Here is a 72089-nt window from a genome sequence, read left to right as displayed (position 1 = left end):
TAATTTAATTAAAAAAGTAAAAATATGCATCTTAAGTTAGAAGCTTTTATAGCAATGCAATGAAAGTGTTAGTGTAACAGTAAAATATCTTAATAGCATTCAATCAAATGTTCGTCACATTTAAAAATGTTTACGCATTTTGAAAAAGTATATGACATTCTACAATAATGTTGCACAATGTAAAAAAATCATAATTCGAAAACAAATGTTTCATCTCACTAAAAACTGTATGTGACATTTTAAAAAAATTATACAATGTAATAAATTTTTGTGTAGATTAAAAAATTCATGCCATTAGAAATGTTAAATGTATATTTGGAAAATGTTTAGTATGTATTCAAAAAAATGTTCCGTAAGAAGTATTTGAAAAAATGTACACCATGTTTTTGAAAAATTGTTCAACGTGTATCAAAAAATGTTATGTGTGTATAAAAAATTATATTGTATACTGAAAGAGTAGACATGGGCTGAAAAACGTGTAAAACAAATTTTGAAAGAAAACCAGTAAAGTGAAAATAATGAAACTATGAAATCAGACACAGAGATTCAAAGGAAAAGGAAAAAAAAGAGAAAACGTGGGGAAAATGCTAGAGAAACACAGAATGCCAAAAAAAAGCAAGAAAAGCTGATAAAAACAACACAAAAACACGCAGAAAGAAAAAGCAAGCCAAGAAAACCACCCCCGATTGAGCTCAAAGCAAGACGGCCCATAACGCGAGAGAAATAGCTCCCATGGGTAGGCGATGTCTTTATCGCCCTCTCGTGGCTTGACTAAGCTAATCATTGTAGCCAATGCCAAGTCGGTCACGAACTTTTTCTACAAACATAGTCATTTTTTTACACTGCATGAACATTTTTCAAATGCGCGATGAACCTTTGTTAAAATCTACGAAAAAATCACTTTCAGGATTTCAGGACTACAATTAATGGCCGTCGATTTGGTTGGGGTTTGGGCTTGCGATACGCTAGGCCGAAATTACAAAGTTTAATGTCATTGTTTTTCTTTTTGATTGGCATGCACTAGAAGGCGCCACGTTGTTCGTGTTGTTGGGATATTATAATTTTCCTTTGTTATTTGGGTTGGTGCGTGAGGAAGTTGGTGTCCGTTTTTCCTTTTTATAATATAGTGTTTTGATGACCCTTCTTGGTAGTGTGATTCTGTGTATGCCAATAAACTCGTATTTATGTGTAAATTTTCTTGTACTAGTGGACGCATGTATTATAGTGATACTGCAGTGTCATATAATGGCATTTCTTTTTCTAGGTGATGAGTGGCTGCACGGGACTGATGCGTTTTCTAGGCTGGTTGCTGCCGGTTAATTAGAGAAATCATTGACCAGTTAAATCATGTATCAAATCCAAAATTAAATACCTTAACAGAGAGAGATCCTTAAGAAACCATTGACCAAATCCAAAATTGAACACTTTAATTAAATTAAATGAGAGGGCTTTAACATTGGAAGTGCATAGTGTATTAGCTGATACAATTTCTTAGACAAATGATAGATTTTATTAACTCGGAATGAAGCATCAAGAGAATACAAACACAAAGAGCACACACCCAACCTCTGCCTATCTAGGATGCAGCCAACTCCAACACATGCACATAAAAACATCGACAAATAGCAAAGTCATACAAGACCACATCTGTGCCCAAGCAAGTATAAAAGAAAAAGGACCATGAAGAGATCGACAAACTACCATAACAATCATGTCCCCATCAACCTTCTCTTAACACCACAAGGACAACGGCGTTCTTCAACAGCAAGGCCTTCACGAAGGAAATGACGCTCAAGCGCCTTCGTTAGTGGATCCAATCATCAAATGTCAGATTCTAGGGTTTCAGCTACTAGATGATACGTATGCCATGTCAGTCTCTCCCTCTCTTGCTCTCTTGTGTTTTGATCAAGTTAGTCTTGTTGTAGCCAAAGCCAAGTCGGGGACTTCATCACTTTGTATTCCCGTCGAAGCAAATAAAACTACTACTCCACTATAGTCTGTTGCGCCTTGGGACCTGGAACGACATTGCGTCGATGGTTTGCAACTGTCACGATTGGCTCACTGATACACGCGTAGTATGTGTAAACATAGTCCAGGAGTATGTTTGTTTTGTGCTAACCTACGTGATTTGTGCCCCTAAGCCGGAGCATACACCACTTGTTAATTGGTCTGTGTGATCTGGGAACGATCATGGACCAGTCAGACATGCATCATTGACTGGTAGCGCACATGCTTGATTCTCCGATTCAGCCGGGTTGATACTCCATGTGATTTACCTTGATAATGATGATAATGATGATGATGATGATGATGATGATGGGATAATATTCCGGCCGGCCGGCTTAGGAACAGAGGAGGCTTAGCTTTACGTCACGTCAATTTGCGTGCATGATTGGATCAACCGATCGCTTCCATCTCATCTGACCAGTGATAATTCCGGACGGGGAGGAATATCCAAGACTTGATGGATGGATGGATGGACGCAGGTATATCTCAATCCATTCATGGGCAGATTTTTACGGAGTTATTTTATTCTCTTATGTAAACTTAACTCGACAAAGTTCGAGACGATCACAGACAAACTATATATTGACTATTCGTCACCCTGGTGAGGAATAGTTATTCTTCACCCCCTCTATTTTACCATAAATGCACCGTAATTTTACGTTCCGTAAGTTTTGTCTTATTTCCGACGTAAAAAGAGACCGCAAGAAAATATATAATCGTCGTAAAAAATATTTTTTGTTATGTAAAATTACAAACGTAAAAACATAGTGTAAAATACACATAAACTGTGAATTTTCTTGTCTTATGACCTATATTTCTATTTTCTTCTGCCAAATTTTACGTGGTGAATCAATAGGAATGTAACTATTTGAATTCTGAACGTAATTTAATTATGAAATGATCGTAAGATTACCTCGAGTGAAGAATAACTTATTCTGCACCCTGGGTGATGTCTATATATATATGACTATTCGTCACCCTGGATGAGGAATAGTTATTCTTCACCCCCTCTATTTTAACACCAATGCACTGTAATTTTAGGTTCCGTAAGTTTTGTCTTATTTTTGATGTAATAAGAGACCGTAAAAAATATTTTATGTTATGTAAAATTACAAACGTAAAAATATAGTGTTAAATATACATAAATTTCAAATTTTTTGTCTTATGACCTATATTTTTTATTTTCTTATACCAAATTTTACATAGTGAATCAATAGGAATGTAACTATTTGAATTTCAAATGTAATTTATTTATGAAGTGATCGTAAGATTACCTCGGGTGAAAAATAACTTATTCTGCACCCTGGGTGATGAATAGCATCACTATATATATAGCATCGTCAAATTACATGGAGTACATACAGAGGCAGATTTTTGGTCTATGGGGACATCCAAGCCCTATATGAAGAAAAAATTAGTAATTCAACAAAAAAGTCAAAATAAAACTTGACCTTTTATTGTGCCCGTGAGAAAAAATCCACAAAAAGAAAATCTCCCTTTGACTTCTTTTAAGAAAAAAGACAATTTTTTGGTCAAAATAGTGGGAATAGTGACCTATAATAGCAAATAAATTTTGTCTTTTCCATGTGAAGTCAACTTTGATTTTTTTTTTCATGGAAATTTATATACTAGTGCAAAAGTAAGTCAAGTTTTTTGTCAAAATAGTTCTTACCTATTTTGATTTTTTATTAAAATATTAAAAAACAATTCTCATATAGGGTGCATATACAACCAGAAACCAAAGTATATTTTCTGAGTAGATACGTAATATGTTCTTGTGGTACTGGCAGTGTACATCCATGCATGCATGCATGCATGCATCCGTCTCCATCGCAAGGCGACATGCACGTTTACTATAATTAGTGGTAGCCACTGCAATCCAATATGTTGTTTGCACGTACGATGGCCGCCCGGAGACATGGAGCCGGCGTGCCATTTGAATTATTTCCTTGCGTACTAGCACGAGTAGTTAGTTTCTTCTGGTCCTGCATTTGTCAAAGAAAAATAAAAGGTTTCTTTTGGTCCTGCGACACATGTGTGATTGTTGAGCCAACGCTGCTGCTGCTGCTTCTGTTGACCCGGAATGCTCCACGTTGACCGGCAGACTAGTCGGCTGGCTGGCTGATCATATGCATCTGCATTTGCACCCGGAAAAGACACGACTATGTCTGTACGCACACGGAGTCGGAGACACGCAGCACAAGGAGCCAACACCGTGAGTCCCCGAGAGAATCGAATGCATACTGGCGTCGCATCCCGTCCCGTCTGGTGCATGCGAATCATCGCCAGTCCTCCATGCGATGCGATTCTTCCTTTCTTTCGACTGTGTGTGTTCAGCAGTGTGGAACGTACGCTCCACTTGGCCTACAACTACTAGTAGCAGGCTAGCAGCAGCTAGTCTATCAAGCTCAAGTAGCACTACGAGGTTATCTCTAAACTAAGCATGCATGCATGGCCTCTTACGTAGATTTATCCTATTTTGTTTGATTCATCGTACGAAAAGCAGATAGCTAATGCCACGCGGGAAACTTAATCATGTCACCGTACGTACGTACCGCCGGACAAATTAAAAGATGAGACGGCACAAATATAGTACGCGGCGATGTGACGCCAAGACAAATATAGTACTGGTTAATTATGCTAACACTAGCTACTAATCAAATTGCCTATCTACCTCTAAGCGCTGTCTCGTCATCATGCGTGTGTATAACCAGATAAGCAACGCACACCCTCGAACCGCCCCCGAATCACGCGGTATGGACCAGGAAGCCATCCAACGCGGTCATGTATCGGTCAGTTCGGCAATTTAAATACACTTTTTTTTGCATAAACTAGAGACAAAATGGGGGGGGGGGGGGGGGGTTGTGGGCGTCCGGAACGCTACTATGCCCGCTTCTGGCTACCCTGACTCACCGAAAACACTCCGCCTTTGCCCGTGTGCGTTTTCGCCCGGCGCCAGCTGCCCGCATTCAAGCCATTGTAGAGCAGCCGCTCCGCATTTACGCTGGCCCAGAGCAGATGCGGACTCTCACTGGCGCCAACATTGAAGCGGCGCGCCGGCCGAGAGCGTCACCCGTGCGTCCCCGGTGTCCATGTCTGTTCGATGCCGGAGAGACATTTCTAGTACGAGGCGGGACGGATATCTACCATGCCCGTTCAATGTCGACCATCCATATGCCGCCATTAAGTAGGCTCGTCGGCCAAGGAACCAGCGCCGCACATTAACGCACCCGGACACTTGGCATTACCCGGACACTTGGCATTACCGGAATCCATAATTTTAAAGGCGACCACATCCGGCTAAACTCCACACCACAACACATCCGCTCCACATCCTCCTCCCTTGCATCACACCTACCATGACCGGGAGAGGGAACGCTATGTGGGAGAACCTGTCAACGGAGATGAAGCACAAGATCGCCGCCCTTGCGGCCACCTGGCAGAGCCGCCGTGCCAGGCGGATCGAGGCCGAGCTCTTCGACGATGACCCCACAATGGAGACGGGATCCGACAATGACAACACGCTGAAGCCGGCGCCAATGCATGCCGGCTTGGCCATGGAGCAGGCGCAGGCGGTTGAGGACGAGAAGGCCGCCAGCTGCGCGCCTGCGCCTCCCACGCGTTGTGGTCCAACTTTTGGGGGCGCGTGTGGCAGGTGGACAGTGACTGGCCGTCCACGTCCATCATCGACCTCATGTCCACCGGCACTGGCGATGGACAGGTCGTGGGCTCCTCCGAGGGTGAGTATGGCATGGGAGGCGGCAGGGCACATTGTGCCCCAAGTGGGTCGGTCTGTCTCTTATATGTTCTACTCTTTTTCGCCAGAGACCACACCTTCACTTAAACCCCGTCGTCGTGCATGAAGATTGCAGATGGAGGACGTAGTGGTCGACGCGGAATACAAAGAAAGTGAACGATGGGTGCCATCGTAGGATAGCTTTAGGGTTCGGCCTTTTTATCCTAAATGTTCAAAATGTAATTAAAACTTTTCAAAATGTAATAAATTCCGTCTTGTTTATATGGAGATCCGTTGTGTTTGCATGAATTTCGTCTGGTTAATTCATTTATTGGTTGAAATGTACGTGGAAAGCGTTGAATGGCCGACTCCCGCATTCATATATATGGACTAGTGCCTCTGCCCGTGAACGGTTGCCCAAGCAAATTTGTGGGTGAGCGTCGGACATGTCCTAACTAGTAAAGCAGCTAGCCAGTGTCACGCGGGAAACTTAATCATATCACCGTGTCCGTGAACGGGAACTCACCTCTATATGTGCGAGACCTGCACGGCCAGGAGCATGAGGCGCATGTCGCGCTGCTGACCGTGCCCGGCCGGTAGCGCGTACGCAGGTCGGCGGGTGGCCGGCCGGGTGTACGTTCAACGTTGACCGGGGTCCATGCATGCATGGCCGGCCGGCTGACGTCGCGTGCAGAAGCGGCAAAGGCCTCTGCTCGCTCGCACGCACGCACGGATGCCGCTGTCCGCTCAGATAGATACTCCCTCCGTCCCAAAATATAAAAACGTTTTTAACACTATGCTAATGTCAAAAACGTTTTTATATTTTGGGACGAAGATAGTACTAGATACTTCCGCACCGGTACGTCGTACCGCGCAGGAGGTGGTACGGGCACGACCCGGACGCGGCCGGCACTGCATCTGCACCGGTCGTCGTCGTCGTCATCTGCAATGAGTTGCACTGAAAAAAGAACGACTATGTGAGCACATTTTTTTTTGAAAGGGGGCTCCCCTTCCCCGGCCTCTGCACCAACTAGGGATACATACGACCATTTTAATATGAGTACCAAGATAAACATTATCCTCAGAATGTTTTAAATGAGTATCAAGATATTTTTTGATGAGTGGTTCCACCACATACCAAACTTGATCCTCAATAAATGGGGAAAACCCCTGTGCATCACCTGTCAATTCTAGGAATTGAACTCGGGTCGTTAGACTGCACAACCGCATGCCCAACCACTGAGCCAAGGCTCTCTTTGCTATAAAATGGGAGAGATTTTCACTTCCCGGTCTCTGCACCAACTAGGGATGCATACGACCATTTTAGTATGAGTACCAAGATAAACATGGTCCTCCGATTTTTTTTTATGAGTATCAAGATATTTATTGATGAGTGGTTCCACCACACACCAAGCTTGATCCTCAATAAATGGGAAAAAACCCCTGTGCATCACCTGTCAATTCTAGGAATTGAACTTGGGTCGTTAGACTATGTGAGCACATATGAAGACAGCACAAGAAACACGTTCGTACGTGCCCTAGAGAGGGCTGCTGTCCCGTCGTATCTACTCCCTCCGTTCCAAAATAGACTCACGCTCACTCACTAGACCATGCGATTCGATTCTTCATTTCGTTTTCTACTGTGCAAGAGTACTACTGTCACATGCATTATTTGAATCGTATATGGAACCCTTTTTAGAATGTCACAAATATTTCTTTTAACACGTGAGCATTTTTTAAAACGAATTTTTTTATTGTATTAATATTTTTAAAATGTGACAAACATATTTTAAAAATGTGCGGACATTTTTTACATATCACTAACATTTTATTTGAATGCTATCAGCATTTTCTAAAGCTGCGCGAGCATTTTTTTACACATCGTGAACATACTTTAACGCCAGATGAACGAACGTTCATTAAAGTTTAAGTAAATATTATTCCATTTCAACAATATAAAAAAAATTAATAAAAAGAAAAACCAGCAAAACAAGACATGGACAAGCCCAGGTATTAAGCAGAAGAGGCGAGCCTTTGTTTTGTCTCACAACAGGCGAGACAAAGGAGTGGGGCTTAGTTCCAAGAGGGTTTCTCGTGCCGCTGTCGTCGCCGCCATCTGAGAAATTTAGGTCCCCTCGCCTCCGTCTGCCATCTTGGCGCTGAGAAGTGGTCGGACCTTAGATCTTCAGGACCTCTATGTTCTTCGTCAACGTATGGAGATCATCATAGTTTGGTGAGAATAAATTTCACTTGTTCTTTAGGCGCTGCAATCATAGTTTGGTTAGAGAGTTTTCCGTCCTCTCGCAAATCCGATCTGATAAAGTTATGTGGTTGTGTCAAGTTTTTTTTTGTTCATCTGATTCTTTGTGGAGGTGAAATCTTTTCATCGACACCATGGTGAAGATATAGTGATTCGACAGCCTGCACTTCTAGGGGATCATCCCAGGCCCAATTACGTTCATCGATCTTTTTGGATGGGCGACTCAAGGCGCTTTCAAAAACCATTATTGGTAAAGTTCGTGTGGGTGAAAGCGTGAAAACATCGTTTCTCCAGTCCAATTGCAGCCTCTTTACCATAGTCTTTGGAGTATTTCTTCGAGCAGAGATTGATACCGTGAAGAGGGTATTTTCAAGAGGTTTCATGGTAATTAAGTCATAGGACTTACTTTGTATTTTCTTGAATCTCATATTCGAAGTCGGTGTACCTTAATTGTTATGAGCATGAATAAAGTTACAAGTGTTTCTAAAAAAACAGGCGAGGCAAAAATGCTGCCTAATCTTCTGCCCCATCAGGATTTCAGGAGTGCATCCTTGTCTCGCAACATCCCGTGCAAATTTTGATGTATAATCAAAGGAGGAAGAAGGCTAATCTAAGATGCTCTTTGGGTGTGTTTATTTGGTTGGAAGGGGGGGTGGGGTTCAGGAGTGCAATTAAGGGTCCACGATTTGGTTGCTGTTTCGGGCTAGACCAAAAGCTCGTAGGTCGCGAGCTTAGTGAATGCTTGATAGTTCGCAGCTCGCTTCTTAATGAACAGAGACGATCATAGATTACCGCTCAGTAAATTAACGAGCTAACAAGTTTCACGAGCAGCTCGTTAAGTTTGTTAGTACAACAGAATATATAATCTTATCATACATGACAACATTTCATCGCACATAAACCTATCTACCCAACCTAATTGGTCCATCCCGACCAATAAGAAAAAGCAAACTAGTGCACCTTCTGCTTTAGTCACCATATTTCCTCATTAAAATTACACCCACACTCTCATCTTATAGGCCGTAACACATAGTAATCTGTTAACGAACGCTCGCGAGCCCTTACGAGCTTAACGAGTTTTAAATGAGTAGAGCCGTAAAGAGTTTTTTTGCTTGTTAAGCTTAACAAGCCGAGCCTTAACAAGCCAAGACTTAATGAGCCGAGCAGCTTGTTAATCCAAACTTGCAGCCTTAGGGAGTCTTACTCTCCTCTGTTGTGTTTTGATTAAGGTAGTCGTTGTTGTAGCCAAAGCCAAGTCGGGCAGTTCTTCACTTTGTTTTCCCGTCGAAGCAAAAAAAAAAACTCTACTATAGTCCGTTGGGCCTTGCGACCTGGAATGACATTGCGTGGATGGTTTGCAACTGTCACGATTGGCTCACTGATCCACATGGTGAGTTGCATTTGCTTGGGTGTAGCACAATAGTCCAGGAGCATGAGCCTGGTGCTTGATTCCATTGGGTGACGCCAGCCAACATTTCTCGTGCATTTGTGCAGATCGAGTCTCCATGGGAGGAGCCTCGAGATCGGAGAAGATTATCTCCAAGCCTGGCAGCTTCGGCTGGTTGTGATTGGATATACACAATGGTCAAGCCATTTGTCTTGTACGACTGCTGATTAAGATTGTCTCGCCATAATGTACGTGCGATGTGTCCTTAAGCACAAGCAAACACCAGTTGTTAATCTGTCTGTGTGATCTGGGGATCATGCACTCATCTATTTTGCACCTAAGAAACGAGCACGCACATGGCGGACCAGTCAAACATGCAGCATTGACTGTTAGAGACTACTATGCTTGATTCATTGGTTTGGGCCGACATATACTCCATGCCCATGTGAGCACACTCCTAGAGACAGAGTGAGAGCAAGATACTGACGGGGATGATGATAACGATGGAGGCATAATATTCTGGCTCATTTGCAGAGAGAGAGAGAGAGAGAGAGAGAGAGAGAGAGAGAGAGAGAGAGAGAGAGAGAGAGAGAGAGAGAGAGAGAGAGAGAGAGAGGCTACCTTTAAGTCAATTTGCATGCATGATTGCATCAATCGTTTTCCTTTCTCATCTCACCGATGATAATGATAATGCCGGCCGGGACCGGAAAGGAATATGCATGCAACACTTGATGGATGGGTGGACGCAGCCAGGTGCCTCGATCCGTTTATATGTCGCCAAATATATGTGCAGTGCAGAGTTATGTTGTTCTCTGGTGTACGCGAAGTTAACTCGACAACAAGTTTGAGATAATTATCGTGTTCACTTGTTGTATAGTAGGCTAGCATCGTCAGAATACATGCATGCATGGAGTATGCTGGAGGTCAGTATTTTGGCAAGTATTCCCTTCATTTCTAAATATAATACTCCCTCCATTTCTAAATATTTGTCTTTCTAGAGGTTTCAACAAGTGAGTACACATGAAGCAAAATGAGTGAATCTACACCCTAAAATATGTCTATATACATCCGTATGTGACAGTCCATTTGAAATCTCTAAAAAGACAAATATTTAGGAACGAGGGAGTACCTTTTAGAAATTTTAACATGACCTACATATGAATGTATATATAGATATTTTAGAGTGTAGATTCACTCATTTTGCAACATATGTAGTCCGTATCGAAATCTCTATAAAGCATTATATTTGGGAACGGATGGAGTACCACGTAACCGTATGTGCACCCACCCAAGCCATACTATGATCTGCTACTAGTGTAGTACGGGAAGGGAGAATATTATACGGAGAGAATATTATACGGAATCCAACATTCGAAGAAAACCGGTGAAAACCACGTGAAAACGATGTTTTGAAGTTACTTTTCTTTAAATATGTGATGTTAAGAGGGTTATGTACTATTGACATGCAAAATTTCAAGTTCAAACACATTACAGGATGTGAGCTATCAACAAGACAAAATCGGCGTTGAATAGTGCTGAATAGTAACGTCACTATTTATTGCTGAATTTCTCTTTTTATAGCTCGCATTCCGGTGTTTTTAAATGAAATTTCACATGATAATAGAATATTGTCCCCTCAACATCCCATAATTTTTTCAGATTTTTTAGAACTTTTAAACATAGAGTTCATAGAGTTTTATTTGAATGTTGGTTTTCGTATGATATTTTCCCGTGTATTACATCATGTGCATGCATGCACCGCCATGGGTGCTCACTCCGACCGCCTCGATAGTCAATTCTTCCTTTCTTTCTACTGTGGAGTACGTGTTCAACAGTGTGCAACAATACTCTCACTTGGCTTGGACGCCCTCAGATCGACAGAACAACACTGTGCAACTAACAAGCAAGCTGAACTACGTAGCACTAGCTACCAGGCAGCTGGTCTCTAAACTAAGCATCTGCTTGGCCTTTGGTCACACTCACACGTGGTCGTGTCACGCTGGAAATCATCATGATTCATATCGCCGTACGAGTACGTACGTACCGCCGGCCCCGGACAAATTAAAAGAAAAGGTGCGAGGCGATGTGACGCAAACAAACATAGTACTTTATTATTATTATTTTGAGAGCAGGCCAACGAACATAGTTAAGCAAAGTAACACCTAGTACAAACACGCTTGATCGGTCTGCACTAGCTAGCTGATTGCCTATCTTCTGCCTAACAAAATGGTGTCTCGTTATCATGCGCGCACGTAGCTAAGCTAGCTACAAACGACGCGCGCACGCACGAGAAAATCGAAGCATTTTAGGGTGTGTTTGGTTGCCTGCATAAGGCACAACCAGACCCGCGCGGGAAAGGAACGGGCTGTTTGGTTGCCTAGTTTTACTATTGGGTCTGCACAGCACAAAACTTAAAGCACCTCTGGACCTGACTCACAGGAAACGCACGAATCGGCAGTTTCTCCTGGGTCAGACCCGAGCGGTGCACGTGGGTGGTGGCGGCTGCACGCGCGCGGCCACGCTCGAGAAGCCGCGTTGCTTCCCGAAGCACCGGCAGTTATTAGCCTCACCGCCCCTCACCGCTCCCTCTCCCCACTCTCCCAACTCTCACCGGCGGCGGCGGATCGGAGCAAAGCAAGAAGACCACCGGACTCAATCACCCGCGAGCGGATCATCACTTGGCCGGCGGCAATGGCGGTAAGCACTTCTCTCTGTTCGACATGCAGAACTTTTTCCCGTTCGATCCGGCGATAGATTCGATCCACGGCGGAGGGGAATGGGGAACAGAGGTAGATAAGCATATAGAGGTAGTTCATACGAGTTCATAGTAGTTCAAAGTAGTTCATGCAAGATCGGAATAGAGGTAGATGCGGATGCAGAAGGGGGATTGGGGGTACACAACGGACACCGGCTCACCGCGGCGGCCGTCACGGCCGTGCGGGCCAGCGGGTCGAGCCGCTGGCCTTCATCTTCTTCTTCATCGCCGTGCGGGCCGGCGGGTCGTCATCGTCGTCCTCGGCGGAGTCGAGGTCGATCTGCCAGCAACGACGGCCTGGCTCCGGCGCCCTCGCTGGCATCTGCACCACTTCTTCCTCCTCCTTAGGCTCCCCACCGATGACCGCCGGCGGCGCAATAGCCGTCTCCCAGTACACTGCGGCACGACGGTCATTAGGAGCCCAGTAGTTCTTGTACTTGCACCACTTCTTCCTCTGTTTAGCGTCGTCGGAGACGGCCTGATTCATGGCCCAGCGAATGAGGTCAACTGCCATCGCGCCCTTCGCTGGGTCAGGAATCAACGTCTTCAGCTCTTCTGCAGTGGCCTTCATGAGCACTGCATTAGATTCCTTCTGCATGTCAGGCATGGAGCCGAAGTTTGAGCACACCTCCATGGTGTTCTCAAACTTGGTCCGGTCACCAACTGTCCACCCGAGGAAGAAGGCCCTCCAGCCAATACCCCAAGGGAAGGGGTTGGCGTTGGAGCTGGAGCTAGAGCTCATGGCGATGGGGAGGAGAAAGGTTGATAGTGAGAGAAGAGAGGGGGTGGGTAAGTAGTGTTGGGCAGGGTGAGTAAATATAGGGGCGTTGGAGAGGAGGAGAAGAGTGACAGTCATGCCATTTTAACTACATGCTCTTCAATAAGCCATGAACTTTGTGTTGTGCGTGACTCCATGAATTGTGTGCAGATCGAGGAGAGCAATGAGGTGCTCCCGGCCGTTGACAACAAGGGCAAGCAGCCCCTTCACCCAATGCCCGACGAGGTTGTGCTGCCGCCCACCGCCGAGGAAGACCTGAAGACGCCTGAGGGTGGCGACGACGAGGGCATGGAGGAGCCCCCCCCAGCAACAAGCGCGGCAACTACGTCCACTACCAACAAGAGGATGGCCCGACTCATTTCTGCAAGGTCATCCTTGCACCGAAGCTTGAGTGCATCCCCATGCCCCTAGACTTCACCAAGCACTTCGTCGCAGTGCCGACGGACTTCAAGCTCAGGAACAACACCGGCTGCTCCTGAAAGGTGACAGTGAAGCTGATGAACAGCAGGGTGACCTGGATCAGGGTTGGGCCACCTACGCAGCCGTTCATCAGATCAAGATCGGCTACATGGTGAAGTTCAAGCTCCTCACTCCCGACACCCTCAAGGTCATCATCTTCAACGACGATGGCATTGAGGTCGTCAACAAGTGCGGGAAGCACGACGAAGCCTTCGCCGTCAAGGAGTTGGGCCAGGGCCTCCCTAAGTACTATCGAGTCTGCTTTGAACTGTTTATGTTTATGGTTTATGCGTAGAACTGTTATTAAGTGTGGTACTGCTTATCTAAACTATGCTCTTAAGTAGTTGATCCTCTGTTTATACTCTGCTCTGCTTATGATGTGTGCTTACATGGTTGTGCCGAAGTGTGCTGGTAACCTCACCAACTAGCCAAAGAGGTTACCACACACCAGGCGTTGCATACAACCAAACACCATGCCTTGGGTTTGTCCACTAACATGCAGGCAACCAAACACCAGGCAGTGTGGTTCTGCCCATGCAAGCAAGAGGGCATGCAGGCAACCAAACAACATGCAGATGGTAAATTTGAGGCTGCATTTGCATAGCCAGGTTGAGTTGAGAAGTGTATGCAATGTAGATACTGTAGCGCACGGCAACCAAACACGCCCCTAGTTTCCCACCACTTGACCCCAAGTCCAAGAAAAAGATGATGCGTCGGCCTCTACAGCAAGCGAAACAACTATAGCAATCATCCAAAAGAGTCTAGTGCATCCACGATAGGTTTCAAACTTGTAGGGTTTATTATAGACACTGTTGATGACGGTTGGCTGTACTTTTCAAAATATCGGCCAAAATCATCGTTTTGATCTTTTTGGTCAAAGTTTAGCACAGTTTGGCCCCTCTTCGAAAGTTTGTCTGGATTTGATCCTTTTTTTACCGATAGGAACTACTAGGCAGTAGTAGTAGGTTTCATCACGTTATCGTGAGGATCGATGGGAGACCGTACGGGCAGTGTCGCAGGAACACGACTGCTACATGAGGCGCAAGGGGCATGCATCGCGCTTTTGACCGGCCGGATACACGTACGCAGCTCGGCGGGGTGTTCGTCCAACGTGCATGCATGCATGGCTGGCCGGCTGACGTCGCGTGCAGAAGCGGCAAAGGCCTCTGCTCGCGGCAAATTTGACAATTTTGACCTATAATCGAAAGCAAATCACAGAATGAACTGGTTCCGAAACTATTTCACACCCCTAACCCTTTTGTGTAGCGCCCGCCACGCCGGCGCCACACCCTACGGTGCAGCGCCTAGCTCCGGGGCGTTGCACCACTGTCCACCGTGGCAGCCCACGGGCCCGCACCCAGCCGTGCAACGCCTCCGAGCTAGGCGTTGCACCTATAATGTGCAGCACCTAGCCGCTAGGCGTTGCACGTGTAATGTGCAGCGCCTAGCCGCTAGGCGCTGCACTGTGACTTATCCAGCCACTTGGCTGGGCCCCCTCCCCCTCCCCCACCCCCCCCACCACACACTCTCTCACTCTCTCCCCGAGCTTTGCCCCCTCTCCCACTCTCCCCCCCTCTCAAATCTTCTTCCAAATCTTGCAAATTTGAAGAATTTGTCCGTGGATTTCGAAGTCAAACCCTCCCTCAAGGTAATAATCTCCGATCCCCTTGTTTTGATCGAACTAAAGTTCTCCCATTGCTCATTTGTTGGTAGTTTGGGGAAACCCTAGTTTAGTTTGGATCTAGAGATTTGCATGAAGATGTGAGATGTTTGTTTGCCAATTTCTATGATTAGGTTTTGTTAGTATGCTAGGGTTATTCTTATGGGTGTTCTTATGTTGGTGCTAGGTTTAGGTTTAGGGCTAGGGTTATGGTTAGGGTTAGGTTTAGGGTTAGGGTTATGGTTAGGGTTAGGGTTGTTGTTTTATATATATATATATATTAGGGTTTGTATTCGGTGTTAATCCATGGATTAGTACTCATGGAAGCAATGTTACCTTGTGTTCATTGCTTATAGGGATGGGAAGAACATGTGTGTTTGTTCATCATGGGGACAAAGACGCCTTTTTGAAAGGCAATAAAGAACCGGACACGGATGAGCTTGACATTGTGTTTGATAGTAGTCCTAGCTATGCGGAGCTCTTGCAACAAGTTAGGAAAGATTTGAATTGGATGGACCCTAGTGATATCATTGAGTTGGAGGGAAGGCATAATGTCGATTTTGGAATGCACATCCGTTGGAAGACAATGCGTGTAAACTCGGAGCAACGTTGGGTTGCATACAAGGAGACGGTGGCCGAATCACTAGACAAGGCTCTTGAGTTATTTGCAACGAAGAAGGTTGAGTCAAGTTTGCATTTGGACTTGAACCGGAACCCCTCCCCTTTGGTTGCTAGTAGCCCCCCACCCTTGAAGCAAGATGAAATTGTTGAACCTCTTTTGACCCAAGAAGTGAGGCCAACATTGAGCCCGTGTAGAAACAACCAAGATGAATCTTTGCAAGAGGACAACGATGAGTATGCGGACGATGACAATGAAGTTGATCTCCATGACAACAATGTGGGTGATCTCGACAAATATCATTTGCAAGAGACAATGGACCATTCCATCCCTTTTTCCCGTGCATATGCATCGGACTCGGATGACGATGGTCCCGATGAACAAGTTGATGCGGAGGGGTTCACGGTGAAGGAGGCCGAAGCTTTCGAGAAGGTATTTGGTCGGGATCATCGGACTACATTGTTCAAGGATGTTAGTCTCGCGGATGAAGCCGTGGTAGATGGTGGCCAATGTGTAGCTCTTGGGGTTAGGCCAAGCTCTCACCGTGATTTGGTAGACGACCAGAACCGGATTGCTAAAGGTTCTAAGTTCGAGAGCTTGTTGGATTTGAAGATGTGGCTCGACAACTACTCGGTTACGCATTATCGTCCACACAAGGTGGTGCACTCGGACGTCAATGTGCGCTACACGGTTGCATGTGCATGTGAAGATGAAAAGGAGGTCCAACTTGGACTTAAAAGAGGCCGTGGTGGTGGTAGAGGTCGTGGAAAGGAGGTCCAACAAGGAGTGGCAAGACGCCGTGGCGGTTGTCCGTGGATTGTGCGTGCAAGACCATGGAAAAGAGGTCCTACTTGGCATGTAGTGAGTTGTGTGCCAACTCACATGTGCCAAGGCAAAAGGGTGGATGGCAAGATTGTGTCCCAAGACCACAAACAACTCACGTCCGAGTTCATCGCTTACAGGCTCTCGAACTCAATATCCACACTTCCAACAATGAGCGTCCAACATGTCATTGACCTTGTGAAAGCCATCTTTCATTACCAAGTGAAATACGGCAAGGCATGGAAGGCGAAGCAAGCCGCATTTAAGATGTTGTATGGTACATGGGAGGAAGCATACAACCGAATCCCTAGGTTGTTGTTAGCCATGGCCGCGACAAACCCGGGCATGGTTCATGTGGTCGAGCCTCATGGGCACCAAACAACGGTTCATGAAGGAAGGAAAGTCTGAGTATTTGGCCGTGCTTTTTGGGCGTTCGAGCAATGTGTGAGGGCTTTCGAACATTGTAGGCCGGTCATCGCAATTGATGGCACGTTCTTGACCGGACAATACAAGGGCACCTTGTTGGTTGCGATAGCAAGTGATGCCAATAACCGGGTGTTGCCATTGGCATTTGCTTTGGTTGAGGTGGAAAACAATGACAACTGGGAGTGGTTTCTGCATCTTTTGAGGACGAAGGTGTTACCCGCTCAAAGGGAAATTTGTGTCATATCGGATCGGAATCAAGGAATTCTTAACGCCGTGGAGATTGACATTCCCGGGCATGCTCCGTTGCACCATCGATGGTGCATGAGGCACTTTTGTTCGAACTTCTATAGGGCATGTGGCCTTAAGGAGTTGGCCGATGATCTTCAAGATTGTTGTCTCGCTTTCTCCGATAAGCGCTTCGCCACTTTGTACAACAAATTGCTCGCACACAAAAAACTTGATCCCGGGGGTCAAGACTTTCTCAATAGGCACATTCAATACCGGAACAAGTGGGCACGTGCTTTTGATGAAGATGGCCGGAGATACGGTCAAATGACAAGCAATATGGCCGAATGCTTCAATAGGGTGCTCAAAGGTGCACGTGGATTACCCGTGACGGCAATAGTTCAATACACATTTGACAAGATGAATGCGTACTTTGTAAAGTACTCGATGGAAACCGATGCACAGATAGCGGGTGAGAACCCACGGAAGTACAAGTACAAGTTCCCACCCAAAGTTGATGAATGGTTGCTATTTCAATCACGGAAGGCGGACTCAGAAGAAGCTATATTATATGACAATGAGGAGTGGAAGTACGAAGTGAAAGAGCCAGGAGGAACCACAAACGATGGCCGGCAACATGGAGGTCGGGCTTTCAAGGTGTCGTTAACACAATGTGATTGCACTTGCGGGAGGCCATTGTTGCTTCATCTCCCATGCTCACATTTGTATGCCGCCGGCCGCGTTAGGAATGTGGACATCAATCACCCACGCACCGTGAGGGAGTCCCAGTTCTCAATCATGACGGTCAAGAAAACATGGGCTCCCCGCTTTCACCCATACTTTGACCAATCACAATGGCCGGAGTATCATGGAGTTCAACTATGGCCGGATCCGGAGTTGAAGGTTGTTAAACGGGGTAGACGTAAGACAAAGCGTCTTAGAGGCGACATGGACGGAAGGGGCCATGGTGGGCGCCGCGAAGCGGGCAACGACCAATTCCAAGAGCCTCGTGAGAGCTCCCGTTGTGGGGAGTGCAAAGGTCATGGCCACAACAAAAGAAAATGTACGAAACCAAGGAAAAGGTCCAAGAAAAATGATGCAAGCACAAGCCAACATGGAGCTACACAAGGGAGCCAACCAAGTGGTAGCCAACCTAGTGGTCGCCAACCTAGTGGTAGCCAACCAAGTGGTAGCCAACAAGTGGGAAGCCAACCTAGTGGTAGCCAACCTAGTGGTAGCCAACAAGTGCCAAGGCAACCAAGTGGTACCCAACAAGTGCCTAGCCAACCAAGTGTTAGCCAACCTAGTGGTAGCCAACAAGTGCCAAGGCAACCAAGTGGTAGCCAACAAGTGCCTAGCCAACCAAGAGGTCGGCAACTTGGACTTACAAGAGGCCGTGGTGGTGGTAGAGGTGGTGGTGGTGGTCTCGGCCGTGGTGGTGGAAGAGCTCGACGTGGTGGTAATGGCCGTGGTGATGGTCTTGGCCTTGGTGGTGGACTTGGCCGTGGTGATGGACAAGCGCAAGTTCGTTATAGAGGAATGTTTGGATACCTAGATGGACCGTTTCCGTATGTTCCTCACTAACTATAATGTATCATATGTTCTTGTTTTTCCATATGTTCTTCTTTTTCATATTTGCTTCCATTTGTTCTTATTGTCCTTACTAACCATTATGTTCCACTCATTGTAGGTATGGCGGCTTCCCAACCCAACAAACCAACGATGAAGGAGGATGGCGAAGATGAGATGGCCGGATGGTGGGAGAAGGCGGCGAAGTAGCTTAGAGAGGAGGATGCAGCCAAGCTAAAGAAGAAGAAGGAAGAGGAGCTTGAGAAGGAGAGGAAGCGAAAACAGAGTGCGGCAAATGCGATGCGCGCTAGGGAGCAAGCGTTGATGAGGCAAGTTGAGGAGGCACAGAAGAAGCGTCAACAGGATTTTGAAGAAAGAACCATGAAGCTTTGGGCAATTGCAGCTGAAAAAGAAGAGAGGGACAAGCAGATATTCATGGAGAGGGTGGTTAAGGAGGCTCACCTCATAAGAAAAAGGGAGGAGGAAGAGGAAGAAGAGAGGAAGAAGAAGAAGGGAAAGGGGCCTTCCTCTACGCAATAGAGCTATGTCTCCTCTTCGATTTGCTTGTGAACTACTATGTCTCCTCTTCGATTTGGTTGTGAACTACTGTGTGCCGTGAACTACTATGTCTCCTCCTCGATTTGGTTGTAAGAACTACTATGTGCGGTGAACTACTATGTGTCCTCCTTGATTTGGTTGTAAGAACTACTATGTGCGGTGAACTACTATGTGTCCTCCTTGATTTGGTTGTACGAACTACCATGTGTCGTGAAGTAGTATGTGTTATGAACTACTATGTGTCGTGAAGTACTTGGACGCTGCAATCTACCATGTGGCGCCTAGCTGCTGTTGCTCTCTGGATAGCTAAAAAATTCACTAAGTCCAAGTCCAAGTGTCTGAAACTGTAAAGTACCTTCTGTTCTGGCCGCATAGCTACAGACTAGTGCAGCGCCTAGCCAGGAGGCGCCACACTGTACAGTGCAGCGCCTGCGGGCTAGGCGCTGCACTGTGCAGTGTGGCGCCTCCTGGCTAGGCGCTGCACAAACACTTAGCGAAATTTTTGCCTGAAACTGTAGGCATACCTTCTGTTGGTTGCTGGATACCTAAAGACATGTGCAGCGCCTAGCAAGGAGGCGCCACACTCTATAGTGCAGCGCCTGCGGGCTAGGCGCTGCACTGTAGAGTGTGGCGCCTCCGTGCTAGGCGCTGCATATGTCTGCACCTATCCAGAAGAGCAACAGAAGTTTGGCTAGTTACAGACATATGCAGCGCCTAGCACGGAGGCGCCACACTCTACAGTGCAGCGCCTGCTGGCTAGGCGTTGCACTGTAGAGTGCGGCGCCTCCGAGCTAGGCGCTGCACATGTCTGTAGCTATCCAGAAAGCAACAGAAGTTTGGCTAGTTACAGACATATGCAGCGCCTGCTGGCTAGGCGTTGCACTGTAGAGTGCGGCGCCTCCGAGCTAGGCGCTGCACATGTCTGTAGCTATCCAGAAAGCAACAGAAGTTTGGCTAGTTACAGACATATGCAGGGCCTAGCACGGAGGCGCCACACTCTATAGTGCAGCGCCTGCGAGCTAGGCGTTGCACTGTAGAGTGCGGCGCCTCCAAGCTAGGCGCTGCACATGTCTGTAGCTATCCAGAAAGCAACAGAAGTTTGGCTAGTTACAGACATATGCAGCGCCTAGCACGGAGGCGCCACACTCTATAGTGCAGCGCCTGCGAGCTAGGCGTTGCGCTGTAGAGTGCGGCGCCTCCAAGCTAGGCGCTGCACATGTCTGTAGCTATCCAGAAAGCAACAGAAGTTTGGCTAGTTACAGACATATGCAGCGCCTAGCACGGAGGCGCCACACTCTATAGTGCAGCGCCTGCGTGCTAGGTGTTGCACTGCAGTGTGTGGCGCCTGCGTGCTAGGCGCTGCACAAACACTTAGCAATTTTTTGCCTGAAACTAGAGGCCTACCTACTGTGCCTCCTCCCCCCCTCTACTGGGTCTTTTTCAGCCACAGTTCTTTCAGCCACAGTTCAACAACTAGTATAAGAAACATTCAGGTACGACATCATTTCTCCAAGTATAACAATTAGTATAAGAAACAAAGGGTTCACAAAAGACTTCATTTCATAGAAATGACCATCACAATAAGTTCCAGTTTACCATAGAGCTACCACCACTCCAAGTTCAACGACATAGAAGGTACGACCACTCCATGTTCAACGACATAACAAATCGCACTCGAAGTTCAACATTATAAAAAAACTAAGATGACTAGTGCTTTCCACGCTTGCTGGGTCCTCCCCCCCTCTTGACGCTTATCTTCTTCACCTTCCTAGGAAGAGGAACCCGCTCCGGCTCCGGCTCCGCCACCGGTTCGACATCGTCATCCAAATAGTCATCCAAAGCCGCCATTCGCGAGGTGCCGACGGTCCTTTTGCCTCTTTGGGTGAAGTCTTCAGGTGTGTACTTGTTGATTCCCCTCCTAGGCTTCAACTCGTATGCAGACCGAGCCCGGTACGTCCCCAAGGTCATATCATCAGCAACCTATGCACCAACAAAAGATATGGAAAGACCGTGTGTGAGGATATAGTTAGCAATGCATCAACAAATGGATATATATCGTCATGCCATACCTCTTGGGTGACCCCACCCACATCCTCATCCGTGAAAGGTTCACCATGGCTCTGCCCCGAAGCGGGATCTGATGGTGTCGCCGACCTAGACCGTTCTGGTGATACATACTCGGGGTCACGACAACCGAAAAGGTTTGATAGCCGCCTTAACTTTTGGCCCTGGCGCTGCAACATGTACAAGTGAATGAGACATGGAACGTACCAACAAATGTTAAGTGCTAGTTTGAAGGAGATGTGAACCTTAATGAATTCTCGAAGTGCACCTTCCCCATCGCTTTTGCCAGCCGGGGTTGTTTCCAGAATAGTCTCGGTCTCGTCAGCTGCTTTCTTGATCTGGGCACGCTATGAACAGAAACGGTATCAAAGTGTTAGGCAAGCGAAGATGTGAAAAGTGCGAATGAAAAAGCAAAAAGGGCTAACCACAAAGTTCATCATTGGAGCTGAAGGGATCACCGAGTTGCCTTTCCTGACTAATGCGTTGTACTGGTGCTGGGCTACCTCATCAAAGATGGTGGGTTCTTCCAGAATCTCCTCAGCATACGCCGGCTGGCATACCTCCACGCGGGTACTTGCAAGAAACCAGGCGAGATAGTTGTTGAACGCGATCGGGTAGTGCTCACGAAGCTGGGCTCGTTTTCCAGCCCTTGCTTGCTCCACACTAAGAGCGAACTGCACGACATACTTCCTGTGATGGCTGGCCCAATCCTTGATCTTCCGCTGCTTTTTCCTATCCAACCTGCAAGTTAGAAACAAGATATTAGCATCATCGAAACCGTCGAGAAGCTGCTAAGTGCTCAAGGTTAATTATATCTTACGCGTGTAGCAACTTGTCCGTGTCCTCCCACTCCGGCGGGTGTGGCTGGAACAAACCGAACTGGCGGAACACTCGATGTGGCAGGTGAAGCTCAACCGCCCAGTTGCATATCAGTGGGCACCGCATATGCCAGAGATCCCTATCCCTAATGCACATCGGATTAAGCCTGAACTCTATAGGGTTACCAAAACTCTCTCCTTTTCCATACGGCTCCCATTCCACCTACAAAATGGGATTGAATGCAAAATTGATATCGAGTGAAGATACAAGCATGATAATCACTTATGCAAGGTTGGTTCACCTGCTCAGGCGTGATCGCGTCCAGCTCGCTCTTGTACAACTTGTACATTATAGAGGGATCATCCGTCGTCTCATTTAACACATCCCACTTGTAAGCCCAAGTGGGGAGCCGTAGTGGGTCGTCTTTATCGTCCCAATCCTCATACTTCACGGTCTTAGGTCGTCCAACCGGCAAACGCTCCCAGCTCCATATGGAAAGTGCGAGCAGACAACCACCAATACCTCCAGTGTGCCTACAACTGGCATCGTCCAACTGCACATAAAAAAAACATGGTCAAATTTGCCGCAAGAGCGCATTGATAATGTATCAATGAAGTGAAAAGGAAACAACTTCATACCTGTCGATACAAGTAAGCTAGTGTCGCCGAACCCCAACTCCATTTTCTATCGAAGACGGTCAACGCCTTCAGCCACATCCATGGAGCATTCTTGCCGGTGCCATCAGCAAACATTGTCCTCGATACCACGTACCACATGTAGACACGAGCATAAGTCTTCACCATGTCCTCATTAGCATCATCGGGGCAATGAGCGAAGTGCGATGATATCCACGTGAAAGTAGCGCCCGCTGCGACTCTTTCCTTCTTCTTATCTTCCCTTTCTGGCTCCCGAGGCTCCGGAGGAACCATACCGATAAGGGCTTGCATCTGCGCGCGCCACCCTTCAGAATCGGTGTTCATACATAAAGGATTGCCATCGATAGGAAGACCGGTGATCATAGCGATATCCTGCAGCGTCACGGTCATCTCCCCGGTCCGAAGATGGAAAGTGTGTGTCTCTGGCCTCCAATGATCAATAAGCGCGGTGAGTGCTGCAGCATTGTTGGGTGGCGTCGACCGGCGGACCAACTCAATGAAAGGGAGAAGTCCTGCCTCCCTAACATAAGGTGTGTACCGCTCATCATAGCTCATCCCTCCAAGGCTGATCCCGTGAGACCGAAGCTTCAGAGGTGCAAGCTCCTACAAACAAACAAATCATAACATTACATATGGGGCATTTGTGTTTGAACAAACATACGAAATTCATAACACCGGCCACTTTCAATATTACCCGCTGCTGCACCGCCATAGCGTACGACCGGTGTTGATGGTCCCAGTGATCATCGAGAAGCCAAACCATCCTAACAATTTCAACAAAGCATTCTTGTCAACACGATTATCTTTTCAATTCAAAAAAACTAAAGTAGGCCTACTACATGCAAGATCCAAAGCATATGGTGCTTCCCCCTACTTGGGCCTACTTCATACAAATAACATGTCAATCTATGTATCCAAACTATAACATGTCAATCTACTTCTCCATACAAATAACATGTCAATCTACTTCTCCATACAAAAAACATGTCAATCTATGTATCCAAACTATATAAATAACATGTCAAACCTATCTATCCAAACCACATTCTAATCTAACAAAGGTTCCCCAAATCTAATATACGCAAGATTCAAACAAAAGTTGCCCAAATCTAATACATGCAAGATTCAAACAAGGGTTCCCCAAATCTTCAAAACATAATATTTTCTATGGATAGAAAGAAGGGGATCGGAGGAGAGTACCTTCTACGATGGATTGGTGAACAAATGCACGGACCAAATCGTCGGATCGGAAGGATTTGGGAGAGGGGATTGAGAGGGGGAGTGCAGATGGCCGCCGCCCTTTTTTCTGTAACTGCCAATGGGGAGGGTGGGGGAGGAGAGGGCTGGCGCGTTTGCATATAAGTCACAGTGCAGCGCCTAGCGGCTAGGCGCTGCACATTACAGGTGCAGCGCCTAGCTCGGAGGCGTTGCACGGCTGGGTGCGGGCCCGTGGGCTGCCACGGTGGACAGTGGTGCAACGCCCCGGAGCTAGGCGCTGCACCGTAGGGTGTGGCGCCGGTGTGGCGGGCGCTACACAAAAGGGTTAGGGGTGTGAAGTAGTTTCGGAACCAGTTCATTCTGTGATTTGCTTTCGATTATAGGTCAAAATTGTCAAATTTGCCTCTGCTCGCTGCCACGCACTGATCGATGCCGCCCTCTGTTGTGATACGTACTCCCTCCTCCCTCCCTTTGTTCGGAATTACTTGTTTCGAAAATGGATATATCTAAAACTAAAATACATCTAGAATTTCTGCGACAGATAATTGCGAACGGAGGGAGTAGATGCTTCTGCACCTGCACTGCCGCACCACCGCGTGGCTCTCTCGTCGTCGTCTGCATGGAGAGGGTCGCACCGGTAAAAGACACGACTATGAAGACAGCTCAGTAGAACACGTACTCCAAGAGAGGGCTGCCGTCGCGTCGCGTCCCTTGCATGCGAATCACCGCCGCCGTGTCATGTCAAGCTCACTCGCCACACCGTGCGAATTTGATTCCCCCTTTCGTTTCGTTTTTCTACCGCGCAGGTCGGTATGGGCACGGCCCGGACGCGGCGGCACCGGCGCCGGCGCGTGGCGTTTTCGTCGTGGTCTACATTGGGAGGGTCGCACCAGGAAAAGACACCATACGAAGACAACACAAGAAACACGTGCGTGCGTGCGTAACGTGCCCCAAGGGAGTCCTGCCGTCGCGTCGCGTCGCGTCCCTTGCATGCGAGTCACCGCCGTACGTGTCACGCTCGCTCACTCACTACACCGTGCCTCCATTTCGTTTTCTACTGTCATAAAGTAAACAAAGCTAACACATGCACCATGCGTGCGTGGTCAAAGTGTGGAGTGGGCGACACATTAAGCAGGGCCGGCCCTTTTGCATGTTGAGAGCAACTCTAGCAGACCCCACATTTCGCCGGTCCGTAAAACTCGTTTGCAGTTCGCGCAAAACAGTTTTTGTGGGCCGGCGCGGGCTGGCACAGATGCAGTCCCCCAAACGGATCCGTACAAAGTATATTCACGGAATATGCTTTTTTACGGGTCGGCTATACGGGTTCTGCTCTTTGCGCCACTGCATCCCCGCATATCATCAGCCCGCAAATATCAAATCCAACATAATTCAACAATTGAAAACAAATTGAATTATTCAAATCAAACATAAAACAATAATCATCCGCATTACAAATAATTATTCAAATCACCGTAGCAAACTTAAATAATGCACTACAAAACTTGTCAGGAATACAAATACAAATGAATACAAAAATTAGTCACTGTCCAGCCCTTTGCCAATGGTGCTCAATGAGATCTTCCTGAAGTTGAAAGTGTGTGTCTGCATTTTCAATCTCCTTGTATGTCTGAAGAAAAGCTCTAATGCGGTTTGGGTCTCTAGCTGGTTTGACATGGCTACCCACATTGTCGTAAAAGAATTATAAGTTCATTCCTCTCTCATCTTAAAGAATCATATTGTGCAGGATAACACAACAAGTCATGATGTTCTTCAGGGTTTTCTTATCCCAAAATCGAGCAGGACCACGGACAACGGCAAACCTAGATTGCAAAACACCGAATGCTCTTTCAATGTCTTTTCGGGCTGCCTCTTGCACCCTTGCAAATTCACATTGTTTTTTTGTTTTGGGTTCTTTGATGCTCTTCACAAATGTGCACCAAGGAGGGTATATACCATCTGCAAGATAGTACCCCTTTGTGTATTCATGCCTATTGATAGTGTAGTTGCAAGCAGGAGCATCACCACTAGCAAGCCTAGCAAACAAATGAGAGCGTTGCAACACATTGATATCATTGAGAGTGCCGGGCATACCAAAAAAACAATGCCAAATCCATAAATCCTCGGATGCTACGGCCTCTAGCACAATTGTTGCATCACGAGACTTGCCACAATACATTCCTTGCCAAGCCTTGGGGCAGTTTTTCCAATTCCAATGCATACAATCAATGCTACCTAGCATGCCAGGGCAACCTCTCCTCTTGTTAGCTGCCATCAATTTCTTTGTGTCATCTTCATTTGGTACCCGAAGATACTCGGGACCAAAGCCACGGACGATCACTTTCGCAAATCTACGCACAGACTCAATTGTGCTATCTTCACCAATGCGAAGATACTCATCGGCATAGTCAGCCGGAACGCCATATGCAATCACCCGCATAGCTGCGGAGATTTTTTGATATGCACTAAATCCCTTTAAGCCTGCGGCATTCCTTGTTTGAGTAAAATACCGGCAATTTGCCTCGCAAGCTTCAACAAGTCTCACAAAGAGGGATCGGCGCATTCGGTACCTTCTGCGGAAGAGGTGTGCAGGATATGTAGGATTCTCCGAAAAATAATCTTGCATCAGCATCTCGTTCCCAAGATGGCGATTCCGAGGAATGCACAGACGCCCGACAGTAGATTCTCGTCTTCTCTTCCGGTACTCGTCTTCATGCTCCTTCACGGCAAGCGCCATGACTAATGTTCGCTGCCGAAAAGTCGCAAGCATGGTCTCCACATCCGAGTCGTCCGAATCGGATAGCAAGAACTTCTCGCACGGGGTCAACTCCATCTACACGCACACCGGCGCGTCAATCTACTACACAGCTCGCAAAAATCACGAAAAAGGGACTAACCGGTGATGAGTGATCCCGGACGGCGACGATGCAGGTCTGGTCGGGCAGGCTTTCCGGCCCGTACCCGTATTTTGACGGTTATTTTGTGGATTGGGGACGGATGCGGGGTCTGCTAGAGTTTCTCTGAGGGCAAGGCTCAGCAGGATTGATCACGGAACAGATTCACGAAAGCAATACAGTAGGTCACGTTTTACTCGAAAAAAAAGGAATCGGTCACGTCACGTGTAGGGTACGTAGGAACCCCCATTGATCATTCATATCACCGTCGCGTCGCACGCACAGTACCCAAATGTGCACGTAGTACGCGTACCAGGGCGGGTGGGGGTTGGGTGGGGCGGGAGGCAGGGACGGGATACGCACGCGGAGCTTGTTCAATTTGCGTTGCGTGGGAAACCCAGCGTGCGAGGACGATCCGTGGACAGTGGACGGACAGGGATGTCAGTCGTGGCGCGGCGGTATGTGTGCAGCCTGCCGGATCCCGAGGAGCCCGGCCGGGCGGCCGGTCGATGTGGACGCATCTAGCATCCTGTGATCACGGGCATGGCACGGATGGGAAAACGACAGCGATACTACTGCAGACGAGCGAGCGAGCGTATACACGTTGGGATGCATTTGGAATTATTATTTTTGCATAAAGACGATTCCACGCGACCAACCAGTTCCCCCTGATGAAAGCTGCTGCTGCTAGCTAGTAGGAGTATTTGTATGTACGGTTGTGATGGGGGAGGCCGGAGTGACGACGGTGGCCTCCCACCCCCTCCCGGCAACAGTAGCAGTAGGGTAGATGCGCAGGTTGCATGCGATGCGAGGGGCCAAACCAAAACCCAAAGCCTGCACTGCATAGTGTTGTACAGAAAGAGAGAACGAAAGAAATTCCTTTCTCCACCCCACCACCGGACATAGCCGGACAAAATCAAACGCTCCCTCCACGTCCACGTCCACGTCCTCCTCTCTCTGCCCGCCGGGCTTTTTCCTTCCCTCTACGCGCGTGCTCTGCCTCTAGTCTGCGAGAGAGCCGAGCACCCACCCGCTTAATAAAACAGTCGAATGGTGGGGCCTTGCTGATCATTTGACACTAGTTTTAGCTGTAAATTCCCGGCTTCACACCACAAGATCCTTGAAAGCTAAAATTCGAAAGCAAAGGGAAATGATATCCGGCGAACGGTCGCCAGGAACGTTTTTCTAACGAACCATTTCCCTGAATTTCGATCCCATTGAATGGATCTAGTCCAAAGTCGGATCTCTGAGGCCTTTTGCTTCGACCAGCTTCCTGGCGAACGGCCCCCCTTTTTATTCTCTACACAAAGATATGACGGGGTGCACAAGGGAGGAGCCAAACTCGCGACCTCCTGTAGGGTTCGGTCATGTTTTAGAGGAGATTGTTCTACACCTGCCATATTGTAGGTACCTTGAAATTTTCATTTATTTAGACCAACATGTTTTTTAAATTAGTCCTTGGCAATTTTTTATTAATTTTTTTAGGCAAACTCGCAAATCTTTTTATTAAAACGTCACGTTTACAGGGACGAAGGAAAGATCTCCAGGGTGGCCTAACCAGACATGGCGACCGGTGCCAAGAGTTAAGGCATGCTTTGCTAGTTTGTGGGCCCCGACATTCGAGGTTCTAAACTCATGACTAATAAAACAAGAAATAAAATTACTAGAGTGCTCCTTGATCTCCTGCACCACTGCTCCATAAGCCGACGATGTTCCTTGATGTATATCTTCAACAGGTGACTTGCAATCGGAGGCGACGCGGATTTTTTGAACGTAGAGATCATCTGCTAAGGCTAGTGCTTCTCGTATTGCTAAACTTTCCAACACTTCGGGCTGGTCAATGTTTCTGAAAACGACGGCTGATGCACCCTGAAAAACGCCTGAAAGATCCCTGCAGATCGCTCCCACGGCGTCGTAGCCTCCTGCCCTGGGGACCGCCGCGTCAACGTTAAGTTTGTCATGGTGTCACAACCCCAGATCAGCCCTTGTTTGAGTATTGCTTGTTCCTCATATCATCATGTTTAATTTTCAAAGAAACTTGAAATGGGGATGTTGAAACCCTAGCACCAAATGCATTCAACTAGGTTCAAGTAAACAATATCTTTAATGAACCCAAATGCCCTTTAGAAAAGTTCATGATTTTTGTTCAAGGTGAAAACCTCTGCCAAAAATGATGCACCTATTTCTAGGCCATGCTGGATTTTTGAATTAAATCTTATGGTATTTGACTTTTGGCATTTAAATGCTATAAATAATTTAAATGTTCAAATAATGTTGGAACTATTTTTGGGCCACTGAAATAATTCAGCAAGTGTCCATGAATATTTTCAGGATTTTAGGAAATGCCTTGGTATTTTTCCTAAGCCCAAAACAGAGGCAAATAATTAGAAAACAGAAACAAATTAGAAAAACAGAAAGCAGAGAGAGGAGATACCTACATGGCACCCACCACAGCCACCTGGCCGGCCCAGCTGGCGGCCCAGCCCACCAGGCGCTCTCCTGTCGCCTTCCTCCTCGCGCCAGTAGGCGAGGGCGCGTGCCCGACGCGCGCAGCTACACGCCGCGGCCACCTCCTCCCTCCCAGCCTGCCTGGCTCCTCCCCGTTGCACCTAGACGGCGCCACGACACCCCCTCGACGCCTCGACCTCTCCCCCGAACGCTCTCCCCCTCCTCTGTTCTTCCCGCCCGAACGCCTCCGTCGCCGCCGCTCGCCACCACCGCGGACACCGCCATCCCGGCGACGCCCTGAGATGCCCAAGAGCTCCACCTAGTATCCCTCTTCCTCCTCGTCGAGCTGTGCAACGCCGGACGCCCCCGAGTGCCTCCACGTCGTCGTCTTCAACCTCCCAACGCCGGAGATCCCTCTCGCCGCCCCGCTCGCTCCGGTGCTTCCCCGAGCACGCCGAGGCCACCTCTGCACTCACTGTGAGCCCCTGCGTCGAACCCACCTCCTCTCTGCTCCGTTTGCTCATTGTAGACGCCGCCCCCTTGCTCACCGTAGCACGCCGCCGCGCGAGCTCGACGCCAGCATCACTCCGGTGACCATTTGGTCACCCGCGGTGCCTAACACACTCACCGCACCTCGTAGCGCCTCGCTAGTGCATCCATTCACCCACTAGCACGCTACAGCAGCAAAACCACCGACGCTCGAACTCCGGCCGCCGCATTCGTGCTCGCCGCCGTCGACTTAGACCACCCCAGCTCCTCCCGCTTGGCCTACTAGATGCGCGCGAGCCCCAGCTACGCGTAGGACCAAACCGCGGTCGATTTGGTCGACCGTGGGCAAATCCCGAGCCCCTCCGCCGTCCCGGGTTTCACCGGCGACGAGCCGTGGACCAAGTCCGGCGGGTTTGACCCTGCTTGACCGGGGTTTGACTTCCCCCCTGACCCACTGACGTGTGGGGCCAGCCCCTGTTAAAAGTTAGTTTAGTTTAAAACCTAAACTTAATTAGGCACTGAGAGACTGACAGGCAGGTCCCACGGGTCAGGTTTGACCCTGGCCAGCCCGTTGACTCGCTGACGCAGTGATGACGTCAGGCTGACGCAGTATTACATTTTCTGGATTTATTTTTAATCAGGAAATTCCAGAAAATAGTATAAACTTCTAAAAATCATATAAAATCAACCGTAGCTCAGAATGAAATAATTTATATATGAAAAATGATCAGAAAAATGCAATCTATCCATCTGTATCATTTCCATGCATGTCAAACTAAGTTATACCTGCTGTATAGGTGAAAACATGATAATGCACTATTTGAATTCATAGTTTGAATTTGAATTTGAACCTTGAGTTCAAATCAACCCAAACCTTTCTGTTGCTAGTTACATTAGGCCAAATCACGTCATATTGCCATGTCATGATCATGCATCATATTGTGCATTGCATTGATTGTGTTCTTCCTTGTTTGCCGGTGATTGTCCCCTCTCGATAGCCGTGATTCCGACGATGAGTTCGATGACACCGATGAAGAACTATAATAACTTCAGAAGTGCCAGGCAAGCAAAACCCCCCTTGTTCAATCCGATACAATCCCATGCTCTCGCTCTTGCTCCCTTCTACTGCATTAGGACAATCGATTCAACTGTTACATGCTGCGGTAGTTGAACCCCCTTTCCTCTGCATGACCTGTCATTGCCACAGTAAATAGATGAAACCCACTAGCATGAGTAGGAGTTGTTTGAGCCCTGATGTGCCTACTCATTTATGATTGTTTGTCATGCCTGCTAAGCTTAGAGTTGTGTCAGGTCTGATTCATCGGGGATGAATTGGAGTTGTGTGAACATGTCCTACTGTGTGTGAGTTAAGTGTGTGAACACGATTTGGTAAAGGTAGCGGTGAGAGGCCATGTAGGAGTACATGGTGGGTTGTCTCATTGAAGCCGTCCTCAGGAACTGAGTTCTGTGTTTGTGATCCATGATACAGTTACTACCACGCATTGGGCCCGAAACCAATGGACCCTCTCGGCTTCTTAATCACCCTTGTCCTCTGTCCAGGAGTTGCAAGTAGTTTCTGGTGTTTGTAGTATGCTGGAGGCCGTGGACAGCGCTGACCGAGGGGTGGGCTGTGATGCGTTAGGCACGTGGCACGGTGTACCGGGCGCCCGTTTGGTGTCTCGGGAACCCTGCACACATCGTTCGGGGCCGTATGTGGAAACCTCGGCCGGACTCCCTGCGGATGGAACCTGAATAGGCGATAAACCTGGACTAGAGACTTGAGTGTTTAGGTAGGCTGTGGCCGACTCCCTCGCCAGGCTTCCGCTTGAAGGTTGCCGAGGTACACGACGTGTACATGGTGGTAAGTGGCGAGAGCGTGTGTGACGAAGTACACCCCTGCAGGGTTAATATGATCTATTCGAATAGCCGTGTCCGCGGAAATGGACTTCTGGGTTGCCTATAACAGTTCATAGACAAGTGAAAGTGGATACTCTAAAATACGCAAGATAAGCGTGAGTGCTATGGATGGCGTTCTCGTAGGGAGACGGGAGCGGATCCATAGTGGTGTATTGATATGGTGAATATGTGGACTCGTGTGCGCCACCTCAAAAGAGTTACTTGCGTTTGTAGCTTAGGATAGCCACCGAGTCAAAGCTGGCTTGCTGCAGTTAAACTCCACCACCCCCTTTTGGTACCGATGCATATGTAGATAGTTCTGATGTAAGTCTTGCTGGGTACATTTGTACTCACGTTTGCTTATTTTATGTTTTGCAGAGAGACGTGAGTCTCGCTAGTAGTTCCGTGTGGACTTCGACGTTTAGCTTGATACCTCAGCTACGATCTTGTGCCCTCGGCAGGATCTGGTAGATAGTCAGGCTTCTCAGCCTTTTCCATTTGTAGATGTCTGTACTCAGACATGTTAAGCTTCCGCATGTGTTTGACTTGTATGCTCTGAATGTTGGGTCATGAGACCCATGTTTGTAATATCTGGCTCTTCGGAGCCTAATGAATAAATACTCTGAGTCGTAGAGTCTTGTGGTGATGCCATGTTGTATTTGCACATATCGAGCATATTGTGTGTATGATTGAAATGCTTGGTATGTGTGGGATCCGACAATCTAGTTGTCTATCCTTAGCAGCCTCTCTTATGGGGAAATGTAGTCCAGTGCCTCCTTGAGCCATAGTAGTCCGCTACAGCCCGGTTCACCGGAGTCCTGCTAGCCCAGCACTACTGCTCTGGACACTTGACTGGCCGGCATGTGTTTCATATCGTTCCTGTGTCTGTCCCTTCGGGGAAATGTCACGCGGTGACATCCGGAGTCCTGCCTAGCCTGCTACAGCCCGGGTTCCCGGAGTCCTGTTAGCCCAGCGCTACAGCCCGGATTCGCACGCTGCTGACCGACACGTTCGATGTTGATTCATGTATGCCTGTCCCCATACGTTAGTGCCGCTTTGGGTTCACGACTAGCCATGTCGGCCCGGGTTCTCTGTCATATGGATGCTAGCGACATTATCATATACGTGAGCCAAAAGGCGCAAACGGTCCCGGCCATGGTAAGGCGACACCCGTGGGGATACCGTGCGTGAGGCCGCAAAGTGATATGAGGTGTTACAGGCTAGATCGGTGTGACTTAGAATCGGGGTCACGACACATGGGCTTCTTGTGGTGGTAACCAGGTAGTCCGTCTAGATTGAGCCGTCAATAGTGTTCTGCTTGCTGGCTTGTAAGTCAATTGTAAATCACTTAGATAGCTCCTGATAAAAGCATGTGTGGAGAAGGGTGTCTGAAACCGACGCTATAAAATCCTACTTTTCCAGAAAAAAAATCAGGGAGAAAGAATTACCACGTTCCACGAGACGGAGCCGCCGTCACCTCCTGTTCTTCAAAGGGAGGCCAGATCTGGAGTCCGTTTGGGGCTCCAGAGAGGGGGATCTTCGATCTTCGTCATCACCAACCCTTCTCCATCGCCAATTCCATGATGCTCCCCACCAGGAGTGAGTAATTCCTTCGTAGGCTCGCTGGTCGGTGAGGAGTTGGATGAGATTCATCATGTAATCGAGTTAGTTTGTTAGGGCCTGATCCCTAGTATCCACTACGTTCTGAGATTGATGTTGCTATGACTTTCCCATGCTTAATGCTTGTCACTTTGGGCCTGGGTGCCATGATTTCAGATCTGAACCGTTTATGTTATCACCATTATATCCATATTCTAGATCCGATCTTGCAAGTTATAGTCACCTACTACGTGTTATGATCCGGCAACTCCGGAGTGACAATAGTCGGGACCACTCCCGGTGATGACCGTAGTTTGAGGAGTTCATGTATTCATCGTGTGTTAATGCTTTGCTTCGGGGCTCTATTAAAAGGAGGCCTTAATATCCCATAGTTTCCAATTGGACCCTACTGCTACGGGAGGGTAGGACAAAAGATGTCATGCAAGTTCTTTCCATAAGCATGTATGGCTATTTACGGAATAAATGCCTACATTATATTTATAAACTGGAGCTAGTGCCGTATCGCCCTAGGTTATGACTGTCACATGATGAATATCATCCAACAAATCATCGATCCAATGCCTACGAATTTCTCTTACATTGTTCTTACTAAGTTGCCACTGCTATCATTACTGTTGCACTTGCTACGAAATTACGGCTATCATTGTTACAGTTACTATTGCTGCTGCTACTATTATCCAAACTATCATACTACTTTGCTACTGATCACTTTTCTGCAGATAATTAATCTCTAGGTGTGGTTGAATTAACAACTCAACTTCTAATACTTACAAATATTATTTGGCTTCCCTTGTATCGAATCTATAAATTTGGGTTGAATACTATACCCTCGAAAACTGTTGTGATTCCCTATAGTTGTGGGTTATCATCGTGCTGGAGAGAAAGCACCGGGGAAAGACAGGTCGGTGCGGGAGAGGCGGCGCTGGCGTAGCGGCGACGACTGCGGGGAAACACTACAAGAAATATGTCAACTTGCGACCCTCATTATTGGTCACTGAAAGGTCATTGATTTTCATTTGCGACCTTTTTTTGGGACCAAAAACAGATGGTCAAAAGCTGGCGGTCGTAAACTGAAATTAACGACCTTCTCTGTGAGAAGGTCGTGGAATTCCACGACCAAAACAAAAGGTCGTTGATTCCATGACCTTCTGTTTTGGTCGCTAGCTCTCTGCCCAGGCCACGTCAGATTCGACGTGGCAATCTGACGTGGCACAATTGCGACCAATTGAAAAGGTCATTGACAAGATTCAGCCCGGTCCGATTAGGTGTTTTACATGGGTCGAGCCCAACAATTCAGCCCATTTGTTGTTTTTTCCTATGCTTTGAATAGCTACATGGGCCTGACCCAACAATTCGGCTTTCATGAGCTTCTTCCATTTTTTTGGGCCTCATCCTTTTTGCAATCTATTTCCTTTTTGATTTTCTGAGATTTTATTTTGTTTCATTTTTTAAACGGTCCAGTGCTTGTTGGGCTGTGGCCTTCTTCAGCCCAATTATTTGTCCGGTATTAGATCTCGGCCTTTTGGACCAGCCTCTAGCCCAGTTACACACACGTACATCCAACATTATTTCATATTCAAATCAGGAAAACTCCATATGAAATTCAAATCATCCATCGCATCACATCAGGTTTACATAACAAATCATCTCAGGAATACATTTCCTTACACAGGAATATAGAAGGAACAGAGGGAATATGCAATAAGACAATTATGGCACGTCCTACAACTTGCCATCCTACAACAAGAAGTATATAACAGGAGACTTGCTCCAGCTACGACAACTTCCCATCCTACAACAAGAAGTATATAACAATGAACTTCAAGAACATTACAGGAGCTAAACGCCCAATCAACGCGAAGTGCTCAAAAATGCCTTAGCGCATGCATTCAAAATTTAGACACTTGACATAGCCTCATGATGCAATAAATTATAGAAAGTAAACGAGGACCAGACTTTACAATTACAGACACATCCATCAATCCGTGAGGCAAAATCATGTGAATCCAAAAGGAGAGGCAGGAAGGGATACCAATTTTGATCCAGAGGGGCTACGAGTGTGGCCTTCTTCTGGAAGAGGTTGGCCCTAACGCACCTTGTATCAGAGGCGCTGGGAGCTCATAGATTGTCCTGGTCAGTGAGCAGGTCCTCGCATCCGGTCATACTGCTAGCCTGAGTAACAGGAAAAATGAAAGGAACAATTTAGACTTGGTATTAATGAACAAAGACTGTAATCAATAGCAGATTAAGCGCCAATTTTCTCGGATGCAAGGAGAAGAACGAGCAAAACAGCACAGAGATGTGGGACAATGTTGTACCTGTAGATGATGTTCGCAGCCAAGGAAGACATGGGGCCAGCCTTGCATGTGTGCGTGCTTCACCGGTGCATGCATCACCATAGCAGCCAAGCAAGTAGACATCATCGACATCTACTCACCGCTTTCCTGGCAATGGAGAAAGAGTCAACCAAAAAAAAATTTAGACCATGATATGACACCAGACCATAGATTAGTAACTTTAAATCACAAAGTATATCCACAACACCATAAAATAGTCCCAAACCCGAGTGTTATTTGAGTATATCGCATGTAGTTTATTTTCATGAGTCCAGAAACATGGAAGGGTTCAATACAGTCCTAATATACATTCATATTACAATAGCTCGATAAGTCCAGAAATATGTTGTATATGCACGATAAGTCCAGAAACCCCAATGCTTTTTATTTACTGGTTTTACTGAATCACACTACATTACTGCCCTTATTAGAAATCTCCCGCATGAATCTGGGTGCAGGGTAGATGCCTTTTTTATATGTGCGGTGTCCCCATGTTTGGTTTTGGTAATTGATGACAATCTCTATGGACTAATGGTTGCCTTGAGTTATATTTGAAGGATTTGTCCATAGGCAATTCTTGAAGTCCATGTGTTGGTTTCAAGGAGTTTATGTGGTGACCAAGGTGTTATTAGGGAATTATCCAAAGATTGGTCATGTGAGAGTTGAGCTTATTGCAAGCATGTCTTGAAGAAGAAGATTGTGTGATCATTCATGTTTACCTTCAAGACATCATCCAAATGAAGAGAGTTGGAAAGAGTCAAGGTTGATCAAGACTAAGTCAAGAGTGAATCAAGTTGATCAACACACAAAGCGCACAAGATGTACCGAGAGGGATCAAGCGATCCCATGGTGTGGTAAGCATTGTCAATTACGCTTTGTGTACTAACCCATGATCTTCGTGAGAGTTCTTTGTGGGGTTAGGTTGCGGTGTGCAAGTTCAAGTGAAGTATCATGAAGAGATCAAATGCTTGAAGCTTGCCGTCCATTGTGGCGACAATGGACTTGTGAAGATGTTGCGGTGTGCAAGTTCAAGTGAAGCATCATGAAGAGATCAAATGCTTGAAGCTTGCCGTCCATTGTGGTGACAATGGACTTGTGAAGATGTGCGGAAGAGTGGCTCACCCATATTGGAGTATGGGGGAGCAATCAACTAGTCTTCATCGAGCCAACACAACCAAGAAAGGTGGTCCAACTTGAGGGAGTCAAGATCGTCATCATCTAGCTCAAGTGGACCATGTGCAAGGCAAAGGTTTGCTCTTGATAGGTTTTCTATTTTACCGGTCTCATGATGGTAGTTGGGAGACCGGGTTATAGGATCGATTGCCGTACTATCAAGGGGGGCTCTCGATGAGTAGCTTGATCGTATCGTTCATAGAGAGCTCAAACCATTGCATCCTTGCATTATCTTTGTTGGTTCTTGTTTGGTTCTTCTCTTTGTGAGTTTTGGAGCTTATGGTCATCGTGATGACAAGCTCGAGTTCATCGAAAACGGAGTTCACTCGCATCTTCTATGATGTTTTCGATGTTGGAGGTTATGTCGGTTCTTCTCGGTTGGAGGTTTCACTCCTCTATTTGTTGGCTGTTTTGATGCTACTCATCGTCTTGTATCCAACAAGCTTGAGTTTGCTCAATTCGGAGCTCATATGAAGAAGTTATGGCAGTTCTGGTTTTCTCCCTGCGGTAGTACCGCGGCCAGAGCGGCAGTACCGCTTATCGCCCCAAGCGGTAGTACCGCCTATGGCCATAAGCGGTAGTACGGCTACGGTTCCGCGCTGGTACCGCCTCGATTTTGGGTCTTGCATTTTTCGTGTCGGGTTTAGCAGTAGTTGCACGGCAGTAAGGCTCGGCAGTTCCGCCTATAAGCGGTAGTACCGCCCCGATGGGCGGTAGTACCGCCTGTAAGCGGTAGTACCGCTCCGGTCGGGCGGTAGTACCGCTACTGCATTTTTGGTCCCGTGTTCTGCTCCTCCAGCGGTAGTACCGCTGGGGTGCGCGGTAGTACCGCTTATAAGCGGTACTACCGCCCCAAGGTTCATGTTTGGTTGCTCCTTTTCCCTGCTTCTTCCGCCAGAGCGGTAGTACCGCTCGTGTGCGGGCTGAGCACATAACGGTTGGATTTTTCCCCTTCTATAAAAGGGGGTCTTCTTCCCCAAATGAACCTTATCTCTTGAGCTCGTGTTCTTCCCCCATTGTTGAACTTCTTCGAGCTTGCTAACTCTCAATCCCTCCATGGATTCTTGCTAGTTTTTGAGGGAAAAGAGAGAGGAGATCTAGATCCACATTTCCACCAATCACTTTCTCCTCTTTGTGAGGGGAACCCCTTGGATCTAGATCTTGGAGTTCTTGGTGTTCTCCTTCTTGTTCTTCCTCTCATTTTCCTCCCTAGCATTAGTGGCTTCGGTGGGATTTGAGAGAGAAGGACTTGGGCACTCTGTGTGCCCTTGCCATTGCATTTGGTGCATCGGTTTGAGTTTTCCACGGTGATACGTGGAAGTTACAAGTTGAGAAGCTTATTACTCTTGGGTGCTTGGTGCCCTTGAGCTTGTTCCTCTTGGGTGCTTGGGCGCCCTAGACGGTTGGTGGTGTTCGGAGCTCAATCATTGTGGTGTAAAGCTCCGGGCAAGCGTCGGGGTCTCCAATTAGGTTGTGGAGATCGCCCCGAGCAATTTGACGGGCACCGGTGACCGCCCCCAAGGGTTGCCAAAGTGTACGGGTTCGGTGACCGCCCCCAAGGGTTGCCATTTGTACGGGTTCGGTGACCGCCCTCAAGGGTCCCTTAGTGGAATCACGACATCTTGCATTGTGCGAGGGCGTGAGGAGATTACGGTGGCCCTAGTGGCTTCTTGGGGAGCATTGTGCCTCCACACCGCTCCAAACGGAGATTAGCATCCGCAAGGGTGTGAACTTCGGGATACATCGTCGTCTCCGCGTGCCTCGGTTATCTCTAACCCGAGCCCTTTACTTATGCACTTTACTTTGTGATAGCCATATTGTTTCTTGTCATATATCTTGCTATCACCTAGTTGTTTATCTTGCTTAGCATAAGTTGTTGGTGCACATAGGTGAGCCTAGTTGTTGTAGGTTTTGTGCTTGACAAATTAACCACTAGGTTTATTCTGCATTTGTTCAAGCCTAAACCGTAATTATTTTAAAGCGCCTATTCACCCCCCCCTCTAGGCGACATCCACGATCTTTCACAAGCTACACTTATAAACACAAGCTTCAGTTCAGTGCAGAAATAAACAAGCCTCAGGTTGTGAGCAGCAGTGTTAGATTGTTTACCTTCGGAGTTCTTCTCCCACCTCCCCATCCTTCACAAAGCCACCCTCCACCTGAACAAATCAAGCTTTCAGTTCAACAATCAACACCATTCACCTCTTCATCCTCACTATTTCCTCACTATTTCTGCCTCCTCTGCCAGCATTAGTAAGGTACACATCAATAACATGTATATCACATATACCTTTGTTCACCTTGCCATCCTTCTTATCCGCCAAATACTTGGGGCAGTTCCGCTTCCAGTGACCAGTCCCTTTGCAGTAGAAGCACTCAGTCTCAGGCTTAGGTCCAGACTTAGGTTTCTTCTCCTGAGCAGCAACTTGTTTGCCGTTCTTCTTGAAGTTCCCCTTCTTCTTCCCTTTACCATTTTTCTTGAAACTGGTGGTCTTGTTGACCATCAACACTTGATGCTCCTTCTTGATTTCTACCTCCGCAGCCTTTAGCATTGCGAAGAGCTCGGGAATTGTCTTATCCATCCCTTGCATGTTATAGTTCATCACGAAGCTCTTGTAGCTTGGTGGCAGTGATTGAAGAATTCTGTCAATGACACTATCATCCGGAAGATTAAGTCCAAGTTGAATCAAGTGATTGTTATACCCAGACATTTTGAGTATATGCTCACTGACAGAACTATGCAGCTGTAGAACTTATTGGAGACTTCATATCTCTCAATTCGGGCATTTGCTTGAAATATTAACTTCAACTCCTGGAACATCTGATATGCTCCATGACGTTCAAAACGTTGTTGAAGTCCCGGTTCTAAGCCGTAAAGCATGGCACACTGAACTATCGAGTAGTCATCAGCTTTGCTCTGCCAGACGTTCTTAATGTCGTCAGCAGCATCTGCAGCAGGCCTGGCACCTAGCGATGCTTTCAGGACGTAATTCTTCTGTGCAGCAATGAGGATAATCCTCAAGTTACGGACCCAGTCCGTGTAATTGCTACCATCATCTTTCAACTTTGCTTTATCAAGGAACGCATTAAAATTCAACGGAACAACAGCACGGGCCATCTATCTACAACAACATAGACACGCAAAATACTATCAGCTACTAAGTTCATGATAAATTAAAATTCAATTAATCATATTACTTAAGAACTCTTACTTAGATAGACATCCCTCTAATCATCTAAGTGATCACGTGATCCATATCAACTAAACCATGTCCGATCATCACGTGAGATGGAGTAGTTTTCAATGATGAACATCACTATGTTGATCGTATCTACTATATGATTCACGCTCGACCTTTCGGTCTCAGTGTTCCGAGGCCATATCTGTATATGCTAGGCTCGTCAAGTTTAACCTGAGTATTCTGCGTGTGCAAAACTGGCTTGCGCCCGTTGTATGTGAACGTAGAGCTTATCACACCCGATCATCACGTGGTGTCTCGGCACGACGAACTTTCGCAACGGTGCATACTCAGGGAGAACACTTATACCTTGAAATTTTAATGAGAGATCATCTTATAATGCTATCGTCGATCTAAGCAAAATAAGATGCATAAAAGATAAACATCACATGCAATCAATATAAGTGATATGATATGGCCATCATCATCTTGTGCCTTTGATCTCCATCTCCAAAGCACCGTCATGATCACCATCGTCACCGGCGCGACACCTTGATCTCCATCGTAGCATCGTTGTCGTCTCGCCAACTATTGCTTCTACGACTATCGCTACCGCTTAGTGATAAAGTAAAGCAATTACATGGCGATTGCATTTCATACAATAAAGCGACAACCATATGGCTCCTGCCAGTTCCCGATAACTCGGTTACAAAACATGATCATCTCATACAATAAAATTTAGCATCGTGTCTTGACAAAATCACATCACAACATGTCCTACAAAAACAAGTTAGACGTCCTCTACTTTGTTGCTGCAAGTTTTACGTGGCTGCTACGGGCTGAGCAAGAACCGTTCTTACCTACACATCAAAACCACAATGATATTTCGTCAAGTATGTGTTGTTTTAACCTTCACAAGGACCAGACGTAGCCACACTCGATTCAACTAAAGTTGGAGAAACTGACACCCGCCAGCCACCTGTGTGCTAAGCACGTCGGTAGAACCAGGCTCGCGTAAGCGTACGCGTAGTGTCGGTCCGGGCCACTTCGTCCAACAATACCGCCGAATCAAAGCGTGACACGCTGGTAAGCAGTATGACTTGTATCGCCCATAACTCACTTGTGTTCTACTCGTGCATATAACATCTACTCATAAACTTGGCTCGGATGCCACTGTTGGGGAACGTAGTAATTTCAAAAAAAATCGTACGCACACGCAAGATCATGGTGATGCATAGCAACGAGAGGGGAGAGTGTTGTCCACGTACCCTCGTAGACCGAAAGCGAAAGCGTTATGACAACGTGGTTGATGTAGTCGTACGTCTTCACGATCCGACGGATCCAAGTACCGAACACATGACACCTCTGAGTTCAGCACACGTTCAGCTCGATGACGTCCCACGAACTTCGATCCAGCAGAGCTTCGAGGGAGAGTTCCGTCAGCACGACGGCATGATGACGGTGATGATGATGCTACCGACGTAGGGCTTCGCCTAAGCACCGCTACGATATGACCGAGGTGGATTATGGTGGAGGGGGGCACCACACACAGCTAAAAGATCAACTGATCAACTTGTGTGTCTTGGGGTGTCCCCCTGCCCCCGTATATAAAGGAGCAAGGGGGGAGGCCGGCCGGCCCTAGGAGGGCGCGCCAGGAAGGGGGGACTCCTCCTAGTGGGAGTAGGACTCCCCTTTCCTAGTCCCACTAGGAGGGGGAAGGAAGGAGTGGGAGAGGGGAAAGGCAGGGGGGCCGCCCCCTTCCTTGTCCTATTCGGACTCAAGGGGAGGGGGCGCGCGGCCTGCCCTGGCCGGCCCCTCTCTCTCTCCACTAGGGCCCAACAAGGCCCATTAACCCCCGGGGGGTTCCGGTAACCCCCCGACACTCCGGTAAAATCCCGATTTCACCCGGAACTATTCCGATATTCAAATATAGGCTTCCAATATATCAATCTTTATGTCTCGACCATTTCGAGACTCCTCGTCATGTCCGTGATCATATCCGGGACTCCGAACCACTTTCGGTACATCAAAACACATAAACTCATATTACCGATCGTCACCGAACGTTAAGCGTGCGGACCCTACGGGTTCGAGAACTATGTAGACATGACCGAGACTCGTTTCCGGTCAATAACCAATAGCGGAACTTGGATGCTCATATTGGCTCCTACATGTTCTACGAAGATCTTTATCGGTCAAACCGCATAACAACATACGTTGTTCCCTTCGTCATCGGTATGTTATTTGCCCGAGATTCGATCGTCGGTATCTCAATACCTAGTTCAATCTCGTTACCGGCAAGTCTCTTTACTCGTTCCGTAATGCATCATCCCGCAACTAACTCATTAGTCACAATGCTTGCAAGGCTTACAGTGATGTGCATTACCGAGAGGGCCCAGAGATACCTCTCCGACAATCGGAGTGACAAATCTTAATCTCGATCTATGCGAACTCAACAAGTACCATCGGAGACACCTGTAGAGCACCTTTATAATCACACAGTTACGTTGTGATGTTTGGTAGCACACAAAGTGTTCCTCCGGTATTCGGGAGTTGCATAATCTCATAGTTATCGGAACATGTATAAGTCATGAAGAAAGCAATAGCAATATACTAAACGATTCGTATGCTAAGCTAACGGAATTAGTCAAGTCAATCACATCATTCTCTAATGATGTGACCCCGTTAATCAAATAAAAACTCATGTCTATGGATAGGAAACTTAACCATTTTTGATTCAACGAGCTAGTCAAGTAGAGGCATACTAGGGACACTGTTTGTCTATGTATTCACACATGTACTAAGTTTCCGGTTAATACAATTCTAGCATGAATAATAAACATTTATCATGATATAAGAAAAATATAAATACAACTTTATTATTGCCTCTAGGGCATTTTTCCTTCAGCCTTTAGATATAGCTGATGGATTTTATGATCGTTTAGATCTGCCTACTCTCTTTCTTTTATATGGGTAGCAGATAGATAGATAGTAGATGCGTGCGAGGTGACGTGACACCAAAACACGAAACCATCCAAAAGGGTTGGTGAACATACGTACAGTATCCCTAAAAAACCATACGTGCAGTACGTACCCAGAAATCGGTTGGTACAGGGAACGCGACCGTGAGAGCTGCTTGGACCACGCGGCATACCTGGACTGGGCGTAGGCGAGGGGTTGGGTTGGGTGGGGCGGGAGGCAGGGATTCGATACGCACGCGGACCATGTTCCTTTTATCAATTTGAAACCGAGCGAGAGCGAGCAAGTGCTGGATGATCCGTGGACACGGATGTCAGTCGTGGCGAGGCAGCATGCCGGTCGATGTGGACGCATCTTCCTTTCCCATGCTCGATCACGGGCACGGATGGTAAGGCCAACTTCACGGCACGACCACATCTTATCCGCGCGCGCTAATTTAAGGTAAAATAGACGAATCAGACGGCCCAGCGCGCGGGCGTAAACGGACTTTTGTGCATTTTCTGTTCGCTTTCGACTCATCCCCGGTCCAAGTTTGTGCCGCTTTTGAGGTGAAACGGACAACACGCGGACGCGCGGGCCGTCTGCGCGTGTCCTCCCCTGGCCCGCATGTCGGTGGCACATGGGCGCCTTTTTCTATCCGCCCCCTCCCTCCCTCCGGCCGCACGCCCTCCATTCTTCTCCACTTCTCTCGCCGCTGCCGCCACCGCTGCCATTGTAGCTGTGCAGGTCGGACGCGCGCTCGCCCAGCCCCTTCCCCTCGGCGCCCCCGAGCTACCCAACCACGTCCACCTGATTTGCGCACCCGCCGGCCGGATTTGGGGCGGATCCGGTCGGTCTTGAGCTCACCCGGCTGTGGGAGGCCGCGTCGCGCCATGGACTGGCCAGGCACCGGGCCGGAAGGCCCTGGCAGGGCCGCAAGGCCACATGCAGGCAGTGGCTCCTCCTCTAGCCGCTCGGATCTACACCGTCGGTGGTCCGCCGGCAGATACACGAATGGCGGTCGGTCGGGCTCGGTGCTAGCCCAAAAGCTCGTCGGCGCACCGTTGCCGCTCATTAAGTGTGACCACTGCCCAAAGAAGGTCGTGCGCCGTGTGTCTACAACGCCGGAACATCCCGGATGGGTGTTCATCAAGTGCTTAAACGATGGGGTATGTGCTCTTTTTAGCTTCGGTTTGTACTCTAGATTTGACTAGTTGTGCTAACTTCAAATTTTGTTGTGTAGAATGGATGCAAGTTTTGGTATTGGGAAGAAGAGTACATCGATATATTGATAGAGCGCAATTTAGTAGATGTTCGTGCACTTTTAGCTAGTATAGAGGCTGTAGATGAGACAAGTGCATTTGTTGCTAGATTAGAGGCTAGATACGAGACTAGATGCGAGGAAGCAACCCCTACTTTTTTAGACTCGAAAACGAAAGAAACACGCAAGATGGAGGCGGCTCCTCCGCAGATCAACAATGAATGCATCGAGAAGACACTAATCCAACTTACAGGACAAGTTATGAAAGTTGGATATCTTCTAAAATGTAATCTTGTGGTTCTTGTTTTCTTTGGTCTTGCTTTTCTAGTCAAAATTTGGTGATGTATTCCCATGTACCAAGAATGAATGATGAAAAAAAGTTTAAGGGCTTGCAAAGAAAAAAGTACGCGGACAGAATGCGGCCGGGATGCGTCCACGTGTTGGACCGGACACGACCCCATTGCCCTAACCAAACAGACAGAATCCGAGCAAAACGGACGTCCGTTTACGGTCGCGCGGTGAAGTTGGCCTAAAATGACAGCGATACTGCGGACGAGCGAGCGAGCGAGCATGCATGCGAGTATATATGCACGTTGGGCTTCCTTTGGAATTATTTTTTTCACAAAGGATCCACGCGACCAACGAGTTCCCCCCTGACGAAAGCTGCTGCTGGTAGGAGCATTTGTATGTAGGCTTGCGACGGTGGAGGCCGGAGTGACGACGACGTGACGGCGGCGGCCTCCCCTTCGCTCCCGGCAACAGTAGCAGTAGAGGTGCATGCGATGCGAGGGGCCAGGCCAAACCAAAAGGAGAAGGCAAAGCCTCCACAGTGTACAGAAAGAAATTCCTTTACCCCACCCCACCACCGGACATAGCCGGAGCCGTGGAGAGAACCAACCAAACGCTCCCTCCACGTCGTCTCCTCTACGCGCGTGCTCTGCCTCTCAAGAGAGCACCCACCCGCTAATGAAACAGTGGGGGTCTTGTTGTATCTTGTTCATCGATTGACACTAGTTAAACACCGGCGGGCTCTTCCAGCTCCGAGCCATCATCTCATGCCAACTCTATAAATATGTATTCTGGCATGAACAGTAAGTACGTTAAATATAGCAAAATAATATACAAAATGATTTTTTTGTGGTGAAAGATGTCTGAGTGCGTGATAATTTGGTGAGGTTTTGACATTCGAGAAGCTCTCAGCAAAGAAGAAAATATCGGGCATGTGAGAAAGTTTGAAATTCGGCATTGCTCGGATGTTATTTTATCTTTTTGCTATGGACTCCTCGAATGTCCACATTTCACAAAAATTGGCACGCGCATCACACACTAAATCATCTAGTACCACAAAAAAAAAATCAGAATTTTTAGCGATTTTACTATTCACCTGGAGCCCGGGCTCAGAATTGGATATTGGTGGAATTTTTCGCTATCTACTCGTATCGTGTCCATCGTAGTCCCGAGTTATTAATGTTTTGAACTTGCTTGCTCTGGTTGTATGGTGAACTTGCCATGCCCGACCGTAGCAATGCTATGTGTTTAATTTTATCTACGTTGAGTTTTGATCTGTATTGTATGATATTGCATGGATTTAGGCGTTTCTGATCCAAAGAGGGCGGCTGCAGACATGGACAAATGAGAGGCAAGTTGGCGTTGTCTGCAGATGCGTCTGGACATGTCCACGGATATGTAAGGGTCAGATTTGCACACTCGGTTATTTGCGTGCGGGGGGAGGGAGATTTGTACACTCATGCTCTAAGTTCTCAAAGAAAAAACGAATACAAAGTCATGCTTCCTCCATTCCATCGGAACGACGCGCACATACTAGCAGTGGCGGAGCTTCGTGTAGACCAACGGGGGCAATGGCCCCCCCTTAACTTGTACAACCATAGAAGAATATGCTCTATTAATGTTTAAACTAGAGATTAGCCCCTCCTTCTTTATTAATTTGCCTCCCTTCAGCTAATGGCCCCGTCTTGGATTATGCTCAAGCTCCGCCACTGCATACTAGCACATTCTTTTTTCGAGTGAATTTTCGATCTATTCATCTTCGACCATGGCAGCACAACGAGCACTGAAAATAATAAAGAAATTACATGTAAATCTATAGACCATCTAGTGACGACTAGCACGTTTTCAATTCAAAGTAGTCTTTCAATTTGAAGTCAGTGCTAGAATTGGACGTGCTTGGGCTGGCAATAAAATGGTGGTGTACGTTGCTGGTATACGAATTGGTGCGTGCGTACGTACGCGTGCCTTGATGATTGTGCAATCAATCAAGGCAATCACACCCCCTCATTCCAGCCTCTTGGCGGTTTTTACCTTTTCTTTCTCCCCTTTCGCTTTGGTGAAAAGTCTCAAATCATCCTCCCCCTCTCCCCCTTTCGCTCGCCCCCCAGTCCAGTGAGTCGTCTCCGCTCCGGTAACTCCACCACCACCACCCTCCCCGCCTCCCCGGTCCTCTCCTCGGTTGCCATTGGCGAGGCCGAGGTGGCTTGGCTTGGCTGGCGTCAAAGCCCATTTCTTTAAGCGCCCGGGCTCCCTTCCCTCCCCGCACGACGGACCCCCCACCACTCCTCCTCCACCACCACCAACACCTCCCCCTCCCCCCTGTCGCCGCCGCCGCCTACCTACCCCCATTGCGCCCCTCCGCCGGCGGGAACCGACCGAGGAGGAAGGACCCCATGAGAGCCCGACGCGGAGCCGGTGAAGCCCCATGACTATCCGACGCCGCCGGCCCGTCGAATGGCAGATCCCGTCGTCGACATCGACAAGGTCCGTCCGTCGCCCTCCCCTCCTCCTCCTCCTCCTCCCCCACTTCCGCCCCTTTTATGTGCTACGCTTCCGCTTACCTGCAAAGTTACTGCCAACGTCGGTCGGAGGGTGGGGAGGGGCGAGCTCCATTGCTGGGATTTTGTTGGTGGAAATGCCAGCCCCCACCGGAACAGTACTACTAGTTCAGTCACGGTTAAAAATCTGAAAGCAGATGGAAGTAGTTGAACATCCAGGCTTTGTGTGGCTACTTAGTTCATGGCTTAGATGTACTATTCATTCATCTGTTCATCTTTGTGAAATGCTCTTCACTGAAAAACTTATAATAATTAATACTATGTCAATGTTGCTCTCTGTTTCTGTTAGTAGTAGTACTCCCAATGTTAGGAGCAGAGCAGGACTGCTATCTGGTCTGTTAACACCTCCCAATGTTACCTTACCACTGTTAATAGTAGGCTGCTTGTGTTCCACACCTCTGTTGGTCACGAAAACATTCTTGCTATTTTTACCTCCCCTTCTGCACATACATATATTCTCAGTAACTGGGTTCATGAGGGTGCCAAAGCATTGTCTTTCTCTGTATCAGTGCTTCCCCATGTAACAATATAGATATAAAAATACAGTGAATAAAACAGAGCTACAGACAAGCATTTCCCATTTGTTAGTTTTGTATCCAGGGAAATGGACAAAGGACACATGGAACTTTCCCATTGCATTGGTCCTGTCAAGCTTTGGACTGCCAAGTAGTATTCATCTCTAGGAAATTTTCTCAAGCCCCAGGGATCTTTTTCTTTTTTATAATGTTTTGCCTATGCTATGATATTGCTATGCACCATTTACTGTACCTAACAATTCTGTTGTTCATCCTTGTCAATCTGGTAGGCGCTTATCGCTTTAAAGAAAGGCACCCAGCTGCTTAAGTATGGCCGCAAAGGGAAGCCAAAGTTTACTCCCTTCAGACTGTCAACTGTAAGTTCATTTCTGCATATGCGGCAGAAGCTATCCCTCCACCCCTCTCTTTCAGATTTGTCGTGGTTTCGGATGGTCTTCCTTTCACGTTTAGTTCATGGAACTGGAGCACAAATATCTTAAAAACGCCAACCATTGGAAAATTTGTATCACAAGAACTGAAAGCAACATAAATTCAGTTTGCAGTTATTATATGTACTTGAATGATTTGTTCTCTATGCTCCACAGGATGAATCGACTCTTATTTGGGTCTCAAGCAACCAAGAGAAAAGTTTAAAACTAGCTTCTGTGTCCAGAGTTCTCTCAGGACAAAGAACTGTAAGACATTCTGAAAAATATGCTCATATTTTACTTTCAAAGTCCTTTTGTTGTCTCAACATCTGTTGTTCTTTTCAGCTGGTTTTCCAACGTTTTCTGCTCCCTGAGAAGGACCATTTATCCTTCTCTCTCATATATAAAGATGGAAAGCGATCCCTTGATCTGGTATTACAGTGAAAACCATTTTGATCTACTATTTCTTTTCCATTTCTGAATAAATATCATCTAATTAGTTTTGATCTTGTTTCCTAGATCTGCAAGGATAAGGTTGAAACACAGGTGTGGTTTACATGCCTCAGTGCATTGGTATCTCCAGGCAAGCACAGATCCCAACCCCAACACACGGACGAAATGCGCAGTAGTGCCCTTTCTTTTGATGTAAGTTCTATGCTTCAACATAGCTCACTTTTATGCATGTTCTTTTATTTCATTACTAAGCACCGTGTATATCAATTACCATTGCTTGAGTGATGATTTCATATCATTTGAGGTGCTGCTATCTTTTCAAGCAAAATTACCAGATTTTGTTTTGCATCAGATTCAGTTCTGTTATAACTAGTTCCTTTTTTATGATTGACTATTGGTCTGGTATCAACCTTTTATGTCTATTATATTTATGTTGACTATTGTCCACAATTTCCCACACGCAGTTCATATACTAGTATGCAGTTTGACATGGGAGAATTAGCATAACGTCTAAAAGTACCTAATAACAGCAACAGCACAATTCTGATGATTCTGCTAATGTTGCTTGTTTGATCTATTCCCACTTTTTGTGTGATGCTCTTTTGGCTGCCAGTAGCGTAATTTTACTGTGTCTAAATTGCTCTCCTGTGATATGCAAAACTGTGAACTCTTTATCTGCTTTCAAATGCGTTGTCCAGTTGCTAGTCCTGTAGAAAGTAGATGAACCAGACCTTTACAATATGATATGCTAGCCTTCTGAACTTTCTACTACGTTCTGTTTCAGTGTGGCAGAGAAAGTAGCCTAAGCAGTAGCTCTACATTTACCACTGATTCCCTCGAGAACAAGTTGAGCTCGGCAAATTCCAAGGACCGTTCTTCTGGAGAATATGCATATTCAGAAAGGACAGATGTGTCAGATATGCAAGTGAAAAGTGTTTCTTCATCAGACATTCGAGTCAGTGTCTCCAGTGCTCTCAGCACATCCAGCCATGGTTCTGGCGGCGAGGATTCTGAATCGTTTGGGGATGTTTATGTCTGGGGAGAAGTCATGTGCGACACCGCTTCAGTATCAGGGTCTGATGGAAACACACTCTCCCCTGGTGCAACCACTGATATCCTTGTACCAAAGCCCCTAGAGTCAAATGTAATGCTTGATGTCAGTTCTGTGGCTTGTGGTGTGAAGCATGCTGCACTTATCACAAGACAGGCAGAGGTGTTTACATGGGGAGAAGAATGCAGTGGGCGGCTTGGTCACGGGGCTGGTACAAGCATTTTTCAACCACGTCTACTCGAGTCATTGTCAACTTGCAACGTTGAAATAATGGCTTGTGGCGAGTTCCATACTTGTGCTGTTACAGCAACAGGTGATCTTTACACCTGGGGAGATGGTACCCACAATGCCGGACTCCTTGGTCATGGTAGTACCGTGAGTCACTGGATACCCAAAAGGGTTTCAGGTCCTCTGGAAGGCCTTCAGGTGTCGACTGTCTCTTGCGGAACATGGCATACCGCTTTGATAACTACTTCTGGACTGTTGTACACATTTGGAGATGGCACATTTGGCGCCTTAGGTCATGGGAATCGAGAAACAATCTCGTATCCGAAGGAGGTGGAATCTTTGAAGGGCTTGAGGACGATTTCTGTTTCATGTGGGGTGTGGCATAGTGCTGCTGTTGTTGAGATTATCATGACACAGTCAAATGCCTCATCTGGAAAGCTATTTACATGGGGAGATGGAGACAAATATCGGCTTGGGCATGGTGACAGGGCTTCAAAACTCAAACCAACTTGTGTGTCTTCACTGATAGACTACAACTTCCATAAGTCGGCATGTGGCCATACTCTTACGATTGGGTTGACAACTTCAGGGCATATGTTTACCGTCGGGAGCTCTGTGTATGGACAACTTGGAAATCCCAATAACGATGGAAGGTATGCACGCCTAGTTGAAGATAAGGTCGGCGGCGGTGGTGTTGTGGAGGTTGCTTGTGGATCTTACCATGTTGCAGTCTTGACAAATGCCGGTGAAGTTTACACATGGGGCAAGGGTGCAAATGGAAGACTGGGTCACGGTGATATTGCAGACCGGAAGGTACCTACACTTGTGGAGGCTTTAAGGGATAGGTCCGTGAAGCGCATTGCTTGCGGATCAAGCTTCACAGCTGCAATTTGTCAGCATAAATGGGTGTCCGGGATGGAGCAGTCTCAGTGCTCAGCATGCAGACAGCCATTCGGTTTCACTCGAAAGCGACACAACTGTTACCATTGTGGCCTGGTACACTGTCATTCATGCAGTTCAAAGAAGGCCCTAAGAGCGGCTTTGTCTCCTAATCCTGGAAAGCCATACCGTGTGTGCGATTCATGTCATATGAAGCTAAGTAAAGTCATGGATTCTGGTCTCAGCTATAACAGGAACAATATACCTCGCGTACCAGGTGATACCAAGGCTGAGAGAATGGACACAAAGGCAAACAGAGTTGCATCATCTACCAGTTCGGATATGATTAAGAGCTTGGACGTGAAGGCAGCAAAGCAAGCAAAAAGGTCTGACCATTCGCCGCAGTTCCCTGCAATTTTGCAGATGAACGATGTTCCGTTCATCGGATCAGGTGACCTGCACACTACAGGTTTTACAGTAACAAACGGATACCCGAATGACCCCAGATATACTTCACAATTTTTAAGAATGCCGTACCTAAGTTCTCCGAGCTCCGTGTCTTCAGAAAGCCTTGAGAGTTTCAGAGATGCGAACGAACTTTTGAAGCAAGAGGTTCAAAAACTAAAAGAAGAGGTATGCCTGGTTCTGTTCTTTTATTTTTTGGTAACAACTACAAAGAACAGGAAAAAACAGAGGTGTCCTTATGCTTGTCTGTGGATCAGGTCAATAGCTTGAGACAGCAACGTGAACTGCAAGACGCCGAGTTGAAGAAGTCGGAGGCAAAAGCCAGTGAAGCCGCAGCCCTTGCTGCTGAAGAGGCGTCCAAATCAAAGGCCGCAAAAGAGGTTATAAAATCACTGACGGCACAGGTGATATTTCAACTGTAATTTTGCACAATCTTATTAATGCTGAAATTGGTACTGGATGCATCTGTTCTTGTGCGAGTTTTGTTTCTTCTTTGACTTGCACCTGTTAAAATCGTACAATGTAATAATCAACAGGTAAAAGAAATGGCTGAGAGGCTTCCTGCAGGAGACTCTGACGTGAAGCCGCCACGGGTCCCATATCTACCTGCTGGTGGTGTAGTTTCTCCTGAAATGGGGAGAGAAGGCCAGAAGAGATATGAGCCAGTATCCATTCATTATTCTCAGACACCGACTTCTGTCACATCTTCTTGGTCTAACGGGCTCCCTCCCCAAGCCCATCAAATAGGTAAACCCGGTGATAACACGGTGGCTCCACACGAGAACATGTTTGAAAACTTCAACAAAAGCAGAGATTTTCCAGCCACGCACCAGAGGACGAACAGTGCGATGTCGGGGTATCGTCCGAGATCAGAGGATTTTGACCGCCGGGAAGCGGAAAGGTTCCAGATAAACCTGCAAGACTGGAACACGAGAGGCTCCGGTTCACCCAGTAACCAGGTTGAGTCCGAGTGGATAGAACAGTTTGAACCCGGGGTGTACCTGACACTGGTAACTCTTCATGATGGAACCAAAGAGCTAAAAAGGGTGCGGTTCAGGTAGGCATTTCCATGTTCTGATGTGGAGCATTCTTTGGCTTGTAACTTGTCATGAGTAACCTGACCAGTAAGTGCTTTTTTTTTCTGGCAGCCGGAGAAGATTCGCGGAGCATCAAGCGGAGTCTTGGTGGAGCGACAACCATGAAAAGGTGTACGACAAGTACAACTTGCGGAGAACCGACCGGATCTCTTCAGTGTTGACATCATAGTGTGCACCCATGTTTTGCTAGATGTTGAGACCGGCGGCGAACATAAGCCAGTGCAGCAAGCATGCTGAGTTCTTGCGTCGTGTCTGAGCGATCGGTCATACGTGCACGGCTCCTTGAGGCCATTCGTTGGCACGGCGCGCGTTGTATCTGTCTGGACTCTGCACTGGTGTTGTATAGAAGGAGCATGATCCATGCTGCGGTTGGCACATGGCATGGCAGGAGCAATGGTATGTGGCGCCTTTGCTCTTGTGAGTAGCGAGTTATGACTATGATACTGCTATCTAGCCTGTATGTATATTCCTTGAGATTAAAGGGATGAGCCAAAGCTCTCCCAACTTGGTGTTCTCAACCGAATGTGAGCCCTGTAACCGCGCATCGTCGTGGAATTCGTTGTTTGAGTACGTGTTGTTGATGTAGTAATAGTCAGTCTAGATATGATCTGGTAAGTTTGGAGAATCAACTTTTCCTTGTTTGAGTACGTGTTGCATCGAAGATACGAATGAAGCAGCTTATATTTGCAGGAGGCGTTGGTGACAGCAAGGTATTTTTTGTTGGGTAACTGGATGCGGATGACGACTCTTTGGTTGGTTTATCATGCTGCTTTATTCATCTGTTCATTCCTTTCATGGTCTGCTCTTCAAGTTCTTTGTCCCCATAAAGCTTTGAGAATTTCAGTGACGGACGCGAATGGACTTTGGAACCAAGAGGTTCAGAGTCCAAAAGAGCAGGCATGCTTGGTTCTATTTTGCTTTTGTACTAACTAGATAGGACAGGGAAAATGGAGTCCTTGTGCTAGCCTATGGCTCAGGCAACACAAAAACTTGAGGAAAATGGAGTCCTAACCTAGCCGCTGTCGCCTCCTCAAGCCGCCGCCGCCGCCGCTCTTCTTCCTCGGCGCTGTTGCTGCTCGCTCACCTGAGTCGCGCCGCTCATCCGCCCCCTTCACCTTTGTCCAGCACCAACTCATTGCCAGCGTCGTCGTCATCTAACCCAATCACTTCATCTACTTCGATAATTGCGGTCAACACCGGCACCTTCTACCCCACGTCGACGGCTGTCGCCGCAACAGTCGTCGAGTCCTCTGCTACCCCCCCTCGACATGGCGTGCAGCTCATGCAGGTCCCCGTCTACATATGCCCGGTGCTGACAACACCGACGCATGCCTTTGTCGTGTTCTTAGGACTGGCAAACCTGGAGCGGCGCATCATCAACATCGACTTCGTCTGTCTATGCATGCCCGGTGCTAGCAACACCGACGCGTGCCTTCATCCACGATGTGTTCCCAGGCCTGGCAAACCTGGAGTGGCGCATCATGAAGATCGACTTCGTCCATCTACGCATGCCCAGTGTTGGCAACACCAACGCGTGCCTTCGACCACGACGTGTCTGCGGGCTTGGCAAACTCAGTGCGATGCCTCGTCAACAGCGTCTTCTTCCCGGTCACCACTACCTCGATGCCACTGTGCCCATGACTAACTCGACGCCTCTTTACGCTCGCGGCTCCACGATAATGACCTGGACACCGGTCACCCCGACTCAATATCGAATACGACGTCACTCGCACGGCTACCTCGACCACGACTACACCACACTACACTCTCGGCTACCTTGACATCAGCACAAAGGGCTACCGCCTTGCTTTGGCAACCTCGCCGGTTTCCACTCCAGCTACGACTGCCGCGATGCATCGATGGTTACGACTAGGGGGGGGGGGGGGGGGGGTCCGTTGGTTTACCTTCGGATTCTTCTCCAGTCTCACCATGTGCGTCGATACCGTTATGACTGCAGGGTATGTTGAGTATCATGATTATTTACGTAGTATAGGATAGCGTAGGATTTATTCTAACTTGCCTTGTACTCCAAGAATGTCATGTACTCACTATATATATGCCCACGAGGCTCAAGAATAATCATCAATTCCATCAATTATCCCTCTCTATCCTTCTACACTTCATGCACTTTAGAAATATCCGTGGAGCACACTTACACATTATCTTCATGGTCTTGATCTCCAGACATTTCACCTATGCACCCTACCAAGTTCTACATATATTTAAGGATACATATACAAGCACATTATAACATTGGTAGGATATTGTGAAAATATTTGTTTGCTCTTTGCTCTATGGTGAACCCCATTGTAAAAAAAGTTTTTTTTATACACCATAAAAGTTGTACAAACAAATTTGTAACCGAATATTGTTCCAGGGTAGCACAAGAAATGTATTTGTAATGGGGAACAAAAGAATCATATGAAAATTTAATACATTTAATATGACTGTTTGGAGTTGTTTAATTTTGTTAGTTAGTTATACACAAAAATTGCTGCTTTCTATGTAATTTATCGAATAATGTTACAATAAAAACTACATACATTAAAGGCTATCTAAGTTATGACGAGGTAATGAAGTTCAGTATAAATTGATAAATAATTTATTTAGAGAATTCAAACCAGTGTCATTACAAACCAGATCTCATAATACAAATCTTATATCTATGAGTGTTCTTTGAGATTAAGGACTCACCATCGTAATTCATTAAGGGATTTTCACTTATGCTAATCTAGCTCCAAGAAGCCGGCAGATGTTGTCGTGCACGGCCCAAGACGATAAAACCACTCGGATAAGAGGCGGAGCCAGAAGCAGGCGTTGATTTCCAAGACGGCAACTCTCACTTGTTTCAGAATAGTCCTATTACTTTGCATAGGCAGTGAATATGTCAAGTGTCCCTATAAGGCCGACACTGAGGGGTGCGGGAGGGGCGGCTGCCCCGAGACCCCCAAGTCCAGGGCCCCCCAACAGGTGCGCACTAGCTTATGCCCAGGGATAGACAGGTACGCAACTGACACGAACGAATATAGCCCACGGAGTCCCCTGAAAAAAAATGTAGCCCGCGGAGTGCACGCCGTCTAATTGCTGGAAGTTGCAATTGCAACGCGAACGATCCTATTCTATTCTATTCCCCCGCTTCCATCGCGTGTTTCTGGCGCTGGGCGAATTGCCGCAGTACATCGACGAGCTCTGCCCTTCAATCTATGGGTCCTCGTTTCCTCGTTCTCCTTCTTGATCTCGTCGACTCCCCGAAATCCAGTTTCCAATAACTAAATCCAACCATGGATGGCAGGCTGCAGGTGCAGATTTTTTGATAAAGGGCGATTTTATTATCTCAGAATGTAGCATCAAGGGGATATAAAACATTATGAGTAACATCCGGCCTCTGCATAACTGAGATGCACACAGCCAAATCCAAAAGTCTGACAAAAAACATGAAATATAAACCGACATATCAGCAACAGTAAAGTCCTATAGACCGACACTGTGCCTATGTCGAAGGTGGTGGTGGATCGATCCGGAGGTTATGCTGCCACCCATGTTGGGAAAAAACCTTCGTAGCCACCTGCTCCAACCGCGTACACACCGCCTTGAACAGCGATTGGTGCTCCGATCGTTGTAGCATAGACCACGTATGAAGCGAGTGCGTACAATGGAAAATAACCTGCAGAGGAGAAGCATTTTTTCCATTAAAAACCAAATCGTTTCTACATAGTCAGAGCGACCAAATTAAGGCGTACGCTCCCACCCTTATAAGCGCTTTAAACCTATTTGGAATACCGTCCAACCAGTGACCAAATATATTGGCAACACTTGTGGGCGGATATAAATTTGACGCTATTTGGATGATTGACCATGTAGAACGTGCAAACTTGCATTGGAAAAAGAGGTGTTTGATTGTCTCGTCATGAATACAAAAACAACACTTCTTACTCCCTGGCCAGTTGCGTCGTGCGAGGTTGTCTTTGGTCAACACAACTCCCTTACGAAGATACCACATGAAAAATTTCACTTTTAGTGGAATCTTGGACTTCCAAATTTTCTTGTTATTACTCACTGGTACCTCAGAATGTGTGAGCGCACGGTACATAGAGTCTACTGTAAAAGACCCTGATGTAGTAAGGTTCCAGCGAAACACATCCCGACCTTGTGTCAGGTTAATCGAATCCAACCGGGACAAAAGATTATGCCATGACAGAAGTCTGGGGCCAATCAAATCCCGCCTAAACGAAATGTTCGGCGGGGATGAACTGAGCACGTGCGCAATAGTGTTGTTCTTATCGCGAGCAATGTTATATAAGTCTGGATATTGTTCTCTGAGACTGGCATTGCCTAGCCAGATGTCTTCCCAGAATCGAATCTCCGACCCGTCTTTTATCACGAAAGACCCAAAGCGAAAGAGATGTTTCTTTTCCGCCATTAGGCCAGCCTAGAAGTGCGAGTCACCAGGTTTCCAATATGCCTGGGACACTGCCTTTTGGCCTAGATACTTGTTGCGCAACATGGTTTGCCAAACACCATCCTCAGTAAGAAGTTTGAACAACCATTTACTGAGCAAGGCCTCATTCTTGACCTGTAGGTCATGAATTCCAAGGCCGCCTTGGTCTTTTGGCCTACAAACCATGCTCCATTTGGCCAATCGATATTTTTTCTTTTCTCCATCTCCTTGCCAAAAAAATCTGGATCTAAAATAATCCAATCTTTGCAGGACCCCTTTTGGGAGTTGGAAGAAAGAAAGCATATAGAGAACCATATTTGTGAGAACGGAGTTAATCAAAACCAGCCGTCCTCCAACTGAGAGGAGCTTGCCTTTCCAACTGCTCAATCGTTTCTCTAGACGCTCCTCTACATGCTTCCACTCTGCAATGGTGAGACGCCGATAGTGGATCGGTATTCCCAAATATTTAATCGGGAATTGGCCATGTGCGCAACCAAAGAGGTCAGCATAATCGGCAGCCGCCTCAACGGCTTCTCCAAAGCAGAAAAGTTCACTTTTATGGAAGTTAATTTTGAGACCCGACATTTGCTCAAACACTGAGAGCAAGAGTTTTAGGTTTCGAGCCTTGTCTAGGTCATGTTCCATAAAAAGAATTGTGTCATCGGCGTATTGCAGAATAGAGAGGCCACCATCCACAAGATGTGGCACTACTCCTTCTATCTGGCCGTCCTGCTTAGCACGCTTAATCGGAATAGCCAACATGTCAGCAACAATGTTAAATAACATTGGAGACATGGAGTCACCCTGTCGTAGTCCTTTTTTTGTCTGAAAGTAATGGCCTACATCATCATTGACTTTGATGGCCACACTACCTCCAGTTATAAAATTTTGAATCCACTGACGCCATTTATCGGAGAAACCTTTCATTCTTAGGGCTTGTTGGAGGAAAGACCATTTGACCTTGTCATAGGCTTTTTCAAAGTCAATTTTGAATACTACTCTACTCATGTTTCTCCGGTGCATCTCGTGAACGGTCTCATGCAAAATTACTACACCATCGAGTATATTCCTTCCTTGCATGAACGCCGTTTGAGATGGCCGAACAACATGATCAGCTACCGAGTTTAACCTATTTGTGGCCACTTTGGTGAAAATCTTGAAGCTAACATTAAGGAGGCATATGGGTCTGAACTGTTGGATCCGTTCGGCCTCCTTAATCTTGGGCAACAAGACAATCTCGCCAAAATTAAGTCTAAATAGGTCTAGTTGGTCGGCATGAAGACAATTGAACAAATCCAAAAGGTCGGTCTTGATGATATCCCAAAAATTCTGATAGAATTCTGCGGGGAAACCATCTGGCCCTGGAGCTTTGTTATGTTCCATTTGGAACATCGCCGCTCTCACCTCCTCTTCCGAGAATGGTGCCGTTAGGATATCATTTTCTTCTGCCGTGACTTGTGGAATATCATCCGTTCGGGTCTCATCAAGGGTGAAGTTCCCTTCAACTGACGCTCCAAACAGAGATTTGTAGTATTTGGTGATATACTTCTTGAGCTCCTCCTGTCCTTCGATCCGCCCCTCATCTTGTTGGAGACTGTAAATACATTTTTTCCTATGCCGCCCATTGGCGATCAATTGGAAGTATTTTGTATTACTATCACCCATCAAGATGAAGTCAGCTTTGGATCTCTGGTAGTATTTGATCTCCTCTTCTCGCAAAAGACGTGCAACCTTCTCGTTAGATTGATTTTTTAGCTCAATCTCTTGTTGAGATAAGGTGCCCGTCTCTGCAATTTTGTCGAGGTCGTTAATAATGGTAGAGAGTCTTTGTTTTTCTTTTTTATATATCCCGTTGATGTGTTTCGCCCATCCAGTGAGGTGTTTCCTCATGGCCCTTATTTTAAAGTTCCATCTCTGAATAGGCGTACGACCAACAGCAGGCTTCTCCCAAACATTCTTGATTATGTCTACAAATCCATCCCGATGCAGCCATCCCAATTCAAATTTGAAAGGGCGACGGACGTTTGGCTTCGTAGAGTTAGAATCCATAATTATGGGTGCATGATCCGATAACGCCTCGATACGCTCTAGGGCTCGCACGGTTACCAGAGGAAATTTTAGTTCCCATTCGGTGTCCATGAGTACCCTATCGAGTTTCTCGTATGTCGGCACAGATCGGTTATTGGCCCAGGTGAACTTCCGCCCCGACATACTGGCCTCCCGAAGATTCAAACTGTCTATCACAGCATTGAATATGAAAGGCCAATGAGTGTCGAAGCGGTCATTATTTTTCTCTTGCTGGTACCTAAGGATATTAAAGTCCCCTCCAATAAGCATTGGATGTTATCCTTAGCCAGGTTGACCAATTCACGAAGGAAGGCCGATTTATGCTCATCTTGGGCAGCCCCATAGACTGCGACCAGGCTCCATGTAAAAGTATCAGCTTTGTTTCGTAAGTGAAATTTCATATGAAATTCACCAGTCGAAAAAGCCAACAAGTCCATGGTGGTGGTCTGTATCCCAAGAAGGATTCCTCCAGACCTTCCACGAGCTGGCAGACTATGCCACGTGTAGTCGAAACCACCTGATAGGTGATCAAGGACATGCGGGCGGAAGTCACATTTACCAGCCTCCGAAATTGCTACAAAATCCAACCCATGTTCGCGCACACAATCACCAACGTGTTTATGTTTAGCCAAGTCTGAGAGACCTCTGCTATTCCAAAACATGCCTGTCATGTGGAAACTCGGGTCGGTGTTGAACATTTCGCCTTCTTGGGCTGTTTTTGTTTCTTGGGCAGGTGCAGATGATCAACAATTCCCTGTCGGGCGTTGGCATGCAATGTTTAGGCTGTTTCTTCAATCAAATCTTCTCCCGTTGCTCCTACCCATTCACTATACTATTGGTCCGGCCGTTCCTATAGTCATACCATGAAGGTGTGTAATTTCTATCCACAGAATGGATATGTACATCTTGCACATGTATGTTTAATTCCTTGTTGGTGGTGGGGGGGGGGGGGGGGGGGGATAGAAGGATAGAATAGAATAGGATTGTTGCAATTGCAAATGTATGATTAATTTCTATCCACTGAATGAATATGTACATCTTGCAAATTTATGTTTAATTCTATATTCTAATTACACTGGGTCACATAATTCTATCAATTGCTAGGATTGGGAGATCTAGTTTAAAGGTGCCTCTATTAAAAGTTCATTTTTCATATGGAATGTTAGATGAGATCAATATTGATATCACCCACAATGACTCTGCATCTATGAATCTTAGAAGAGAAATTAAGATAGTATATATAACTTGTTTATTATTTATATTGATTTTGAACACATGTAAGTGTTTAGTAGTAACATTCTCTATATACATACAGATTACTATTTTGATGATTATACTAAGAGGCCCTAGATTCCAGTCTTGCCATGGGCCCCCGAAATCTCAGGACTGGCCCTGTGTCCCTAACTATATCTTTTCACTAATGTCTTTGCCTCAACATCCTCTAACGAACTCAAGCAAATTAATTATGCTGTGTTGCGAACCAACATGTGGTTGGATGGTTAGAGGGACAGTGGTATTCCCAGCCCACCAGGGTTCAAGTCCTGGTGCTCCCATTATTCCTGAATTTATTTTAGAATTTCTGGCGATGTGCTTTCAGTGGGATCTCAATATGATATGCCGGCTCAGTCTCTCGGAGGTGCTCATAGGGGTAGGGTGTGCGTGTGTGTATTCATAAGGATGAGTGTATGTGTGTATATATGAGCGCTTGCGTCTGTACTGATGTTCAAATTTTTTTTATGTTGTGTTAAAAAGATCAACCATAAGCTCATGTACAGAATAAAACAACTCTGCGGCTAATATAAAAGCCAAAGTGACATAAATCTGTGCATTGGCGGAAATGCCAAATACGGCAAAGAAGTTAAAGCAAACTATATTAAATAGTTGTTTTGGAATTGTCACCTACTGCATATATTAGCCTCAAGGAAAATCAATAAAACTTTTATTTGGATAGAACAATTTGAACCTGGGGTGTATCTAACACTATGCAGGATCGTAAGTAGGTCTAGAGGGAGGGGGAGGGGGGTTGATTAGACTACTTGACCGAATAAAACTTAGACTTTTTATACCCTACACATGCAAGTCTAGATAGTAGACAGCGGAAAGTAAAAACTTTACATATGAACGTAAAGAAGGGGTCGGAGAAAATCAAACGCAATCAAAACACGGTGATTTTTTGCGTGGTTCCTGTAAGTGGGGCTATCGTACGTCCATATTGAGGGAGACTTCAACCCAGGGAGGGTAATAGCTGCACGAGTCCACAGAGGGCTCCACCCACGAAGGGTCCCCGAATAAGCAACCTTATCTATATCATCATGGATTAGGTCAATAGCTTGAGACGGCAACGTGAACTGCAAGACGCGTTCCACACGAGAACATGTTTGAAAACTTCAACAAAAGCAGAGATTTTCCAGCCACAAACAACCAGAGGACGAACGGTGGGATGGCGGGGTATCGTCCAAGATCAGAGGGTTTTGATCGCCGGGAAACGGAAAGGTTCGAGATAAACCTGCAAGGCTGGAACACGAGAGGCTTTATATTGATAGGGAGAAAGAAATTACAGGTTCAAGCCACGGCCACGTACACAACTTTGGTGTGGCCGTGGCGATCGTTCAAGCAGAGATCAATGGGTTTGCTCAGCCCCGCACAGACATACAGGTTACAGGAATAAAAGAGTTAAGTCCTTTGGCTCTGTAATTTTCGCGACTACACATGACATCACCATCCAAGCGATTCTATAAAGTTAACCCAATCAACGATCCTCTTTCATCGCTAGCTTCCTCGAGGCGAGATCTTCGAAACTAGATCCCAAGTCAGCATGTTTCGATAACTTTTTTCATCGATAGTTGCCACATTACATACCTATATCCAAATGTAGCTCGGGAAGCTTAGCAAAGAGCTGAATCTTTCCATCCTACCTAAAGGTTTTGTCTTGTTGAGCGTGTCTAAGCATGAAAGCCCTGCCAAGCATCTCTCTCTCCCTGAAGAATTTCCTTTTGTGCCTCTTCTTTCCACATGTAAACTCCGCGCAGCTTGGATGGAAAATCTTAAATTTATCTGGGCAAAACGCACAACTGCTTTTGAAACGGCAGCGTGGCTTTTCTGTCAAATACAAAAATATACGGAGAGAAAAAGGAGTTAGCATGCATGCATCCATGAGTGAAGGTAATAATTTATAGAAATTTAACTAGGTTAGATTAGGATACCCAAGAGAGCGCATGTTTCGACGACTAGACGTCTGGTGCGGCGCTCAAAGCGGAGCTCGGCAAAGAAGTATTGTTGCTCTCCATCCGCGGCGGCATCCCTCCGGCTAGCCCAAAAGCCGACATGGTACCAGAAATCTTGCCTGAAACCGACGCATGCGGCCTTGGGTTCTTCCACCGGCTCCGCGGCAGGCTCGAGCATGGCATCCTGCAGATATTCATCTCAAACATCAGACACACACATACTCCATATGTAAAAATTTATAACTGAGCTCGCCCTCCGGATTTTCATTGCACAATCGCAACAGAGATCCAAAAGCAAATCCAAACACACCCCCTCTGCCACTCTCAGTTTTTTTCTCTACCATGCCAAAAGAGTAACTAAATAACCAAACCCATCGTCATGATAATCTAAGAACAAGACAGTTGCATTGATTTGACGTCTTGTTGTGCTTACGAAATGCTAAGTGAGCAAGGTGCATATATAGGACATGTACTACGTACCTTGTTCCTGGAGTTGTAGTGGCCGAGGGCGAAGAGGGTGTATAAGCGAGCATGGTTGGCGTCGCGACGCCTGTCACCGTAAATGACATGCATCAGGCCATGCACACATCATACTCCCTTCGTTTCTAAATATTTGTTTTTATAGAGATTTCAACAAATGACTACATACGAAGCAAAATGAGTGAATTTACATTTTAAAATATCTCTATATACATTCGTATGTGATAGTCCATTTAAAATTTCAAAAAAACAAATATTCAAGAACGGAGGGAGTACTTAGTAGGATCCAAATTAACCGGGAGGAGTAAACTACTGACTGTTTTGCCCGGCGGGCACGGGAGCGGAAGCCGACAGCAGCGGCGTCAGCCTCGACGCCGGCGTCTGGGGAAGAGAGCCAGGACCCCATCGTCGTTCGTCGTCCTCAATCGTCAATCAATCTCCCAACTGTAGTAAGGCTAGTACGTCGGTCGATCACGGTCAGGCCAAATCTCTATAGGATCTAGTGATGATGATATATATAGGCAGGATCGAATCGCTAGGTATCCTCCTACTCCGAATCGAGCCGGAACATCCTAGTCCGTCTGTTCGCTGGATTCTCGTGAAACGGGAGGGCCCACCGGGAAAGCAAACAAGCGGCCAGCGCGCACGAGCCACGGCCCAGCAAACTTTTTCGTCCGCTCGCTGGGGGAGCGCCTGCTAATGTGTCACATAATTACGAAATCACTAATTAAGAAGTACTCGTTGCAAAGAACACTTCATTTTCCCAGGTCACGACAAGTGGCGCACATGCAGCGTGCCACTTGTCGCAATCTGGGAGTTTTCCCTTTTTTCATAGATTCGTTTATTCAAAACGTTTTATCTCTTAAGCCGTGCGTCTAAATCTCAAACCGTTTTCACCATTGGATTCCTCGCGTCGAGATCTTCAAAACTAGATCCGATGTTGATAGGTTTTGACGAACTTTTTTTTCACGAAAAAAACCGGACGAAAAAACCAAACCAGGAGCACGGTTTTTTCCCTTTCCGAAAGAGGGACGCCCGTGCCTCTCGCGAAATCACAACCGTGCCTCTCGTGAAAGCAAAACCGTGACTCTCGTGAAAAAAAAACAGAAAACACGTTTTTTTCCCTTTCAAAAAAAGGCACACCCGTGACTCTCGCGAAAGCATAACCGTGCCTCTGGCAAAAGCAAAACCGTGACTCTTGCGAAAGAAAAAAAAAACAAAAAACGCGTATTTTTCCCTTTCCGAGAGGCACGGCCGTGACTATCGCAAAAGCACAACCGTGCCTCTCGCGGAAGCAAAACCGTGACTCTCGCGAAAGAAAAAAAAAACAGAAAATGCGTTTTGTTTTTCCCTTTTCGAGAGGCACGGCCGTGACTCTCACGAAATCACAACCGTGCCTCTCGCGGAAGTAAAACCGTGACTCGCGAAAAAAAAAGAAAACTCATTTTTTTCGTTTCCGAAAGGCACGATCGTGACTCTCGCTGAAGCACAACCGTGCCTCTCGCGGAAGAAAAACGTGACTTTTCACGAAAGGAAAAAAAGTAGACGCGTTTTTTCGCGCAATAATTTTTTTTTTCAAATTATTTTTGGTCGAAACGCTAAGGAAGACCGGGGGAAAACCAAAACGTCGAAAAAACCCGGGAAAAAACCGTTTAAAAAGCCAAAAACGCGTGCAGAAAAACAAAAAAACAAAATCTGGAGGGAGCGTCCAAAGCGCGACACGTGGCGAATAGCTGAGAGCGCGCCAAGTGGCGCTGATCATTGCGAGGCTCCCGAAGTAGCGCTCGTTAACTAGTTGCTCCCACATAATTGGACTCCAAGCAAGTTTAAAAATAAATAAATAAGTAAGAGCAAGTACTACTAGTGAGCAATGAAAATAGCCAAGGCTCTTCCAATCTAGTGTGTGGTGCCGCTGATGTAATAGTCAACCTAGTGATAAGCTAGATACTGATGAAGTGTACGTGTGATCTGCTAAGCTCGGATCATAATTTACCTTTTCCTCTCGTGCACTAAAAGTCTGAAACCATGGTGCCTAAGATTTCATAGATGGACATATCACTACGCATCGGCGCTGCATGTTGGCCTTCCCATGCGGCGGCTCATTTCCTTCTCTCTTTTGCATGCAACAAATGACACATACACATGACATCACCAAGAACGCTTGAGAGCGTATCTTTCCACTGATAGGGAGAAATAAATTACAGGTTCATGGTCACGTACACAACTTGTGACCGTGGCGATCGTTCGAGCATAGAGCAATGGGGTTGCTTAGTCCCGCACAGACATTCAGGTTACAGGGATAAAAGAGCTAAGTCCTTTGGCTCTCTGTAATTCTCACGAACACATGACATCACCAAGAAATTCTATAAATTTTGAATTTTTAAAGTTTTATCTCTCCAATCGTTAACCCAATCAACGATCCTCTCTCACCGCTAGCTTCCTCGAGGTGAGATCTTTGAAACTAGGTCCGAAGTCAACATGCTTCGATAACTTTTTTCATCGGTAGTTGCCACATTACATACCTACATCCAAATGTAGCTCGGGAAGCCTAGCAAAGAGTTGAATCTTTCCATCCTAGCTAAACGTTTTGTTTTGTTGACCGTGTCTAAGCATGAAAGCCCTGCCAAGCATCTCTCTCTCCCTGAAGAATTTCCTTTTGTGCCTCTTCTTTCCACATGTAAACTCCGTGCCGCTTGGGTGCAAAATCTGAAATTTATCGGGCAAAACGCGCAACTGCTTTTGAAACGGCAGTGCGGCTTTTTTGTCAAATATATAGAAAAAGGTTAGCATGCATGCATCCATGAGTGAAGGTAATTTATAGGAAAGCTAACTAGGTTAGATTATTAAAAATACCCAAGAGAGAGCATGTTTCGACGACTAGACGTCTGGTGCGGCGCTCAAAGCGTAGTTCGGCAAAGAAGTACTGTTGCTCCTCGTCGGTGGCGGTGTCCCTCCGGCGAGCCCAAAAGCCGACATGGTACCAGAAATCTTGTCTAAATCCGACGCATGCGGCCTTGGGCTTTTCCATGGGCTCCCCGGCAGGCTCGAACATAGCATCCTGCGGATATGCATCTCAAACATCAGACACACGTAATCCATATGTAAAAATTTATCGCTGAGCTCGCCCCCCGGATTTTCATTGCACAATCGCAACAGAGATCCAAAAGCAAATCCACACACACCCCCTATGCCACTCTCAGTTTTTGTGTCTACCATGCTAAAAGAGTAACTAAAGAACCAAACCCATGGCCGTGATGATCTAAGAACAAGACAGTTGGATTGATTTGATGTCGTTGTTGTGCTTACGAAATACTCCCTCTGTCCAGAAATACTTGTCGCAAAAATAGATACAAATGGATGCATCTGAATCTAAAATACGTCTAGATACATCCATTCATCCGACAAGTATTTCCGGACGGAGGGAGCACTAGGTGAGCAAGGTGCATATATATGGGACATGTACCACGTACCTTGTTCCTGGAGTTGTAGTGGCCGAGGGCGAAGAGGGAGTATAAGCGAGCATGGCTGGCGTCGCGACGCCTATCACCATATATAAATAAACATTGACATGCATCAGCGCATGCACATTCAGTTCAATCATACCCACTCCCTCCGTAAAGAAATACAAGAGCGTTTAGATATCACTATTACTGTATTACAGAGGGAGTAGGATCCAAACCGGGAGGAGTAAACTACTCACTGTTTTGCCTGACGGGCACGGCAACGGAAGCCGACAGCGGCGGCGTCAGCCTCGGCGCCGGCGACCGGGGAAGAGAGCCAGGATCCCATCGTCGTTCGTCGTCCTCGATCGTCAGTCAATCTCCCAACTGTGAGGCTAGCTTGTATATGTCGGTCGATCGTGTGAGGCACCGCACGGTCTGCCAATCTCTCTATAGGATCAAGTGATCTATATAGGCCGGATCGAATCGAGCCGGAACATCCTAGTCCGTCTGTTCGCTGGCTTCTCGTGAAACGGGAGGGCCCACCGGGGAAGCAAACAAGCGGCCAGCGCGCACGAGCCACGGCCCAGCAAACTTTTTCGTCCGCTCTCTGGGGGAGCGCCTGCTAATGTGTCACATAATTGGACTCCAAGCAAGTTCAAAAGTAAATAAATAAATAAGAGCAAGTTATAAATGACATAGGCAAGTGCAGTAGAGGGGGGGTACGGAGCGATCATCACTGAGATTAAGCATATATCATTCCAGTTTAATTACAATTTTATTTTTGAAGGTAGAGAAGCAAATAGAGATGCATATAGGTTAGCCAAATTTTCACACTCTTGATCAGGGGCGTCACATCTGGCTTGGCGTTCCCCATGATTCTTTTTTATCACACACATGTGGTCTTTGAACAATAACACTTGGTCTAACACCTGAAAAAGAAAAGAAAAAACATAATTGACACATGAGCTATATCTCATTTCAGGCGAGATAGAGGTTCTCTGGAGCAACTAATCAACAAGTACTCCCTTGTGGGAGTCCCGCAAGGATCATTTTTTTTGGCTAAGAGTCCGTCACTAATTGGCATGCTCTCAGTCGTCGCCACGTGACGTATAGTAGGCGCTCCCTTGAGACTTTGTTTTTTTCTATTTATTTGTCCGTGTTTTAGATGTTTTATCGGCTTTTCAGTTTTTGCCCAACTTTTCCTAGGTTTTGGAGAAAAAACTTCAAAAAACAACTTTGCGTGAAAAATGTGTTTTTTTTCCTTGAGAATTACATATTTGCTTTCACAGAAAGGAAAGAAAAGTTCTTTTTACTTTCACGGAAAGGAAAAAAAAAATGGTTTTTTGCTTTCGCGAGAGGCACATGTTTGCTTCTCGTGGAGGTGCAGATTTGCTTTCGCGAGAGGCAAAAAGGAAAAAAAAACATACGTGCTTCCGGCGCGGTTTTTTTTCTTTGTTTCCAGTTTTTTTTTCATGAGAAAACTTTCGTTGAAACATATTAACATGGGATCCAGTTTCGAAGATCTCGACACGAGAAATCCATTGGTAAAAACGGTTCAGGGTTTGGACGCACGTTTTAAGAGATAAAATATTTGTAATAAATAAATCTCCAAAAAAAAAACCTCATCTTGAGACAAAAGGCACACGTGCAGTGCATTGCTTCTTGCAACCTGGAGAGGTGGGTGTGACCTTTGAAAGAAGTACTCCCTAATTAGTGATTTCGGAAGTTCTCTCGCCTGAAGCTTTTTCCTGTTCCCTACAGTAACATGTCAGCCCATTTTTCATGTGTTGATCGCTTGCTCGATGTCACTCAGTTCGCTCTTTTGTGGCGGTTTTTTCTTTTTCACTTTATTTCTATTTTTTCTTCAGCTTTCTTTGTTTTTTTCATCGATTTTCTTCGGTACTTCCTTTTTTCTTTGTTATACTTCGACCTTTTTTGTTTCTTTACCGGTTTTCTTTTGGTTTACTTTTTTTCTTCGTTGTACTTCTGTTTTCTCTGTTTGTTCATCGGATTTCTTTTGTATTTCTCTTATTATTTGTTATACTTTAGCTTTATATTTTTCTTTCTTTTTCTTCTTGTTTTTTTCTTTTTTTTCTTTCGTCTGTTCTTCTTTTTGTATATTTCTTGTTTTCATTGTTTTTTCTCAGTTTTCCATTTATTTTTCGGTGGTTTTCTTTGGTTTTACTTTTTTTCCTTGTGATTTCCTTTTCATTTTTCATTGCTTTTCTCCATTTTTCTATTCTTTACATGAAAAAATGTTGATCATGTATTTTCACAAAGTTAAATGTATATAAAAATGATTCTGATCTATACAAAAAAGTAGAACATGCATGAAATAAAAAGTAGACACTAAACGTGTATAAAATTTAATTCTGTATATTTTTTAAACATGTATAGAAATATGTTTGTGAAGGAGATGAAAAATGATCAACACATGATCAACATTGTTTTGTACACGTTCTATATTTTTTATACATGTTTAATTATTTTTAAATACATGACCAATATTCTTTTCATACACATTGTGTATTTTCTGTATAAATTTTTATATGCATGGAAACTATTTTCCTATACACTTTGAACGTTTTTGAAATGTTTGATTAAAAAATTTCACATACTTGATTAACTTAACATTTTTCACATACTTTTTTTTGCATGATAATACGTGTCTCATTCATATCAAAATAATTAAAGTACAAATCACGTAAGGACCGACATGACAAAACTGAAAAGATAGCAGAACATCTCTGAGCTTGACATCAACGTCCGTCACCTGCCTTCGGCACCGCCACTACCTTCCAAGCTCCATGCCAACGTTGGAGCAGACGCCGTCGCAACGGCGGAGCCCGAGGGCATATGTGCTCCACGAGGATGCCGCCACGGCCACACCATCCTTGCTTGAACGGTCTGGTTTCCAAAACCATAGCCAACCATAGGACCGGTCGCCTTGCCGGAAAAGGATCTGAAGAATTTTTATTTAGCGTTGTCATCGCCGCCGCCGAAGACAAGACAATGATCAGCCTAAAAACAAAGCTACTTTAGCCCAAAACTATCCACACACGTGGATTCGGCAACCCCCTCACCACCGACGATTGAGGTCGTCGGCAGAGAGGAGCCGCCGTAGGAACACGGTGGAAGAAACTCGCTGGCGGCGGCTAGGTTTTCTAGTCGCCTCTCGAGAGGAAAAACGACTCGCACTGTTTGGAAAGGTCATTTTTTATTAACATTCTTCAAATGCTTGATCAAAGTTTTTCATATACATTGTATATTCTCTTGTATAGCTTTTTCCGTATACATGAGAAACATTTTTTTATACATATTTAACATTTTTGAAATGCTTTATTAATATTTTTAAAATTCTTGAATAAAAAAACTGCTCGATTAACATGTTTTAAATACATGATCAACTTGTTTCATACACATTGTATAAATTTCTATACATCTTTTGTATACATAAGAAATATTTTTCTATACACATAGCACATTTTTCAAATATTTTATGTGTATATATATATATATATATATACATATATATATATGTAGATATAATATTTGGAAGTTTAAATAAAACTAATAATGAAATCAAAAAACAAAAAACATAAAAGGAGGTTATGGCATGTGGCCTGTGGTCTCCTTCAGGCGAGGTGCCCTACATCTGGCACCAAGCGAGAAATAGGCGTGCTATATAATCGAGTGATCCCTACAGATGAATCGCGCTAGGAGCTTGCCCATTTTTTTCTTTCTCGGGGTTTTTTTTTTTGCTTTCCTTTTTCTATTTTCTTTGCTTATCTTTGGTTCTTCCTTGCTTTCATCGGGTTTCTTTGTTTTTTTCCGGCTTTCTCTATTCCTATTCTTTTGCATTGGTTTCTTAGTTATTCATTTTTCCTTTTCAGGTTTCTTTGTTTTCCCTTTTGGTTTTATTGGTTTTTTTCTTAGTTTCCTTGTTGATTTTTGTCGGTTCATATTTTGCTCAACACAAGTCAACTTTTTTCAGTACACAATCAATATTTTTCATATACATCAGAAACCTTTTTATATATGTCAAACATTTGCACACATGGTTAATATTTTTTGAATACTTTTATTTTTGGGTATCATCTTTTTCCATACACAACTTACACTTTTGTTTTAATGAAATACAATTTTGTATTATAGGTTTAATATTTCCAAATAGAAGAATAACAGTTTTGGGATACATGGTCCACTTTTTCTCCATTCACATTTAACATTCAAATGCTTGACAAACATTTTTCAAGTACAAGATAAACATTTTTTTATCCATGGTCAACATTTTTTCCATACACATTTGATATTTTTTCAAATGCTTGATTAACATTTTTAAAATACACGATCAAATTTTTTCAAACACATTTTATATCTTTTGTATACATGAGAAACATTTTACATAGACAAATTGAAAATTTTCAAATGCTTGCTTAACATTTTTTCAAGTACTTTTATCTAAAGTGGTCTTTGTAATATATTTATTTAGATGTTTTGAAGCATAAAAAAAACTAAATAAAAACCCAGGAAATGATGGTGTGGCCTTTCACGTGTTTGGGTCGACCCATCTCCCGCTCGCCTTCGCGCGAGGCTTCCCTATATGCGACGCCCGGATAATTAAGCTCCAGTGAACCTAATGATGCCACGTCACCTCGGTTACTGTTGATAAACTCGCGTTGATTCGAAACCGATTCAAATTCAAATTCAAAATCAAGTCAAACGGTAAAGGTTTTGAAATATTAAAACTAAAATGTTCAGATTGTGCGAAATAATGCATAGCTAACTATGGTGATGAAACCACACTTTTATAAAAAAATTGAATGCTCTAAAATGATTTAAGAAGTAGCTAAAACAATTAAATAAATGCATGTTGTATTTTATAAAATCCTAAACTATGTTATTTGCGGTTTAAACCTTTTTGTGACCGAGGTATAATTAGTGATACTAATTTAGGTACAACTTTTATGTTATTTGGGTGTTAAACCTTTGCATGGATCTGGTTCTCGTTGGGTGTATATTACATGATGGGGAGGACGCTGGCCTACACGGACAATGAATCCTACACAACGTCCAATTGGAGACATGTACATATGTTTTCTTCTTCTTTTTTCGAACACGGTACAGACCCAAGCGTTCATACATACGCGCATACACTCACCTCTATGAACACACACCCTACCCCTATGAGCATCTCCGAGAGACTGAGCCGGCATATCATCTTGAAATTTATGAAGTCATTGTGGGCGCCTCGTTGTTCGACGGGAATGTCTCTCCCACTGAAAGCGCATCATCGAAATTCTGAAATAAATTTAGGAGTAATGCGAGCACCAGGACTTGAACCCTGGTGGGCCGGGGATACCGGTGAGGGATAGACTCGTACGTATGTTGGGTTGTTTGTTTGGGCCTCTCCCTTGCTATTTTCCTCGCCCTAAGCGAACATTTCTTTTTGGTAGCTAAAAAAGCGAACATTTTTTTTGGATCTGTGAACAATTTTTGAAAGCGGGAACATTTTTTGAATTTGTGATTTTCCTTTGAAAACATGAAAAAAATTGGATAACGCAAACATTTTTGCAATTACCGAACATTTCTGAAAAACCAGACTGTTTAAATTTGTGAACATAATTTTGAAAACGGAAACTTTTTTAAAATTTTGAACAATTTATGATTTTTTTCTGAAAAAGTAAAAATATAAAGAAAAATACAAAAAATATGGGAATCAGACAGACTCTTGACTACGTACTTATTTTCCCTTTTTGTTTTTTCGTTTCTATCTCTGTTTCTTCTTTTACATGTTTCTTGTTTTCCTTTTCTTTCTGAATTTGTATTTTACTTTGACCGCAAAAAAAAGAGATAGAAACGAAAAAACAAAAAATGAAAAAGAAAATGGGCCGTCCCAGTCAGGGGCACCCCTGTGCGACGCGCCCGCAATTCGCCCCAATGAACTGCGGATACGGTTTGCCAACAGAATATTGTACGTCTTTGTAGGCAGCAAAATACGTACGTAATCGAGAGTCTGTCTGATTCCCAAATTCTGAAGGTGGGCCTTACTTGAGTTTCTATTTGTAGGCGACTAGGAGGCGTCGTTCCGACTTGATTTGCCTCGCGGCCAACCGTAGATATATATATTAGGGGCTGTGCGGCAGATCACAGAATCAACTCTCCGCCCCTCGAAAAATAAAATACAATCGACGAAACCACGGACG

The 72089-nt window shown here is 46.0% G+C and overlaps 1 protein-coding gene and 2 long non-coding RNA genes across 3 annotated transcripts; 1 reads left to right on the top strand and 2 right to left on the bottom strand.

Moving 5' to 3' along the window:
• Positions 1-21131: 21131 nt before the first annotated feature.
• On the bottom strand, positions 21132-21771 carry LOC141042149 (uncharacterized). The gene is made up of 3 exons (XR_012203964.1): positions 21571-21771; positions 21331-21495; positions 21132-21241 (listed from the first exon to the last, which is right to left on the bottom strand). It is a non-coding gene; the product is annotated as an uncharacterized lncRNA (long non-coding RNA).
• A 1114-nt stretch (positions 21772-22885) lies between these two features.
• LOC141042148 (uncharacterized) lies at positions 22886-24273 on the bottom strand. The gene is made up of 2 exons (XR_012203962.1): positions 23495-24273; positions 22886-23403 (listed from the first exon to the last, which is right to left on the bottom strand). It is a non-coding gene; the product is annotated as an uncharacterized lncRNA (long non-coding RNA).
• A 22499-nt stretch (positions 24274-46772) lies between these two features.
• Positions 46773-52798, top strand: LOC109782964 (PH, RCC1 and FYVE domains-containing protein 1). The gene is made up of 9 exons (XM_020341594.4): positions 46773-47041; positions 47921-48007; positions 48236-48325; positions 48404-48490; positions 48578-48703; positions 49296-51302; positions 51392-51538; positions 51671-52191; positions 52283-52798. Exons 1-9 carry the CDS (start codon positions 47012-47014, stop codon positions 52398-52400), a joined length of 3213 nt encoding a protein of 1070 aa, XP_020197183.1. The 5' UTR covers positions 46773-47011; the 3' UTR covers positions 52401-52798.
• Positions 52799-72089: the final 19291 nt, after the last annotated feature.

Source organism: Aegilops tauschii, chromosome 2 (genome assembly GCF_002575655.3).
Source record: "Aegilops tauschii subsp. strangulata cultivar AL8/78 chromosome 2, Aet v6.0, whole genome shotgun sequence".
NCBI classification, from domain to species: Eukaryota; Viridiplantae; Streptophyta; class Magnoliopsida; order Poales; family Poaceae; genus Aegilops; species Aegilops tauschii.
This window is presented reverse-complemented; position numbering and strand designations above follow the sequence as displayed.

Coding starts and splice junctions, on each gene's coding strand:
- LOC109782964 (XM_020341594.4), top strand. CDS start 47,012: ATGGCAGATCCCGTCGTCGACATCGACAAG. Junction 47,042..47,920: donor CCGTCGTCGACATCGACAAG/GTCCGTCCGTCG, acceptor TCAATCTGGTAG/GCGCTTATCGCTTTAAAGAA. Junction 48,491..48,577: donor GAAAGCGATCCCTTGATCTG/GTATTACAGTGA, acceptor CTTGTTTCCTAG/ATCTGCAAGGATAAGGTTGA.